The 71,755-nt window shown below is 45.7% G+C and overlaps 1 protein-coding gene across 3 annotated transcripts; it reads right to left on the bottom strand.

Annotated features, from left to right (window-relative positions):
- Window positions 1–21,630: 21,630 nt before the first annotated feature.
- MOCS1 (molybdenum cofactor synthesis 1) lies at window positions 21,631–68,641 on the bottom strand. Of its 3 annotated transcripts, XM_034764794.1 has the most exons (12): window positions 68,412–68,542; window positions 67,483–67,625; window positions 56,387–56,519; window positions 55,809–55,976; window positions 44,046–44,210; window positions 36,601–36,662; window positions 36,228–36,339; window positions 34,809–34,921; window positions 33,975–34,085; window positions 32,137–32,257; window positions 29,491–29,538; window positions 21,631–24,730 (listed from the first exon to the last, which is right to left on the bottom strand). In XM_034764794.1, the coding sequence occupies exons 2-12, from the start codon at window positions 67,486–67,488 to the stop codon at window positions 23,823–23,825; spliced, it is 1,947 nt and encodes a 648-aa protein (XP_034620685.1). In that variant the 5' UTR covers window positions 67,489–67,625; window positions 68,412–68,542; the 3' UTR covers window positions 21,631–23,822. The 3 variants fall into 3 exon arrangements, with proteins under 3 accessions (XP_034620685.1, XP_034620684.1, XP_034620686.1); XM_034764793.1 differs by lacking the exon at window positions 67,483–67,625 and having other exon boundaries at window positions 68,412–68,641; XM_034764795.1 differs by lacking the exon at window positions 67,483–67,625 and having other exon boundaries at window positions 24,599–24,730; window positions 29,476–29,538; window positions 68,412–68,641.
- Between the last annotated feature and the right edge of the window lie 3,114 nt (window positions 68,642–71,755).

Raw genomic sequence — 71,755 nt, 5'->3', positions numbered from 1 at the left:
AATACAATCGATATAAGAGCTCCTGGCGAGGATGCACACCGCTAACATCAGGAGCCGAGTGTGCACGCACACAAGTAATTTAATAACTGCAGTGGCTGTATGCCAACATAAGTTAAGTCAATATCATTTTGTAGTGTAGACATGGCCTAAGACTAATATCTCCAAAACCCAGCACATAAGGTGAGGAGCTGCCTTAAGCTAGCCAGTGGGAGATGCCAATGAGAAGGGTGTATCCTAAGCCCCACCCCTGTTCTGGAGCTATGCACCTAAGTTGTTTCTTATGAGAGTGAATTAGGCCTCTGCCTATCTCCACTCAAAACAGCTAGAGGAAGAAGTGGTGTCACTGCCCACCTTATAATTATTGGCCAGTGCTTAGAGCATAGAGAGGGGGAATTGGACGGAGGACTCCAATGCAAATAGCCTAACCACGGGGCTCAAAGTTATAAGGTGAGCGGCGGTGCTCCTGCTAGATTTTGAACCGGGTCTGATCTGTTGGATGTGGTATGAGCATCCCCCCCTGGATTGGGCCCCTCATGTGAGACAGGCGCTTCTCCTTTTTCTCTTCCCCCTGCCTCCCTTTGGCTCCTGCCTTGGGGCTTAGGCTGCAGCTAGGCGGCTGGGCACCTAAAGAAAGGCACCAGGGCACGTGCGCCCAGGCAGCCCCTCGGTGCACTGAGAACTTTTACCCTGAAAATGTAGGTGGCAGGTGAGTTTAGGTGCCTAGAGGGAGTTTTGTGGATCACAGTGGAGCTTAAAAACTGAAATTAGGTGCCTAAATACCTTTGTGGGGCTGGGCCAAAGAGATTATGGGCAGAGTCCTTAAAGAGTGCTCTTCCCTCTAATCCCCATGCCCAAAGCTAATCCTGCCTCAGAGAGCTCCCAAGCTGGGAGGCCACAGTCAGGGCAACAGTCAGAGGAAGGGGAAGGGAGTACAAGGCTTATGATCCAGGTCACAGGATCGCTTGCTTAGCTAAACATCATCTTGATGGCAATGACAAGGGCAAGGGAGTGACCCCAGCTGAAAGGAAAGGGTTCTCACCAAGGGGGAGGAAGCTTTTCAGGATGGGGGTGGGGAAGATTGTGAGGGCAAGAGGCACCGAGGAGGGGGAGGAGGGAGAGTGGCGCAGCAGCAGGAGGGCAGAGATAGACAGGCTGAATGGTGCGCACTTTAAGGAGGAAAGGGAGTGAAAGGGGGAATAGGTTGGAAGATGCAGAAATGGAAAATTATGAGGCTGTTGCTTATAGCCAGAGGCTAGGATTCTCTCACCCTGAAACACAGAGCCTCCCTGGGGCTTGAGGGGGGCATCTAATTTGCATCAAAAATTGCATTAAATGATTTCTCCCAATGAAATGCACACAGCTGTCATTTGTCTGCACATAAACCTCCCTTGCTCTGGGAGGAGGAATGGCTTGTTGGCTAAGCTCATCTTTAAACTGCTCTGGGCTACATGGTAGGCCCCCTAGCTGCTTGTGTTTGGCTCCGGTTCCATAACATCATAACACAATACGTTCCAACAGGAAACTTCAGGTGAGGTCCCAGGGCATTTCAAGCAACACATGGACTGTTGGATCTGGTAGGCCCAGCGTTAACTCCCTGCTATTGTCTCCTGCAGCTCTGCACCCACACTGGTGGAAGCAGTTAGGATAATGACCTAGGGCTCCAGGCCAGGAGCAATCAGGAGCTAACAGTTTCCACCAGGGAGCTCTAGAAAAGGCCTACTGGAGGTAACAGGCTCAGGCAGTGTAGTTAGCAGGGAGCAGACTAGAGCATGCTCTCTGGGGCTAGCATTTTATTTTCTGCTTGTTAAATGCTCTCTGGATTTCTGTGTTCAACTCACCCTGTCCTACCTGTTTTACAGCTGCAAGTACATAGGCAAAGAATCTTTCCCAAGGTCACCCTGGAAGTAAGTGGCAGAGCTGGGAACAGAACCCAGCCTCCCAGTCCCCCTTCTCTAACAGCCAGGCAAGTCTTCTGCATAGTTAGAAAGAGCAAACCACATCTTTCTACTCAGTGGCCATCAAGCCTAGAAGGACTCGTTTCAGTTGCTTTAGTTAAGTGCAGCATTGTCTATGCTACAGAAAAAGAGAGACACAAATGTCTTGTTCGAACTGTGAGCGTGGGCTGAAACATTCTGATATCTGGTTGGGGAGGGAAAGGACCTGGCACAGGAGCATCTTCTAGCCTCTCCTCCTTGTGATGATGTCCTGGTCTCTTCTCTCCAGATCAGTGCAGAGGATGGAGGTAAGTGCTTCTGCCGCACAGGGGCCGTATACTAGAAATGAAATCAGACCCAGGCATGAGCTGTCCCAGTGGTTGAGGGGGGAGAACAGGGTCTGTATGCTAGCTAAAGGGCGCTGGAATCTGTGCTGCCTTTAGCCCCTGGCTTGCCCCTGAGTCACAGGTGGATCTCTTATCTTCAGACAAGTAGAGGGTGCTATGGAGGTCACTGGAAGAGAGGGCTGAGTTTTTGGGAGCTGAGCTTGGGCTACGAAAGAACATGACCAATGGCTTTTTGAGGCTTGAACTGTGGTTTGAAGGCTGTTGTGCTAGATGATTTTCTTGCTGCAATAACCCAGGGGCATTTTGAAGTAGCTTTTTGCTGCCTTACTTTGACATGTTTTTTCTCTATTAGTCCCAGTTTGGTCAGAGTTCTATTGGGGAGGGAGTTGCTTTCCTTTAGTTAGTCCTGGCTTAATCTCATCAGTGTCTTCCTAGAAGGTAGCGGCGGATGTGAAGGTTGGGCTCTCCTGGGGTGTTATGTGATTATTTGCTGGCACCCATGTTCCCGTCCTGAGTATCTGGGCTGCTTGTCACTCAGGATCACAGCTGATGCCTCAGAGTTGGAGACTGACTAACTGGGTCTGTGCAGGGGATCCTAAACGGGTTATGTCTGGGCTGGAGCTTGGCTGGGAGAGGTCTGTCTAGCACAATAAAGGACACAGGCACTGAAAACTTAATCATTACAAGAGAAGAGCAGAACATTTCTCTGGTGGATGTTGGGGTGGAGAAGGATGGCTCACTACTTAGGGTGCCAATTTGGGGAACTTGGGTTCTTTTCCACTCTGTCACAGACTGCCTGTGAGACCTTGGGAAAGTCATCTAATATCTCTGTGCCTCAGTTACCTGTCTGTAAATTGGGGATAACAGCCCTGCCTCAGAGGGTGTTGTGAGGATAAATGTATAAAGATGTGAGGTACTCATACTACTCTCATGGGGGCCATATAGGTACCTTAGAGCAGGGGTTCTCAAACTGGGGGTTGTGACCCCTCGGGGGGTGTGAGGTTATTACATGCGGAGGGGGGGGGGGTTTGCAGGCTCTCAGCCTCCATCCCCAAACCCTGCTTCAGCATTTATAATAGTGTTAAATATTTTAAAAATGTTTTTAATTTATAAGGGAGGGTCGCACTCAGAGGCTTGCTGTGTGAAAGGGGTCACTCATACAAACGTTTGAGAACTGCTGCCTTAGGGAGATGGGGAGCCCTAGAGCAGCGGTTCTCAACTGGAGGTCTGGGGCCATGAGCCCTTTTAAGCAGGGCCATGGAGCCCCGGCATCTCCTGCGGGCCTCAAGCTGGGAGCCCATGGGCAGAATTGTGGGCACAGCGGGTATTGCCCCCTCAAACTGCCTGGCTCTGGGTAAGACACTGCAGTGTGAGGCAGCTGCTGCTCTGGTTGGTGCCATGGAGTGGGCAGCTGCAGCGTTCCCCGGACCCCATCTCCTGCTGGTGCTCGGGGTTGCAGCTTCTCCTCCGTTCCCAGCCCCCTTTGACAGCTCATGCAGCCAGTAAGAGCTGCTGGGGTGGGGGGACCTGGCTTGGGGGCCATCAGAGCCTTTGGGGAACAGCAACTGCGGGGAGCTCCCAGCACACAGTCCCTAGCTACCCCTCTCCCTGCATCCTGAGCTACCCCCAGCCCCCACACAGACCTTACTGACCCTCTACCTGCCCCCTAAGTTTACCCCCCCACCTGTACACAACCCCTAACTACCCTCTCCCACCAGCACAAAGCCCTGAGCTAGCCCCTCCTTGCCCCACAACAGCTATGCCTGTGGGCGCCCCCCCATCCCCTGGTCCGGAGCCCTGATCATTCCCCTTGCTGGGCCCTGGAATGTTTGTAGCATGTTGTGGGGGAGCTCAGAAAGGAAAAGGTTGAGAACCCCTGCCCTACAGGCTGAAGCCCTCTCTGGTTTAAGTGTTTAATATGCCATGTCCCTATATGCACAGAACAGGCAGCAACCCTTCATACTGCTGCCCTGGAATGTGGCCTGTGAGGGGAGCTTGGCCCACATGCCTTGAATAAGGCCCCTAGTCAGCCTTTGGCCTTGATTATACGACTCTTGGGTGGGGATGGGGGAGGATCCCATCTCCTGCTGCCCCCATGTTCAGGGCCCGTGGCTGGACATGGCTACGGGAAGGAGACAGGCCATGCCCCTGTTTGAGAGCCAGCATTACTGAAGTCACTGTCTCCTAGTGTTTGCCTTGGGAGACCTCCCATATAATAGCAAGATCTGGGCTTAACCCCCAGCTCTCTCTTCTCCTTCTCCCCCCCCCCCTCCTGCCCATTTCGGGCCAGGTTTCTGCCCAGGGGGTCGTGTATTCTGGGTGTTGTGTGGAATTGAAATTCAAGCATCATAAATAATCCAGCCATGACACCGTCAGCTTTGTCGACACTGGCTCAGCCCCATTCCTAAGCCTCTTTGAAAGGAAACATCAAGCAGGGCCCTCCAAAAGGGCTAGTCTTGCTGTGGTAAGGATAAATATTTGTGCTTCTCTCCCAGGGCCGATTTTCCCCATGTGTTTAATTAATGAGGGGAAAGCTTAGCTCCAAAAGACCAGCTCCAAAAGCCCTTTCCAGCCACGATCAAAGGGTGCAACATAACATGAAGACAATGAGTTCCAGCTCACTTACTGCATCTCCTGCGCGGAGCTGAGGGACTGGAGGACCCCTTGCTGGGAGATGACACTGGTAGGGGGCCAATGGGGGCTTGACTTTTGCACTGAGATTCCCATGCTACTGGGATCACTTACAGCCGCAGCTGCAGAGAGAGCAGAGCATGAAAAGGCTGCAGGTGATAGCAAAGATGAGTCGTCTGGGTTTTCCAACCACACCTCACCTTGTGGGGTAAGGAAGTGGGGCTGCAAACCAGCTGCTGACACCATCCTCCCGGTGTACCCAAGGGAGCACAATCGCTCCCCTTCCACTCCTGCCCTAAAGGCCTCCGCTGCCACAGTCATTTGTAGCATTAAAGTTTCCATACTCTCTGTAGACCTGTAGCTAGAATAAGGTGAGATACTCAGCAATGCTTGAGTTGGTCCAATTTCATCCAGCAGAGGGCACTCTTGTTCACATGCCTCACCATGCTAGCCTGTTAATTACAATTCAATCTATGGATTGCTGCATTATTGAACAGCTGTGTTGTGTTAGTGCCTAAAGCCCCCTATCAAGCGATTTCTCCTCTCCTCTTCTCCTTTGTGTGTGGCTAATCTTCATACTAACCTGAAAGAGGGGTAGCAACAGCCCCTTGGGAGCTATCTCCTTTAGCGCTGCTGCCGCAAATACAACGTGAAACAAGTAGTACCTTGAGGACACTGGGTGAAAACTGTAGCCTGAGTAACGCTGCAGCATCAAATGCATTTAGCAGAAGTCAGTGTCTCCAAGTGTGAAGCAGCTGTTACTTTTTCAGGTATTACTGATGGGAGGGTGGGCTCAAAGCTGGTTCTGATTTTTTTTCTAATAGCTGTGACATCTAGCTATGCCCCCTGAAGGCGAAATTAACAATGCACAGGCTTTCTTGGGAAAACTGGAGCCTGTTCCATGGAATGCTGATGGGTCCCTTTCCTTGAGTGTCTGTGGAGGCCCTGAGCCTGCAGGGCCTACAGACACATGGAGAATTGGACCCTTGTGTGAAACTAAAAATAAATGGTGATTAATTTAAAATGAATACAAGGAAATGCCACGTTTTCAGCTGTGCGACTCACTGCTGCAGGATATTACTGAGGCAAATAATAAGCAATTGCCATAAAGGATTTGCTATTCATATGAATAAACTAGCATCTCTAAGTATACTAGCTAGGGGGAAAAAAATCAGATAAACAAGCTAGGGCCAGGAAGAAATCTACTTCACAGCATATTATTATCCAGGTGCATGATATATGAAGGATTTATGCTTTCCTGTGTGGCATTGAGCAGGGGTCACACAGGAGTAGGTGGTCTGTCTTCATATGGCAAATCCTATGCATTGTCTTATCCCTGCCAGGTTTTCAGGGATTATGTCAGTGAAAGCATCAGCCTGGGAAAGTGCACATAGAGTTGCCATAGGGATCACCAGCATATATATGGACACAGGCAGTGAATTACATACACTATGCTAAAGCCTGTAACTCTGTGGATGTGCATAGAAGAGGGTTGTGCTCTGTCCAGAATCCTGATCAGTGTCCCTATAAAGCTGAGAAAGATACAAGCATGTGGCTTACAATGGGTTTCAGGTGGTCCAAATAGCTTTGGCAACACCAGATTTGTCTGGGTAGGAGGGATTTTTTTAGATAGGGGAGACCTGCTGTCAGTCTGTTAGACACAGACTCTGGCTAGTCAGCAGATGTTGGGTTTCTAGGGACAGGCCCTATATTTTACTTTCCTTATGAATAGCAAAGTTATTGCTCCCCACCAATCCTTGAAATGTCATAGGGATAAGGGTGTCATCTGGCACTCCAGCTGTTTCCTGGGGTACTACTGTTACCATCTCATTCCCACAGCTGTGCTCATACTTTTGGGCACTTCTTTGTTATGTAGCCTTGGGACAAGGGGTCAACATCCACCTGGCATCTCTCAGCAGTCCTGATCCACCTCTTGGCAGCTTGCCTAGCAGCATGATCAGCCAGAGGATGGGGGATGACCTCTGGCTGTCACACAGGCTCTAAAAGCAACACCCACGTAGTGATAGGTCACATCAACTTCAAAGAGACCTGAGGAGCAGCCCTCGCCTGGGACCAGTCATGTTCTCATTGTGAGGGATGAAAATGGGACCCTACTGAAACCCCAGTGCCATACGTCAGCTAACCTTTCCTGGGAAAATAGTGCGCATTCAGTGATGTCAGTTACTCTTGTGTACATCAATAGAGTGACTCTGTCGTGACTATGGGAGTTGGGCACACACTGTCCCCAGGGGCAGGTTATTCGGTTCATTCCTCTCAAGCCTCCAGTACTAGCCACTGCTAAAGACAGGCTACTGGACTAGATGACCACTTGTCTGATGGGGTTTGGCAAGTCTTATGTTTCCATTACTCTGCTGTAACTGCACTTGCAGTGTGGCCCAATCTGCCTCCCAGCTCAGTGGGTGTCACATTGTGGTAGAATTCTGCCAGTGCACACAAGGAACACTCCCATCCTCTTGGAATGGTGATCACCTCCCTCCCTAGCTCCCCAGTTCCTTTTGAATCGATGAAGATCTCCAGGGCCCCTGCCTGTCCCCGCCCCTCCAGCTTGGAGAGTCAAAGCTGCCTCTGGAACCAAAGGGACTATGTAGCGTTTCATCACAAAAGCCACTCTCCAACTGTGCTGATATGAAGTTACAACCACAGCTGATAGCGGCCCAGGACCACGGCCGCATGCTCTGTTCCAGCATCTGAGTCTCAGCACTGGGAGGCACCAGTAGGCACGTCCCAGCCTTTCAGTGGGGTCAAAAAGAGAAACTCCAAACCTGCAATCTTAGCCTCTCTCCTAAACAAGATTCCTTCTTTGTGAAGAAATTGCCAGCTCCCCATTAATCCCCTCCCAGCCAAGGTCAGGGGTGCCTGCCCAGCACAGCCCAAGCTTGCCATGGGGCGGGGGTGGGGAGAAGGACAGGGATTGGGTCTGACATTAAAGCAGCTTTACCCTTTACTTTTTAACCCACTCTCCAAGCCCTAGGTCCAAACAATCTTACCAGCTCAATCCTGCGTAGCTCGGACCCAGCTCTCTTTCGGACCGAAATCACTATAATTATGGCTGAATGGACCAATGAACAAGCATCTCAGGCCCATACAAAGGGCAGAGCTCTTTCTGAGATGTCCATATGGGGAATGGAACACAGGGATCCCCTTAGTACCATCCTCTGCCTTTCTATAGCATCTCCCACCAGCCTTTCTAAGTGCCTCACAAACGTTATTTAAGCTCTGTAGGGCACACATGGCCGTAGTATCTATGTACCTCACACACAATAATGGACTAATCTTCACAATGCCCCGAGGTATTATCCCCATTGAACAGATGGGGAATCGAGGCACAGAAATGTAGACTCAAATTTGCAATCATTTGCCCTCAGTATTTGGGTGCCCAATATACCCTGCTCAGGGCTTGATTTGTCCAAGGTGTTGAGCCCCTTCCGTGGCCGTTGGGAGCACTCGGAACTTCTGGAAATCACACCCTGGCTGTCGAAGGCCAAGCACCCAGGAGAATGAGGAACACTCGGTGAGTAGCCGTCTTCGAAAATGCAGATTTAAGTGACGTGTAAGGAACTCTGTGGCAGGGCAGAACTGCTGAGTCTGAACCATGAGGCTCTCCTGCCTCTTCCCGGCTCAGTCAATACACATCTTGCAGCATCTACAACCAATGAGGCTGGGGATACACGCACGTCCCCTCTACTCCACAGCCCCAATTCACTCCTTGAGCAAGTCCAGCCTGTGCACTGAATGAGGCTGACAGGCAAAAATAGCATGTGCTCAAATAGTTAATGGCGCCTCATAACGCGTATGCACAAAGGGACAAAATGAAGGTTGCACAGCAAGCGTTGACTGGTGGTATGTCCTATCTTTTGAGTACTTCCCCAGCCAGTTGGTTCCTTTTTAGACTCTGCCTTATTCTCTTCCCGCTGTTCTCTGCTCCCCATTTCTCAATCTCTCAGCTCACCTCGCCTTCTCCCCGGCCCTCCCAACCACTCACTATTTCTGGCCTACTTGTCATGGTCTCCTTGCCGCTGGATTGAGAACAGGCACTACAGCAGCCTCTAGTGGCCTGTAGTGGGAAATACAGCTTCCCCTCCCCCAAGCGCGCGCGCACACACAGTTGGAAGTGTAAGGATCCCACTAGGTCATGCAGAAGTATGCCAGGGCTTGTGTAAGTGCCACTGGAGACTCATGACAGAAGCTGTGGAGTTTTAGCAGTAAGTTTTCCCCCTTCTGTGCATTTATGTTTGGCAGAGGAAATACAGCACGGTCCCAATTGTCCAGTGCTAGGACGTGGGCATGCAGGGAGTGGCGATCAAATTCCTTCCTCATCCCTGCACAGGTCAGTTCCTGGTCTAAAACATGAAATCCCCTTGTCTGCAGTTGGCCATGAAGTTCTTGAGCCAAACACTGCAGCAGTGGGGGAGGGCATGATGCCAGACAATGAAATTGAGGATAAACAAAAGAGAAAAATAGACTGACTCATTCTCATTGGCTAAACAGAAAAATGCCAAAAGTAAACAGCATAAATGATTAAATGTAAATAAAGATTTTCTAATTATTTTGCTAATACTCATCCGAGGTGGTGTTAGTAACAGTGGAGGGACATTTAGTTTCTTTTTTTTTTTTTTTTTTTTAAACCGTTAACCTGAAAGTCTCTTTGTAATGTAGATTAGTAGATTAAACTTTGCAACTAACAAGAGTTAGATGGAGTCTGCTTTAAAGAAACCTGTACTATAGACATAGGAACTACAGAGAAGCTTTGGCTAGATTAGCTAGGAAACCGACATCAGAAATGTGGTATGTCCCGGTGAATTGCACATACGATTTTTCCTGATTGCACTAAAACTCTGGGTTATCCAGTGATTCATGAGTAACAGATCCACGGGGGACAAAGCCCTCAACTGGTCTGCTGCGAAAGAAGCAATTGCTTTATATGCTCATCCTGTGTTGGTTTTGTTACAGCAAGTTGGGATGTTTCTGTTTTTGAGGATGATACTAATCAAAGCCCAGCTTTCAAAAGAGTTGTTTCTAATATGTCTCCGCATTAGAGGGCACAGAGGGCTTTTCATTTGGGCTCGCCAACGGATTTCTGAGGAGGAAAAATATTTCAGAGGAGGCAGCAGCAATACTGCAAGCCTGCTTCCCTGCTCGCTGAATGGGGCACTCTGACTTGCTCCCTCCCCATTCCAGCCAGCTGGGTTTAATTTTAGAAACACAGAGCTATCTTGGGGCATCTTTTTCCATGGAATGCAAGTCTTTAAGTAAATAAATAACAGCTTTGTCGAGGTGGAATGGCTGCCGAAACCACACTGCATAACACTCAGCAGTGAGGCAAGCCCTGGTTCGCTTGCATGTGGAACTACTTTATACAGATACAGTGGCTGGAAGGCCTTTCTCTTCCTCTCCTTTCACGACCCCTGCCTGCCCTTGTCCACACATGCTCCCAAGTGTTCATTCATTAAATCCATAAATAACAGAATAACACCCTAGAGGGAGAGAAGTGAAAATCAGGCCCTCCAGATAGAGCTCTCTGGGGGCAGATAAGAAAATCCTTGATTCACCTGAGACCCCATAGGTTGGTTCACTGTTACTGCTGATGCTTTTGCTTTGTCTGTCATATCCCAGAATGATGCATTCTGGGGCATCTCTGGTGGATTATTAAGATTACCCCAGGTAGTTTCTGTGGAATGTCCCCGCTAGCTGGGTGGATGAGGGCTTTCAGCACATATTCCTGTGCTCGGTTCTGTCTGTGTTTCAAGGTACCAAATGTGCCTATCAGTGTGTGTGTGTGTGTGTGTTGACCAATCACAATGCAATCCTTCATCTGAGGAATGGGAGCCCCCTTCACCCATCATGGAGCAAATAGAGGAGCAACTGCCTCATGACCAGATGCTTTCCCAGGATGTGGCCCGGCCCTGCTGGCTTCATCTGGTCATGCAGGGTCCTTAGAGAGACTCCTAAAGTCTGCAGGATAGAAAAAGCCACGCAGAAATAACCAGGTGGGCAAGATTGCTGGCTATTCAGTTTGGTCCTGCTGTAGCACTGTATATGTGATCTCCTGCACTACAGCCACTTGGAAAATGCTACCAATGGCTGAGATTTTGCATGCATCTTTACATCCACAGTGTCCTTCACAACAACATATGTCCTTTGCCATGGGACAGGTAGCTCCCAAGGCTGTCATGAAACATAGAGAGGTGGCTAGACCATCTCTGCTCATGGCAGCATGATTAAGGTGTGGGAAAAGAGTCCCAAGGGACCTCTAACATGGTCCAAATGTTTGTGTCTTGACAAATGTCGTGCAATAAGTTGCCCTTCGTGAAGCAGCTGGGCTCTTCTCGCCTTTATTAGTGTGAAGATTTCAAACTGGTATCTGAGCTCCCATTGCAAACAAGTTTCCTCTGCTGTATCTTTTCTGATAGCCCAGAGCAGGACTGCTGCAAGCAATGGGGCCATTACTGAGCTGTTTTTTAGGGCCTAGCTGTAGCATCCAATCTGAAAAACAGTGCCAGCCACCTCTTGGCTTTGCTGGGGGTCTCGTCTTCTCCCTGGTGGCCCTGGCTATGTGCCTCTGGGATGGGCTTGTCTGTTTCTTGCCCTTCTACCTGACGTCATTCTGCCTTTCACTTGGCTTCCTGGGCTCGCCTTCTCTTCCCAGGCAACCAGTCTGCCCCCGCCTGCTCCCTGTCTCAGTGTAAAGCATTTGGCTCCGGCTGAGGCATTTTTTCCAAACGTGAGTGACATCTCCACCGGCTCCTCTCTTCTTTTTCCCAGTGGGACTAAGCCAGCGTTGCCCACGTTCTCTGTAAACCCAGAATCGCGGAGGCCCTGGCCGCAGCTTGTCTTTTCCACTGAACCCAATTAAGTTTCAGTTTTGGCAGAATGGAGCCTCTCCAACTGCCAGCTGCAATAGGAGAAACTAGGCTTCCAGGGCAGCAGAAATTATTCCCGTCACTCGGCTCTGCTTATTTCTTGGATTTGGCACAGAGGATGGCCCCAGGAGTTGAGCTGCACAAGCCAAATGAGCCACACAGAGCTATAGCATTGCTATACAGCATCACACACAGGAAGGGAAAGGGCAGCTCGTTGCAGGGTCAAGACTGTGTGTGTGTGTGTGTTCTTTCTTTAGAAGACAATAACTGAGGCTTGCATTAAAAATAGCTTTCTGGAGTTCAGGACAAGAAAGTGGCATTAATGAAACGTTAAAGCTGCACAGTTGAAATCACACCGAAGCAAACGTTGCCTGCCAGGTCCTCAGCCGGTATAAATCTGCACATTGACATCAATGGAGCTATGCTACCGTTTACACCGGCTGAGGACCTGGCCTATGGCTCCACCAATAGCATTAATGCTGTGGCATTGCACGTGTTGTATATTTGAGGGCGTATCCTTTTCCAAACATAATCCTAAATTAAGCCAACTCCCTTACCCCCTTCCACCCAAAAAGCCATGCAGTCAAGCTCCTCCTGGTGTTGGAACCTTCACCTTTTCTTCCTCTGGCTTTGCGTCCTTTCAGTTGTGCAGCCGGAAAGTTGTATTAACGTGTGCAGGAGGGAGTGTTTGTATATGAAGAGGAAAAGAAAAAGATGTTTCTGGTTGTCCAAGGTATTAAGTACTTATTTACTAACTGTGGCGCTGGGGTTAAGTGGGCACCTGGAAATGCGAGGATAATCCCTAATGGGTATGTGCAGTAAAACATCATCTCTGTTTCCTCTTCTGTTTTACTTTTGCACCATGTATCGTGAAGGAGTAGCATCGCTAACACCATTAATGGCTAGTTCCCTCAAGGGATCCGAAAAAAATGCTTGTTAAACAGTAGTGAATGAAGCCTCACAAAACTCGTAGGGAGTGGGCATTGTCCTCGTGTCACTCATGGGGAAACCGAGGATGTGTCTACACTGAACACTATGGCTGGGTCTGTGGGATCTAGGTGCATGGACTCTGTGTTGCCAAACCTGTGCTTGAGCATCCCCACTGCATTGTAAAACCTGGGTCCAGCAACTGTAACCCCACTATCTTAGCCATGGGAACACTTCCATACAGCACTATGTTGACCTTAGGGTTGCGGGGTGTCCAGTTTTTGATCGGAAAGCCCAGTCGAAAAGGGACCCTGGCGGCTCCGGTCAGCACCACGACCGGGCCATTAGAAGTCAGATCAGCGGGGCTAAGGCAGCCTCCCTGCCTGCCGTAGCTCCACATGGCTCCCAGAAACAGCAGCCCGTCCCCTCTCTGGCTCCTACGCGGCCAGGTGGCTCTGCACACTGCCCCCGCAGCTCCTATGGGCTGTGGTTCCTGGCCAAAGGGAGCTGCGAAGCTGGCCTTGGGGCAGGGACAGCATGTGGAGCCCCCTGGCCACGCCTCCATGTAGGAGACGGAGTGGGGACAGGCCGTGCTTCCGGGAGCTGCTTGAGGTAAGTGCTGCCCAGAGCTTGCACCCCCAACCCCCCCCCTCCTGTGACCCCCCGGCCCCAGCTCTGAGGATGAGCCCACACCCCCTGCACCCCAACCCCCTGTCCCAGTGCGGAGTCCCCTCCCACACCCTAACCCCTCATTTCTAGCTCCGCCCCTACCCCAGATCCCACACCCCAACCACTGCCTCAGCCTGGAGTCCCCTTCTTCACCCTGAACTCCTCATTTCTGCCCACACCCCAACCCCCTGAGCCAGCCTATGAAAATGAGCGAGTGAAGGTGGGGAGAGCAAGCGAGCATCAGAGGGAGGAGGGATGGAGTGAGTGGGGGCAGGGTCTTGGAGAAGGGGTGGGACCGGGGGGGTGGGCAAGGGAGTTCGGTTTTGTGCGAATAGAAAGTTGGCAACCCTGCCTGACCTGTGTCTGCACAACAAAATGACAGGGCTTGGACCTGAGTCACAGTGAGACTCTGGCTGTCACCCACTCCCTTAGCAGGGTCCTAGGACCTGAGTCCTGAATGTTTGCTGACCTGAATCAGACTGATTTGTGTGTGGACAGAAGTGGGGCTTTGGCTCAAACCTGAGTCAGTCCAGGCTTATTGTGCAGTATAGACATACCCAGAGCCCCAGTGAAATTAGGTGATTTGCCTAGGGCCATGCAGAATGTCAGTGTCAATATAGAACCAGAATGTGAATCCAGACCTGAGTCCATCATATGTTTGATCAACTTCCTGCTCTAGCTTGTGTAAGGTTTTAAGATGACATAAGAGCCTCCTACAACTACCAATGCCTCAAAACTCCAGTAGATGGTGGTCTATCACTTACTCCAAACACCATGCTAGTGCAACTATAGTTGCCCTGTATCATTATCTGCCTTCTTCCCAGGTCTCAGGGTAGCTTGTGCACACATCACTGAACTGAAATGTCTTTAAATGTGGTGCAGCCAGCAATGAGGGACAAATAGAGGTAGAGTTGGCCAACTGCTCATCTCAGTCACAGGCAGTAAGATGAGAAGTCTGCCTTGGTAGGTGTGGTGCATACATAGCTCACCAGTTCAACCAAACCCCTTTCCTGTCCCCGCCCTGTGCCTCTCTCTAGGGCAGAGATTGCCAGCTATGTCGTGGGTTTGCAATGTGACGATGATAGACGCATCAAATCCACTTTCATTGGTGACCTAAGTCCAGGCTTTGAACTAGAATCTCCAGAAGTGGAAGGTTAGGGCTGTAGCCTATTGCAACCAGTAATTCCTCCAGCTATTTTTATGTTCACTGAAACCTTAAGCCTCTCTTGGAACAAGGTTCTGTTAAGTGGAGCGAAGTAAAACTGTTTCCATTTAACTAATTAGCAAGCCTATTTCCTGGCCAAAACGCACACATCTGCAGCAGTTTCAAAACTGTCACAGGCCTGCATTACCATCGCTGAGCCAGACAAAGGGAGCCACAAGCTAGCTAAAGGCCAATGGTGGGGTGGGGAGGAAGAGCCAGATTCTGCTCTTAGTTTAAAACCAAATCTGGAGTAAAATTTCCATGGTCTGAAGTGGTTACCCCAGATTTATACTGGTGTGACTGAGAGCAGAATTTGGCCCTAAATGGCTTATCAGAGACAAGATTTTCAAAAGCTACTAGTGATTGTGGATGCCTAGCTTGAGCTATCTAAAATGGGCCTTATTTTCAGGAGAGGGGCAGAGGGGGAGATCCCCACTCTGAAAGTCAGGCCCCTTTAAGGTGACTCAAGTTAGGCACCCACAAACTATGTTGGCCAGTGATTTATAGCTCTAAATGTCCATGTCACTGTCCAGCAGGGAATGGTGGCTAGCTGGTTACCTGCCACAAAGGACGAAGGCTAAACGAGTCCTGAACAGAGAATATCACCCAACGTGAAACAGCAAAGACAAGCTAGGGGCAAGTATACTCCTGCAACATACCACAGTGGACACCGGAAACAATGCCACAAAACTTTTCCCCATTTTCCTGTGTCCACAGAAATGTGGGTTACGAAGGCTGCCACGACTCACCAATTCATGAGACTTAAGTGGCATGAAAAGCTGAATATTGCTGAGGTGTTGAGGGGGGAAGGGAGTCAGACCTCTCAAGGTTCTATCGGTGCAGGTAGGGCCTACCCAGGATAGGAACACACATTTTGGGGGTGGGTTGGGGGGTGATGCTGTGTCAATCTGTCAGCCTCTCAGAAACCTGGTCTTGGCTCAGGAAGATTTCAGAAACATTCATAAAAGGCAAACAGGCCAACAGAGAAGGTGTCAGATTGACTGTAAAAGCCTCAGAATTCTGGGAGAATTGTGGATAGCGGGCGGGAAGAGAAGCCAAAATCATGACACCTCCATATCTGCATTTCTGAATTTTACTCTGTAGTCCTCTTTTTGCTCCTTATTCTCAGGGCCGCTCAAGGGTGTGAGAATTGCTTCCTTCACAGGGTACCTTTTGTAGGAGGAGCCTTTAGAAGTAAAACTGTGGAAGTCCCCTCATTACATTTTCCCCAAGCCATTCTTGTGAGGGGGAGGTGGCAAAGAGTCCCCTCCCACTCCCTCCAAACAAGCAGGAGCACAGCGCTGATATGCTCCACAGATCACCAACCATCTGCTGGTGGCACTGGACCATTTGTGTGGAGGCTTTGCCTCTTTGCACCAGTGCTGGGGCCCCAGCCTTCAGGCAACATGGTTTGGATGGAGTCAGATTCCCAGAACTGCAGAGGAGTTCAGTGCAGAAGTGCCTACATCCTGAGGCTGTTTTAACATTGGGGTAGATTTGTTGCTCGTGGCTCACATGACAATGTGCACCTCTTCTGCCCTATCTGCAGATTCTGAAGCGGTAAAGGGTGGTGGTGGTGGGGGGGTGTTCTGTGGTCTAGGGCAGTGGTGGGTAAGATCCTTTCATGGGACTCTTCTGTTTACATGTTTATCCTAGGGGAGTGGTAGGGGCATCTCTAGCAGTAAGCTTTGACTGGCTTTTCCCTTCACACACTCAGCATCCTTATTTCTATTCAGGCCAAGTTCCAATCACTTTGTGTTGGATGCTGAGACTAAGGCAGTTTGGGGTTTACTAGCTTCATTTAAGGACAGAAACTTCACTCAGCCCTTTGTTTCAACCCCATCCTCATTGTAAGCCAGCAGGTCATTAATCAGCAGAGGAGGAAGGAGACTGCACTGGGATCAGATGAGAAAGGAGACTAGGGGAGACAGAGCGGGTGTTTACAGTTGTGAGTGAATTTAGTGCAGCTACAAAGGTGACAGAGGGCCAGCTCTGCAGCTTGAAGTTCTGTATTACCCCCCTCTATACAACACAGTAGTGCAAAATCCCCATTGCCCTGCCATGGATGGGACCCTGCTAAGCATCAGCCACTACTTTGGTCCACTTGATCTTGGGCCTCGAGACTGAGATGGATGTTTTTAGTGCCATTTGTAAGGGTAATTGCTCTGCTATGAGGCACCTGTGTACATTGAAATGGACTGAGGCCAAACTTGCTTCACATTGGCCACCAAAACAACATGACATAGTGACTTTTGAAACTATGGCTCTAGGGTGCATTATCAGTGAGCTGGAGGTGAATGGTTCTGTATCTCTTTTCCATAACTTTCTCCGACATGTGCCGAGTAGAGGTTCTATTGCCCAGGCATGCAGGACTTGCACATATAACTCACCAAAATCTGTAAGTTACTCACTTAACGTGTCTCCTTGTTTTCAAGGAGAACATCTTGTCTGCTTCTGGGGCAGCGTAGATGGAAAAGTGAACAAGGTGGAAGGCAAATTAATCTCTCTTCAAACAGCAAATAGGAGGTTTGAGTGGGGTCTCTGTGCCAAACCTGCTACCACAGCCAGTTATTGACACAATCACTTTGAGTAAGAGGAGCGCCACCTTACTGAGCAGGAACAGGTAATGAGAGCAGGGTGAGACTATGGAATTGTAACTGTGCAGCAAAACCCCAGCTACTAGCCAAGACTCAATGGATGAGTATAACAGACTGACCATGGGCAAGGAAGGGTGGAAGAAGTGAATTGATGAATGCCTGAGGTTATGGTGCTAAGGTTATGTGATTGCTTAGTTTTGGCACATCCACTTAGACTGGCTCACTTCTAAGGATTTTTGTAAATTGACATTTCTTATAAGTGTCACCTAAGTAAGTTTTATATGGAGAAATTATCCATCTCTCCCCGTAGAAGGAATCACTGTCAGGCCACGGTAGTAACTTGTAACATGGCACAGGGGCAAACTCAACCTGTTGAGCTAGAGAAAATTCAGAAGAAGCCGCTTCTCCTGAAGAGACTCTAACTGAAAACTTTAAAAGGGAGTTAAACATTATGTCAGGGTTACGCTTAGTTCAAAAATAAAGCTACACAAAGAGGTTCATTTCCATTACAATTAGTCTTTATTAAAAATGTATTGGAGCAAAATAAGCCTCTAAAATACCGACCCAGTTTACTTGTGCGTAATTGAGAACATACTTTGTGTTGGAGCAGGGGTACAAACATCCCCGGTGCCCTTTGGCAACACATTCTCATAAAATAAATGGACTCTCATGCTTAATTCAACATCTTATCTATATCAGAATAACTGCATAGTTCCAAGGCTTGGTTATGTAACAAGAAAATGTTATGGCACCAACAGAGCTGAGCTGTCAATTTGCCCCAACTATTCAGATTAAGAAAGAACCTTACAATCCCCGCTTCCTCCCTACCCCAGATGCAGGAATTATAGTGAAATTCAAAGTCTGGGGGGCGGGGGGGCCTGGCTTGTTAAATCAACTATTGCACCATAGCAGATTTTCAGAAGCCACGTGTCCAAATGCACCATCATCTCAGGTTTAAACTTTCTTCTCTTACTGAATACAACTCATCGTTCCTCAACCCCTTGAATCAGGCTGTATGAGGTTTTAAAAACAAATACCCAACAGGCTGTAATTTTTTTTTTTTTTTTTTTTAAGATGTAAATGTAGGTGAACAAAAAGTGCTCATGAAAGTCAGAGTCAACTTGGCTACAGCAAGCTAGGCACAGGCAGAGTGCAGGTAGATGTCCTTTCTCTATTTAGCTCAGCCAATTCATTTCAGTCCTGACATGTAGAAACCACTTGATTTGGTTTTAAGGTTGCCTATCACCATGGTATCTAAGGCAAGATCCTCCTGGGATTTCATCACTCAACTGCTACTGATGTCTGGGAGTTAGGTGCCTAAATTCTTTTGAGCCTCAGGGCTTAAGTGTGGTAACTGTGCTTCCAAGCCTGACCCCTTCTTCCCCCAGCTCTGCAAGAAGGAATTGCAGCAGGAATCTTCTGTGCATTAACCAATATTCTTCTTAAACTAGCAGAGATTCTCTGCCATGATGGCAAGGAATCAGTATGGTCTGATATAGTAATAGGACCTTGTGTGCAGAATTATGGTATTTGAGCACCCAGAGTGCTTGTATCTTTCATTACCTCAGTGCAGATAGATTCATAGATTCTAGGACTGGAAGGGACCTCGAGTGGTCATAGAGTCCAGTCCCCTGCCCGCATGGCAGGACCAAATACTGTCTAGACCATCCCTGATAGACATTTATCTAACCTACTCTTAAATATCTCCAGAGATGGAGATTCCACAACCTCCCTAGGCAATTTATTCCAGTGTTTAACCACCCTGACAGTTAAGAACTTTTTCCTAATGTCCAACCTAGACCTCCCTTGCTGCAGTTTAAGCCCATTGCTTCTTGTTCTATCCTTAGAGGCTAAGGTGAACAAGTTTTCTCCCTCCTCCTTATGACACCTTTTTAGATACCTGAAAACTGCTATCATGTCCCCTCTTTTCCAAACTAAACAAACCCAATTCTTTCAGCCTTCCTTCATAGGTCATGTTCTCAAGACCTTTAATCATTCTTGTTGCTCTTCTCTGGATAGATAGAAGAGCTCTTAATCACATCTCATAGTAACTGTAAGAAAACCAAACAGATTAAGTACCTGAAGTGCTTTTTGATAAAAATGCTGCTTTTCATGCTGTATGGCAGGGATCGGCAACCTTTGGCACAAGGCCCATCGGGGAAATCCATTGGCGGCCCGGGACAGTTTGTTTACCTGCAGTGTCCACAGGTTTAGCCGATCGCAGCTCCCACGAGCCATGGTTCGTTGTTCCAGGTCAATGGGGACTGCGGGAAGCAGCGCAGTACAGGCCGAGGAAGCTTTGTTCCTAATATTGGCCAGTGCTTCCCTACAAGGAAGACTTCCCCTTCATGGAGGTGTGTGGGATAGAGAGAAGTAGGAAAGAAACTAGCCAGGAATTCAGCACCCACTCAGTAGTTGAAACCCAGTGCAACCTGTAAGGGTCTAGCTCAGGGGTCGGCAACCTTTCAGAAGCAGTGTGCTGAGTCTTCACTTATTCACTTTAAATTAAGGTTTTGTGTGCTGGTAATACATTTTAGCGGTTTTTAGAAGGTCTCTCTCTAAGTCTATATTATATAACTAAGCTATTGTTGTATGTAAAGTAAACAAGGTTTTCAAAATGTTTAAGTTTAATTTAAAATTAAATTAAAATGCTGCTCTTACGCTGCCGGCCCACGCCGCCCACTGCCGGCCTGATGTTCCCTTCACCTAGTTCAGCAGCGGGCTGAGTGGGGCCTGCGGGACCCCAGCTGGCAAGGGGCTGGCAGCTGGGATCCCAGACTGGGGGGTGCAGGAACTCCCATTTGGTGCTCAGGGTGCAAGAGTAGGGCATGGGACATGAGGAGGTGCAGGGGTCAGCAGAGAGGGCTGGGTGTGTGTGGAGGAGGTGCAGGGGTCAGGGCAGAGGGCTGGGGTGCTCGGCTTGTGGGGGTGTTCCCAGCAGGGGGCTGGAGGGGATATGCCCCGTCCCCACCTCTTCTCTGCCTCCTCCCCGGAGCAGCGTGCATGCTGCGGCTCAGCTCCCCCTCCCAAGGGTGATCAGCTGATTGGCGGCAGGGAGAGGGAGGGGCAGGAAAGTACCACACTGGGGGACGAAGCGGGGGAGGGGAGAGCTTGGCTGCCAGCAGGACCAAGCTTCTGCCTCCTGTCTCTGCAGGAGAAATCAGTAGGCGGGGGGTGAGGGCTGAGTGGGGTCAGGACCCCCGCAGGCAGCAGCATGCCATCAAAAATCAGCACACGTACGGCAGGTTGCCGACCCCTGATCTAGCTACATTGGGAGCGAGTAGCCCAGCCCTACAGCCTCATGCTAGTGCACTAAAACTAGCTATGTAGACATTGCTTTGATGTTGTGACTTGGACTGGAGGTCAGGCTCTCAAGTGTACCTCAGGGCAGAGCCTCCAATTGCCAACCTGAGCTGCAATGGCTACACAGCTCTTTAGCCCACTAGCACAAGTCTGTCGAGCCACACTGGGAGGCTTGCTCCCACGTGCAGTCTAGACACCCCTGAAGTGCTTAGATTCCCAATTCATTGGTGACCACTTCTCTCACCTAGCTATTAACGCATCTACCATTAAGGTGTGTTCAGATAAAATTCTAAGAGGTGCTAATTTAAGCAGTCTTTAAATGAAAGGTCTGATCAATATAAACAAACACACTGCCACCTACTTCTAGAGCCAAGTGTATTAGAACCAGCTTAGGCCATCTGGTTCCACACAGGCACCCCATAAAGTCAATGGGATCCCCTAAACCTAACTTGGTGGTCATGGCAACACTATTATTACTGGGATGTTGTGGATAATAGCTCAGCCATAGAAAAATATATATTTCAAACTGCTAGCTGTACCTGAACACATAGCATGGCTTAAAATGCACAGTGACTCTACAGTGAACTCCAAAGTGCTTCCTTGAGTTAGTAAGAAAAGGGATTGGGCAATCAGGTGTATAGGAAAGAGGGTGGGGGTTAAAGGGTTAAATCTGACCATGCAGTCCCAGTTTGCTGCACTAAACCTGAGCTAATCTCCTCCAAAGTGACTGGGATGTGCTTGATGCTGTCATGTATAGTCTCACCACTGGATAAAATGTTTCTTGAAACAACATTAGGGAGCAGGCTGTACCAACAATCCTAATCAATCACAAGGCAAAGGAAAGAATTCTTTCAAGTAACTTGAAAGTGCTCGTTTAATAGGAAAGCAAGGTTAATAAGGCTGTTTTAAAAACTTCCTCTGTTGTGTGTATCAAAGGGGGCCAGCGGCACTGGTATCCAAAGGGCAGGAAACTTAAGCCACAGGAACACACTATAAATTAAAGTTGGGGGCTCCTGGTCTTTGACAGTTAGGTAAAGCTTTCAGGTTACTGTTTAAAACCAAAATACAGCAGTGATGAGCAAGTTAAAACAAAAAGGGGTTAAGAGTATTTGGGGTAGTTTTTTTTTTTTTTTTTTTAAACAACCTGTTACTGAAGTATTCTTCAACCCTGGGGACTGTCTGACTTCATTTTTAAACACAAGGTTTAGAAGCAGAAAGGCTTTTGGTCTGCCAAGATCTGAATTAGGGACTTCTGTATCTTTCCAACCATAGCACAGGGTGGCACTAGCCTCTAAGATGGCATAGAGAGCTGGAATCCCTGCTCTGCTGGGGGTGTTTGATCTCAACTGTAGCAGGAGAAACTTTCAAAACTTGAGTTCAAGATTCTAAGGGAGAATTGTTTTTCAATTTAGACTGACAAATCAGTATATTTTGCTATGTCTATTCCCCTCTACTCCAAAAAACATGCAAAACGAACTCCTGCTTTTGAAGATCATCCTTGGCAAGGGGACCATTTCAAGTCCTGAGTGTTACCACCACCCAATGTTTAAAAATCATTACATGTGCCAGCCCCCTGCGCAGGGTTCTCTATTTGCCCTCTGGCTTTGAGCTTTTAGGATGAATGAAGGTCATACTTCAAAGTTTTTCTCTTCCTAGTTCTCCTTGTGGCACTTTCCCTTTTTTTAAAAAAAAGCAGAGGTCCTTGTCTAGCCACATGCCTCAAGAGGTTCAGGCTTTAACAACCAAAATAGCATAAGACTCTGCAACATCAAGGACTTCACTTTTAGAAGACTGAAAAATCAGTTTTCTAAGTGCCTATTCCAATTTCCCCTCTCCTGGGTTCCTTTGACAAATATTGAAGGATTTCCTCCCCTTCCCTGGAGCAGAGTCAACACAGCAAAGGGATGTTTATGACCCTGTTTGCCAAAAGAATCACTGAGTTCAGCAACAGCAGCATTATTGATGCAAGAGTTAGCTCAGGCTTCCTCTGCTGGCTGGATGCAAAGTCTATAGAAGAAGCAAGCATCAGACTAGGTTATCCCACGATAACCTTAGCTAGGGCTACAAACAGTCACAGCAGGCAGGTGGATTAAAAAATAAAAAAAATCCCTCTGCTGGAGCTCGGCTGGATTTCAAGTCCCAGAAATAAAAAATTAAGGGCCTGATTCTGCTCATGTTTTGAGGAGTTCTGGCCCGGACTTCTCTAAGGAGCAGAATGAGGCCCTTAGGCACAGCCCATAAACTTGCTAGAGTACAAAAACGTATGAAATAGTTTTAAACTGAGTCAATCATTTGACCGCCCATACTGGCTCTTCAGGGAAGCCTGTCATGGCTACCCAGTTTTGGTCATGCTTCCTGGTGGTTGCTCTGGAGTGGGGCAACACCGTAAGTTTTGATGTTCCTCTGCAGGCTATCGCTTCAGGACCCTGCAAGGAAGGGGGGGAGGGGAAGTGGCTTTGATGGACTGAGATTGATTCAGAACTGGCCTGTAAGCATGCAGGAACATCTAATGAGTTGGTTATGACGGCAGGCACAAGTGAACTACAGCAATGCAGTTCAGGGTGTGCAAATTACAGTTCCCCCTACCACAGTAGCCTTCTGTATTCAGCATCATGCCCCTCAGTGAAATCAGAACTAGGCATGGGCTATTTGGCATCAGTCAACCAGCATCTAATTTTCCATTCATGGACACAAGCTCCCGTCCCCTGGCTGTGGTACTGATCAGACCCATTTAGGACCCAAGCAGGTGTGAGGGGTGTGACTATGACTTTGACCTGAATAATTCCAGCTGATGGGTCTCTGTCCATTATTAAAATCTTTGCTCAATGGCTAGGACTCTAGAATGACTCCCCATTGTCTCCTTCTGAAGTTTCTTCCTAGTTCAAGTTTGATGGGGAGAAAGGAGCAATTCTGAAGGCACAGTCATTGATCAAAGATACAATAAACTACTCTTTGTTGTGTTCATTTGCCAAGTGAATTCAATACTGATGAAGAGTGCCTGACAAAGCACTGGACAGGTTACAGCAGCCAGGCCAGCTTCCCTGGCACAACCGGGCTGAAGGGCCTCAGTTTTGACCCATGGCCTAACAGAACCTTTGGCCCCTCTGCTGAGGTTACTGGCAAGGGTGGTGGTGGATGCCTGCAGAGACCTGTCCAGCAGTTGAACTGAGGAGCACCCAGCAGTGAGATGGCCTGGCCGTTCAGAGACTGTCACATTCTTATACAGGATACCTGCTGCTGCTGTTTCCCCAGCCTGACTGCAGATATGGCACCAAAGCGGCCCACACCCTCAGTGCCCACGTGGGGATGCTCCTGTGCCAGGAGAAGTGCTATCCACGCTGGAAGTCTCCCCTCTGCCCTCCCGTCTTGCTCACCAACTTCACCTCTTCGATGACTATGTCGTGAGTGACTGCTTTGCACATGTCATACACAGTCAGGGCAGCAAGGCTGGCGGCCGTCAGCGCTTCCATCTCCACGCCCGTCTTACCCTGGCTGTGGCACAGCGCCTGGATCACCACAGCCCATCTGGTCTCGTCCAGGCTCAGAGAGACAACCACATGGCTCAGAGGGATGTTGTGGCACAGGGGGATCAGCTGGCTGGTCAGTTTGGCTCCCTGAATCCCTGCGATCTGGGCTACTGCCAGCACATCCCCTTTCTTCAGCTGGTTCTGCCGCAGCATCCCAAATGCCTTCTCACCCAAGCGAACCACAGCACTGGCAACAGCGGTCCTTTCAGAATCGGGCTTCTTTCCAACATCTACCATGGCCGCCCGCCCCTCTTGGTCAATGTGAGTCAGGCTGCTGGAGGGACCCCGTTCACTGGCGCACAAGCCAGAACCTATGGCTTTGGAGTGAGATCCTGGGCCCTTTTCTTCTGACTGGTTTCCAGCTGCAGCCCCCGAGTGACTGTCCACAGCAGTGTGGCTGGTGTGCTGAATGGAAGGACTTCCTGTCCTAAGGCACTTTGTGTCCGAGCTAGAGCTCAAATTCTTTTGGAAGATGCAAATGCTGTGTGCCTGAGCTTGCAGAATTTCTGCTGCCAGCTGCTGTTGCTCTGAGCGAGATCCTGGCAAGGCATGCTGTCCTGTAAACACATTTTTCTTAAATGCTTTTCCCATCTGCTTGGATAAACTTGCTCTTGGCATTAGCCAGCGGCCAGGTCTGTGGCCCCATTGCTTTGAACTTGGAGAATTCTGCACGGCCTCTTGCAGTAGTGGGGTCGATTCCAATGCTGCCTCTGAAGAGGAGGATAAATAGAAATAAGACACAAGCTATTGCTACTAATTGGAAGGATAAGCTAAATATATCTGAACGAGGATGCAGTCAGAACACTGCTCCCACTTCTATACATTACCAAAAGCCCTAGGAAGGTGGGAATTGAACTCCATTTCCTTACTAAAGTTCAGACCTCCCCATGTTCATAGGCTTGTTGTTATATTGACTTGCTTACCAACACTGCAGCTGGGTGCACGGTTATTGTAGGGTCACTCACAAGAGTCATTGGTCTTCAGTTTTAAAAAACATCAACATTTGAGAACAAGCTGCCAAAGAATTACCTGGACTTCATCTTTGGGGAAAAAAGAAGGTGGGGCAGGGTCTACTGCCTTCTTCTGTAACAGTGTGATTAAAAATGTCTTCCTCAACAAATAAGCATGCCAGGCTAATTTTTAAACAAACTTTTTCACTCCTTACTTTGCTCTCTCCTGCCCTCCAGCTCTGGCTGCCACTCTCACCTTTCCAGTGTGCTATTTAAAGTAGGATCATTTCACTTTCCTGGTTTCTGCTCCTAGCGGCAGCCTTTGGAGGTCAGCTGGGCCGACAAGCACCAGCTGCATTGCCTGCAAGTTCCTAGACAGGCTCCATGCTGGGAACCTCCCTCATCGCTGCCAGTTCTTACCGAGTTAATGGTGTGCTCGGCCGTTGAGGCTTAGTCACTGGGAGCTCAGACTCCCTCATTGACCCCGGTTTCCTCTGCCCTGGCCAGGAGCTCTGCCAGCTCAGTTTGGATCTTTATTTAAATCCAGTGGGATGTAGCCCTCCTTGCCCCTCACACTCATCCCCCAACTTTGGCATTTCCACAGCGCCCACTGGCAAGCCCCACGACAGAAGGAACCTGTTACATACAATGGAAGCTATAATCCAAAGGAAGAAGGGGCAAAGAGGCAAGTAATGGCCACGTCTTAACCTGCTTTTTTAAAAGGAGATCTCCTCTCTGCTCTTCACTATTCCTTTAAGCGATATAGAGGCTCAGAGGTTTAGTGGCTCACAGGTCAGCAAACCCCTTCTGTAGCCCCTTGAAGCGGGACTCCTTTGGGAAAGAGCAAGTTCAAGAGCTGTTCACAGAGGAGTCAGAGCAGCTCTCATGAGTGACACACACTGTGCTTTATTTTTCCCAAGGGAAAGGCAAGGTCCCTACCCTGCTTTGCTACTTTTTGGTAGTGTCTGAAGGACAGCCCCTTGCCACACTGTACTGGGTCTATTGCCTTGGATTAGCAAAACCTTCCAACGGAAGATTAGTGTTTATTTAACCTCTTCCCTGCTAGGCTCAACAGCAGTGCCATTCAGCTAGCTGTGGGGGAGGAGTGGGGGAATTCTCTGAGCATCTTGGTTCAGAGCTAGAGTTTAACTGTCTTTAGCTTTTAATCAAGACAACGGGCTACCTTCAGCTATGGAGAAAGCAGAGGCAGCTCCCCTGGAGTTGTGCCCTCTCACACGAGGGCTGAATGTGTTTGTACATCTGTGGTGTCAGCGAGTGATGGAGGGGCTAAAAGAAAGATTCTAACACGTAATTAACTAGGAGTGGTGGGGGTCACCAAGAACTCATTCACTAGCACTAAGCCAATTTAAGAGGGAAACCTCATGAAATGGAGCCTATTGGCTGCAGCCCATCTTGTAATGGACACTACACTAATGGTGCAACAGCAGAGAGAAGAAGCTTGATTTTTTTTTTTTCCCCTCATACAGGTCTTGGGACACCTTGAACCTTCATTTAAGAAAAACCTTAAATTCTTGATAAGTGAGACCTTCAGTCCCCTGTACCTTCAGTAGCCTAAGCTCTGCAGGACTGAAGGTAAACTCATGCAGAGTGCCTGAACTGGGGGGGTGGGCTGGGCTGTAAGAGGAATTAAGAGCTCAATACCCCAGGACTGAAGCTGCTCAGGAGTGGAGCATCAGTCAGTACATTTGGGAGGCACATAACTGACACTGGTTGAGTAGACGAGTTCAGAAGACAGGGGTAAGTGCGATGAGGCACCCTGCAGTTGTGCACTTTAGGGGTGCAGCACAAGCTGCCTCTTTTATACAAGTTTCCTTTAAATCCCACACAAGGGTACCTCTGTCCTCACCCACGTTGTTCACGTAACACAAAAAGGCAAAAAGAGCGAGACCCTGAACTTCCATGCCTGGGCTGGATACAATGCACTAGTAACTTTCTACTGCTGGAGCTCAGCAGTGTTTTGCTTGTACCTTATTAGTAAATCTGCAAAGCTAAAATTGGTTTCACCACTGAAAAATTTCCAACTGCCATAAAAGAAGGCATAAGGACTCTCCCATCACAAAGGTGAAGCTGGGAGGAGAACAGCCTATTCTTAATATTTCTATTAAGGAAAATAGTTACAGGACAGACCAAATTAAGTAAAGAAGATGAGCAAGAGAGATTAATCATTTCCATTGCATTAGATTTAGTTAAATGAATTCCATGTTCTCTCTACCTCCTGTCTGTTTGCACACTAACTTTAATTGAACCCTGCAATTAAACACACAAATTAGGAAATCCCCCAATCTGCTTTCCAGATGTAGTCATGGTCTGCACATCACATTGTGTCATCCTTGACTCCGCTCCGGTCCTAGAGACTGTAGTGTTTATGCAGAGAATGCCAGCGGTCACTTCTCAAGATGGGGAAGAACAGGACAGACTTCTGCTATCATTGCATGTGATCAGAGTGCTATTCCAAAAGAAGCTGGATAGATCCCATCTCTGCATCCAGACCTTCCGCCTCCAAATGCTATTTTAAAAATTAAAGAGAAGCCCCACAGATAGTTTAATAAATGACAGTGGATGGAGGTCTAGTTTGGGAAGTAAAATAGTTTACTTTTCATCCCATTCAAAGACCCAGCTCATCCTCATTTTGCAGCCTGTGAGACTGTTCTAATTGTACTGTTTCCCCCTTTTCTGAAACGTAGTAGAGCAACTCTGGCAACACAGCCAAAGAACCAAACAGACCAGGAATTGCCTGCACAGTTCAAGCTATTCACCTACAAACTCAATATGGCAGAAGACAGCATGGTATCAAAGAAATGAGAAGTGGAAGAATCTTGAGTGAAACCTTTCTTCTGAGAGAAGGGCACGGGGAAAAAAAAAAGCAAAAGCTTATATTAATACGACACTCTGCAGAATCCAGTTGCAGAGAGACTAAGGCTAGGTCCACACTACCCGCCCGATTCGGCAGGTAGAGATCTATCTTCTGGGATCGATTTATTGCGTCTCATCTGGAGGTGATAAAGCGATCCCAGAAGCGCTCCCCCGTCAACTGCGGAACTCCTGCTCGCCGAGAGGAGGAAGCGATGTCGACGGGGGAGCTTGCCTGCGCCGCGTGGACCAGCAGTAAGTAAAACTTAGTTCGATCTAGGAAACGTCGACTTCAGCTATGCTATTCTTGTAGCTGAAGTTGCATTCCTATATCGATCCCCCACCCCAGTGTGGACCAGCCCTGAGTGGAGTTTACTAGAGTACTGATTAAAGGAACAGGTTTTGTAAATCTCAGGAATGTTACCTTCCCAACGATACAATCATTTGTTCCCAGTCTAGGTACTTGCAGTTGCCCATTCTTGCCAGCTTTGAGTTACCAAGTTATAATCATAATGGCTGATTTACTGCTTTGCTTGGAAGAGAAGAAGTGGGCTTGAAATAAAATGTTTTCCCCCTTGATGTATCAAAGCTTCTTAGCAAGGAATAATGATACTTAAAGCACCTTCCATCCAAGGATCTCAAAATACTTTTACAAATATTCACTAAGCAATCCATCCAACATTTTTTCTGCCCTTCCTTATAAATGGAGGGAGATACAGGCACAGAAAAGGCAAACCTACTTGGCCAGTGTCACATAAAAATCAGTAACACAGCAATGAATAAAACCCAGGAGACACAATTCTTTATTCTGACCACTAGACTATTTGATTAGAGGAGTAAATGGTTTGAAATCTGTTCTCCCCCACCCCCTCTGAATTAGAGCTGATTTGTGCTTGTGAATGCCAGAGAACTCTCGGACAAGTATTCTAGCCAAGGGTGGGTTTGAAAATGATGCCCCTGGGAAGACAAGGGAAAAAGAAGAAGAATGCACTCTCATTGCTCCCCCCCAGGCTTTAGTCCAAGGCATTAGGGATTCAGACACTACGGATAGGGGTGCTATATAAGTACCCGACAGCCACTAGGCTGCAATTGGTAAGTGGTATTCTCACCCCATGGTTTATGCAAGTGAGTCCTCACACTGTTCATTAAATTAAATGCCAGGGTTTTGAAACCCATTTGTCCAGATTCAGGGGATATGGGTGGTGAGGTGAAGGAGCAAGATTTTCCTTTAGTAGCTATGCCACAATACCTGAGCGCAGGGACCCCAGTAGTGTGTCACCATCAATGAATTCTACCCCAGCAATAAAGTGAAGCCTGCATCCTTTAAATTTAATGTTTATGCTGTAATTTGTTCAAGGTACCAAAATCTCAGCCAGATCCTGCTTTATAAGAAACACCCAGAAGTGCTGTAGTATCATTGTCCTGGTCTTGCTTAATGCAAAGGAAGCAAACAGGAGACATAGCGGCAAAGGCCTTATCGACTTAAAAATGACCACATTTCTTAAAATCAGTTCATCTCTGCCCAAAGTGAAAGAACTATACGCAGCTTAGGAAAAACCAAAAACAAAAAACCCAACCCTTTCCACTCCCCAGAGATGTAACCCTAATAAAACCATGGTGTGTGTATTACGTACTGATTTGTCACCCACCGATCAGGATCATTGGCCGGTTCTTCATCTGGGAAATGTTAAACATGCCTAGAAATAAAATAATGTACATGTAAAAATTACTATTTTTTTTTAAAAACACATTTTAAGTCATTTATTTTCTTCTGCTGTCCTCCACCCCATCTTTCCTAACCCACACACTAGGAGAAGGAGAGCCCAAAAAACTAACAAGAAAATACCAATTAACTCATTAAAACATAAAACATGGTCTGAGGACAATATGCAAGTGCCCAAGTACAGAGCTGCCATCATACAGTGGAGCCTTTTCCCGAAAGTCTTCTATAACCAGACTTACTCTCTGCATGTTACAGCAGTCAAATAATTCAGACTGACTGGAGAAGGATGGTCCACTGGTTAGAGCACTAGCCTAGGACTTGAGATACCAAGGTTCGATTCCCTGCTCTGCCACTTCCCGTGTTATGTGAGCAAGTCATGTAGGCTCTCAGTGCCTCAATTCCCCATCTATAAACATGGGGATAATAGTATTTATATGGCCTCCGAAGGTTTGCAACAATAACTACATTAAAAGATTGTGAGACAGACACTCAGTTACTATGGCGACGGGGGCCATTTAAATACCTTAGACATACTGTCATATTTCAGCAGCAGCAATGGTATTTCACTGTACAGGTAAATAGGTTACACATATAACTGTATACCTCTCAATACACCTGTATACCTTCCACTACAAGGCAGGCTAATACCGAGAGACCCCAGGATTGGTGGTATGGGGACTAATGATCTGGAGGCAGTAGGGAACACTGAGTTGGCACATGCTGATGACTTCAAATTGTTCCGAGTAGTAAAAAAAAAAAAAGCTAGTGAGAGACTCCAGATGGACATACAGTTTAGATTTACTGGACAACATGGTGGCAGACCCAACTCTGTTTGGGTAAGGGTTGTGCACAGTGAAAATTAGTCTACGCTCATATGCTGAGGAGTGCTGAACGTGTCAGATTCCTCCCAGGACATGAAGATGTCTGCTCAGTGTACAGAGGCAGCAGGGTAAGAAAAGCATCAGACTGTTTGGGGATTGGAATGACAGAAGATGAAAAAACCTGGATTTACCCCCTCGTTTGAGATCGTGCACTCAGCTTTGGTCACCTCACCTGCAGATAGATTTACTAGGTCCAGAGAAGGATAATGACAACGGTTAGGGATTTATAAGAGAACTAAAGAGTCACTCAATAAAATTAATGGAAAGTGTATTTAGAACAAAAAAGGAAATACTTCCTCGCAGCAAGGCGTCAGTGTCTAGAATTCACTGCGCAGGCTGTCAGAGTTCCAGTGGGCAGCTGAATTTTTAAAGACAGCTGGAGAGATTTGTGAATAAAATCATTTGCAAGTATGCCAGCTGAGAGAAGAAGAATCCAGTCTCCAGCATCAGGGTGTAAATGCATCACCATGGGGGTTATGAAACCATTCCCCATCCCCGGAGCAGTGCTGCAGAACCAGCTGTGTCTTAGCAGTTTCTCTTAGCTTGCTCTGAGGAATCAGTACTGGTCACAGTCAGAAACAAGAGATTGGACTAGATGGATCAGCAGCCTAGCTCCAGTACTTGTGGTCTTCATTTATTCTAATGAGAAAATGTGGCTCTCTCAGAATGCTGCAAAGTGGAAAGGCAGGCAAAGGAAAAGGTTTGCATTCATAACAACGAGAAGGTAGGTTACCACTAGTGATGGTAATAACGAGACAGGAGAAGGGCCAGAGATAGAGCTGCCAGAGACAGAAAGTGGTTCTCCTGAAATAAGGCTGAAGGCAGGAGAACAGCAAGAGGGGGTCGCTGGCTGACCTCCCCAACCCAGAGGGCTGAAGGCAGGAGGAGCAGCAGAGGGAGTTGCCTGCTGGCTCTGAGCCAGAGCCAAGGGCCAGAGAGGACCAAAGGAAAGAAGAGCAGCAGATGGCTTTAGTCGTTGGACCCCGAGGGAGTGAGGGATGCTCCCCTGGCAAGGCTGCATGGAGAGGCCATGGGACTGTCTGCTGGGAAGAGCGGGGGTGCACCCCAGAAGGAAGCGTTGGGGTGGCTGCCCTAGCAGAGGGACTGACAAGGACTGATAAGGAGCCTAGTTGTGACAGAAGACAGTGAGGTATAGTGCGAACAAGGACTGTGTGCACTGGGGTGATATGGACTGTGTTGTAATCTACTGGGCCCAAGCAGAGGTGTTGTTTAAGTAGAGCCTGAAGTGGAGGCGTTTGGGTTACTCAAGAGGGAAACTGAGGTGAGGGGTCACTTGCAGGACTGCCTCAAGGCCACAAGGGGGCACCCAGGAGGAGGACACTCATTTACAGCCACGCTCAGAGTTCTATTTACAACCCCAGAAATTCACACGGTGGCTAGACAGCCTGGGTTCCAGCTCAGGAAGTGGGTAAGAAAGCTTCAGAAAAGTACCCAGATTTCAGAGTAACCTTGGAACATTGAGGTTGGCCTGTCACCAGTTGCCTCATTAAGACCAGTGGCAGATAATGCTCCTAATCAAGTGGGAACCTCAGAGTTTCCTCTGAGTCACTGTAATTCCACAAAATAGCTTTTCCCTCCCTGCTACCAGGTCTTGCGAATCATCCATTCTATTTTAGAAAAAGGGCAGTTTGTCCTAACCCCTCATTATTATTTGTACACAGTAAACATACCTGCATGCTGTTTCTTTTTTCTGCCCACTGCTTCTCCTATAATTTGAACCAATTCGTCCTCCGAAGCACCGGACCGTAGGTGATCCCTCAAGGACACTTCTGAGTTCCCAAAAAGGCACACCTGCAATAAACCAAGGGGAGGGGAGACAGTGAATAAAGCTAGCTGGGAAACACTATTCCTATTACAACCAACGTCAGCACCCTGGGTAAAAACTGAGCAAGCATTCAAATAATAAAAAGGCACAGTCACTTCCCAGCCATGCATCTGGGTCTCTGTAGGGTATGACACTGCTGTCTTGTCTCTGAATAGCTCCTTGCAGCCTTGAGGCCTGAGTCAGCAGAGGAGGGAAGCTGTGCAAATCCATACCCTTACAAAACCTAAATGGGGGGAGGAGGGGAAGCACAGGCCTTTGAATGAACATGTAAGAGACAAACCCTACAGTACCCAGATCTCCAAGCTCATTGTCAAGGATGAACATTTCTAATGTTAATTTCTAGCGTTTCATGGGATGGGCTATAAAACTAGAAATTCACTGCAGTACTGGGTCTGGACAACAAGATTCAGTGGCCTGCTGGGCTGCAATGCACAAAATTCAACTCAGAACAGGTCCAATGTCTGGGAGCCAAATGATGTTTTGCTGTGAACCCAATAGGATCCACCACTACAGCAGTTTACCTGAACATCAGGCAGCAAAAAACACAACCTGGTCTATGGGAGAACAATGGCTACAGTTCTCCTAATTCTAGTACTCCTAAAGCCACCAGCTAGCCATTTACTTTAGGAGTATATAGAACTGGACCATCTGGAAACACAGCAGGCAGGCGGAGATGTCATGAGATTTGTTTCCTTCCTTCATCTCTCCTGCTGTTGTAGGTCTTCTTGCACCATGGCTGGGCTGAGAGATGCCCCAGCTAGTTCCCAAGGGTAATCCAGGAAGGAAGTATTCAAGCAGGAGGCTTTTTAAAAGTTCCACAGCTACTGCTTCTATATTTTAAAGTGTATTGCAATTGCTGAGAATGCACAAACTGTTTTGATGCCAATACAAAGTTGCCATCCCTGTCATGGGTTTACTTTGTTCCTGGGCAAGTTGCTTTAGTACAATTGTGCCACCTTCAGCTAACTTAGAGGACACCTACTCTTTTGTCAGCAAAGGGTCCTGAACATTGACAAATGGATCTCAACATATGAGTATTGAAAGGTATATGGAAAAACATGGAAAATGAGTGGTTTTGACCCTGTTATGGTCACTTACACATTATTTCTGTCAAAGTTTTTTTTTTTTTAAATTTGCTATTGTCCCACATAACACAAGACTGTTTGAAAGTAAAAATGAGGAATTTTATTCCCCCTGTTCACTTTCTGCATTTGAAATCAGTTGGCATACCGTCAGTCTCACTGTGACCTCTGTACAGTCAGGGTCACTGGTGTGTCAACATAGAACACACTTTATAAAAAAAAAAAAAGAGAAAGGAAAATTTGCACATATATAATCACAGAAGTTAGCAGGGGGACTCAGGCAGGCTGACCTGAAACTATTTTTTTTTCCCCCACACTGACATTCTTTTAAATCTGAGTGCTACACAATGGAGCAATTCTTGGGCCATCAATTCCTCTCCTTACATTGCAGTTTACAGAGTACAGGCAGCATCTGAACGCTCCTTCTCCTGTCCCCCTGACCACCCTCTTCTAGTCTATCCCTGTCTAAATCTCATCCTCACTTTCCTTCCCCTCTCCACTACTGCCTCTTCCATCTCCAACACCCTTCCATTTACGAGAAGTAATTCAACCCCCTATTTCAGCTCTAAGTCGGTGAAGGACGTCTTGTTTCATTGCCTACCTTCAGGTTCCCATCTGCGGTTATCCTCAGCCGATTGCAGGATCCACAGAAGTGCTCTGACATGGAGGTAATAAAGCTGATCTGCCCCTGGAAATCTGGTACCTTGTAAGCCTGAAGCAGCCCCGGGACAGAAGAATAGATCAGGGTGGATACAAGTCAATGATATTTACATGTTTTAAATGGATTTGTAATTTAAATTAGGTACATTTTTCTTTTGAAAAAATAAACCTGGTTAAAATTAAATTTGAAATGACAACAACCTGTGTTAAGGCCTAAACTTATTTTATATTAAAATTATTTAAGCAAACAAAAACATTGCATCAATGACTGCTCCTCAACTTTTAATGAGTCTAAGGGGTGCCTGTTTTGGTTTTCTTTTCTTTTTTAATTATATACCGAACCAGGGGAGATTAAGACCTGTCACCTCTAGATCCCACGTTTAAATCAAGACTAAAATAGGAATAAAGATATGGCTAGAGAATATATGTTTAGTATTCCTCATACCTTGGAAACTCCTATGAGCGACACAACCAGAACCCTCTCTCTGGATACTCCCCAAAATAAGCCCCAACATGTCTACCCCCCCAACACTCACACCTGACAGACAGGTAATTGGTAGGTGCCTGGTATTTCCATGGGAAAAGTTAATGACAGCTGCTCACTGAGGCTGTGTGCATGCAGTTTGATCAATGTCCTTGGGATCATTACATAGGTGACTATGGAGCATTATGCCACATGCGAATCCTCTTTGCTCCAGCCATTCCAAATACAAGTTGTTGTGCACTTTGCTGAAGCCTTGGGTCTCCCTTCATAGTGTTCTTAGCCTGCACTCACCTTGGCTGTGCTGGAGGCCTCACAGGGCAGCTTCTCCAGGTCAGGCCATCTCTGCCTGACTGTATCCAGCATCTCCTTATAGCTCACCATCTTCTTGAAGTTCCACTTGTTTCCTAGGTTTTAAATCAGCACAAATTTAGCCACCAGGAGTTTTTAAATAGGAAAGAACAGAAAGTCCTTTTACCTGGATTTCAATCGCCCCTTTCAACACCCAAACTGTGAGGACCTGTATTGACCCTTACAATTGATTGTTCTAGCAATCCTTGTCTCCTTGGGTAAGAGGATGCAATGAACAGTGAACCAACCTGGATTGGTCAGGAAGGGCAAGGGTCTGTAGAGAGACAATCAGAACAACTGTCTGTGTCGAAGTGGCAACAGGGTCCTAGCTGGGGGCTCTGCATCCGCTAGCTCTGGTGCAGATTTGAGGCTTCTGCCCTTGTGCTGGCACAGTTTAATGCAGAAGCTGAAGATAAATTATTCCAACATGGAATAGCTTGGGGAGATGGCCCCAGTTTTCCTAAAGTGGGAATGGAAGGGGGAGATGGAGGGCCTTTCTGGAAAGAGTTAGCAGGAAAAGTGCACCCCAACAAAAGAGCAATATTGATACCGTGAGCACGGAGGACACTTTCATTCTGGACCATGGGAAGCAAAGAAGCTAGAATCCTGGGTTCTTGAAGGGCACCATGGCTAGGTCTACACAACAAACAAAAACCCATGCTGGCCCATGCCAGCCAATTTGGGTTCATGGGGCTTGGGCTGCTTCATTGCTGTGTAGACTTCTGGGCTTGGGCTGGAATCTGAGCTCTGGAACCCTCCCACCCCATTGCATCCTAGAGCCTGGGCTCCAACCCGAGCCCAGAAGTCTACACAGCAACGAAACAGCCCTGCAGCCCGAATTGGCTGACACTGGCCAGTCACAGGTTTTCCTTTGCGGTGTAGACGTACCCCATGTCTGAACTCACCATAAGCAGAACAGCCCACTCCATGGACAGGTACCGTGATAGAAAACAGATGAGAGGAGGGAGCTAAGGAAGTTTCACAGGCGGAGCATAGCTTATAATGGTGACACCATTCCGTTTCCATGAGATTTCCCTCACAGGAAAGGCATCTCCAATATACAACAAGCCAGACCCTCCTCCAGCCCCTGGCCATTGCAGGGCACCCAACCTCCCACCCACTACACGCTGACCTGCCATCCACCTGCCCTGCGTCCTTGGACACAGCAGTGAAAACTACAGTGGCTACTTTACACAAAGCTTCTCTTAGGTTTAAAATAGGGGTTCAGGCACCCTGCAGGAGACAGTCAACGCAATCAGGTTTCAGAAAAGAAGCCCAAGTAGCGAAGACTTGTCAGCCAGATTCACTCCCCCCCGAGAGAAGGCAAAACTGCACAGGCAGTTACAGACCAGGAGTACTCACCGTCGAAGGGCATGTATTCGATGAACCGCACGTCGAGCGGCTGGTTCTTCGTGAGCACCACAAAGTCCAACAGCTCATCCTCATTGAGGCCTCTCATCACTACACAGTTCACCTGGAGGGAGAGAAGGAGCCTGGTGTTCCCATGTAAGATCTCAATACCCTGAGGCTCTGAATGAAAAACGCCCAAGTCAATTACACAAGGTGAAGAGGTGGGATCCCCTTATGTCCTGGGAAGGCCCTAGAATGTCTTCAATATTTACAAAAATTGCCAACCTCTGAAGGGAAAAAAAAAAAAAACACACCCCAAAAAGGCAAAGTATCAAGTCAGAGTAAAACACAGGGTTCAAGAGCACTACACAACAAATGATCTTACCTTAACAGGATTGTACCCCAGTTCAACGGCTTTGTTGATTCCTTCCATTACCTTATGAAAGCCTAAAATGGAACAAGAATTAAGTCTTAACAAAAGTGTAGATGAGCAAGTCAGTAAGTATCAGACAAAAAGATAGAGACAAAACGGCTTGGCCCAGTAGATGGTACTGAAGTCAAGAGACTTTTGTTCTGTCTTCAACTCTGCTGCTGTCGTCAACTTAGTGTGACCTTGGGCAAGTCACTTGAGGCCAGATTTTTGAAGATATTTGGGTGCCCAAAAAATGCAGAGTTGCTTAATGGCTGTGGCACCTTTGCTTTTTTTTGGCACCCAATACCTTCAAAAATCTGGCCCTTAACTTCTCTGTGCTTCAGCTTTGACCATCACTACCCCCAGTTCTACCAACATGGGACAGCATCTCCAAAAAGTGCTCCCGGATTTAGGGGGGAAAAAACCCCACTAAACAATTGCTAAAAGAGGCCATCAGGAGAGGCGTCTGTTGCATTTTTGCCTCTGCTAAGACTGCAGCACATCACTTTCTGTCAGTTGACCACTCTGCAACGAGCTGCTAAATGAAACAAGAAATGGACAAAAATGCCAGAATTCCCAACTTGCCCCTGACCACAGATTTTTATTGGTTCCTGGAAAAGCTAATGGCTTGGACTTTGGTTTTAAGGTGACAGGCGACTTTTCATGGCATCCTCATTTTATGAATCATTTGACCCGTCACTTTGATGGGCACACTGAAAGAGAGCTTTTACAAAACCAGTTCAGCTTGGCCTTTGACCTTCCCGGAAAGGATGAGACAAGAATCAGAAACTGCAGTGACCTCAGCAATAGAAGTGCTTAGCCTCATCCTCTTATATTGCATCTCCACCCCATCTCCCACTTCCAGTCAGTGAGTCCACTCAATACTTATTCTTCCTAATTGCCAAGAAGCTAGACAATTCATGAGTCCAAGGGCCTTGGAAATATCTGAACTCCCTTCCCATGCTCCCTATAACCCCACCCCCAAGTGATAATCCAGTTTCTTTGTTAAAGTTAGGAGGAGAACTAGCAGCAAAACGTTGTTCCCTGCTGTGAACAGGTGGCCACAATGTCTAGTTCCTAGGGGACACGTGTTGACATCAAAAACCATCATCAGAATAAGCATCAAGTGTCCCTCCACATTCTCATTGGCAGTCCAGGCAGTGGTCCCATAAAAGAGGGGTTCATACACATTAAGTATTGTAAGCTCTTTGGGGCAAGGCCTGATTTTTGTTCTGGGTTTGTACAATGTCCAGCACAATGGAGTCCTGGTCTGTTGGGTTGGGAAGTGCCCAGTACCCTGTGGATGCTACTGGAAATAAGCAAGTGCCTTTGTGTCTCCAGGGCTGCCCATCCAGTCCCTTTCTCCAGTACTCAATACACAAAGAATGCCACGAACAAGATCAGGGAGCTTTAACGCATCTGCTCCCTGGCTAGTTCAGAGTGGGCACACCAAACAGGGGTGCACAGGAGGGAAGCAGAGGATGCCAGTCCCACTGATCTTTTCTGACCCACAACTGCAGCTCCTTTAATGCCAGCCCTGCAAAGCAGAAGGATGAAAGTGGGGTGCAGGGGTGAAGAGCACAGGGCTAATAAACTAAAGAACTGATGCAAACATCAGCTGCTTGAATTCAGAACCCGTTTGCTTTCTCCTCCTCACAAGAGTGTTTGCTTTGCTGGCACCTAGGAAGCCCATGACATCAACGGTGGGTTTTATTCTCATTAAGCGAGCTGCAGACTAAACATGGCAGGGGAGATCATAACGCACTGCTATAAACATGTCCCAGAGTCACGAACAGGGACTGGGAAGCCCAGCAACCTCTCGGAAGGACTGAACGGAGAGGGATAGTGTGACTTTGGCAATGCCAAAAGGGGATCCTTAACTGAACCTCCAGAGGCCAGTCATCAAAACACAGCCCCAAGCAGCAGATCAAAGACACCAGGCACGCCCAAGTCCATGCATGCTTGGGTTTAGCTGGGTAGGGGTGATCTGAGGAGGGTTACAGCTTGTGATGTATAAACAACTGTCCTTCTCAATTCTTCCTCTTATTCCCAGCCACACTCACTCAGTCCCTCAGACTCTTTGAGGCAGGATCCTATCCAGGCAAATGCGTATGCTCACAACCCCTTTGGATTGGTCTCAGCTGGGATTCCACCTCCCAGATTTCATCCCTGCAGGAGAATTAGTTTCAAGGCACAAGTTCAAAGGTGAGATTGTGGGAGGCTGTCATCACATCGCCTCCAGGGGCAATCTGAAAAAGCGAGGGAGGTTGTCAACTCATTTCCATCATCAGCATCGAAGTGCAGGTATTCTCCACTGGCTCATTCCATAGGGCGTGAAGGGCAGGAAGGAGCTGAGACACCATGTTCCTCATTTTCATGCATCTGAGTTACTTATGTGGCTCCTGTTACTCAAGTAGCAGAGCATCTCACAATCTTCAGTGCATTTATCCTCCATATCTGTGAGGTAAGACTGTACTATTATCTCCACGTTCCCAAAAGGGAACTGAAGGCCCAGACAGACTAAGGCCCAGATCCTCAAGAGGTATTTAGGTGCCTAATTCTTATTAAAAGAAATGGGAGTTTGGTGTCTAAATACCTTTGAGGATCTGGGCCTAAGTGACTTTCCCAAGGTCACACAGGAAATCTAAGGCAGACCAGGTCTCCTGAGTCACAGGTCAACATCCCAACCACTGCGCCATCCTCCCTCCCTCCCTAATGTACTGTTTATTCCTCAGACTCCAGCATAACCACTGTAAAAGTTCCCAGGCAATGGGATTACTAAGCCTTGGAAAAAACCCTGAACCCATAGAACCAGAACCCTTTCTCTGGATACCTCCCCCCAAATAAGCCCTAAAGTGTCTGCCTCACTGTGCTTTCACATTATAACTCGACTCATCCCTATGGTGAACTCTTCCATTCACTATAAAACTTGGTCTAAAGTCATGCAAAAGTACCTTTTTTTTTTTTTTTTTAAAGGGGGGAAACAAAAAAAAAAAAAAAAAAAAAGTCACCCACTTTTGGAGTTATTGGTTTCACCCTATTTCTCCTTCACCCAAAGTCTTAGAAAACTAGTAACTTTACTTTTACCTTCCTTGTAATACATTTTATTAAAAACCCTGGGAATTTCCCTGTCTCTCCCCTGCACCTTTGGGCTCAGCAGCACTCTCCCCTTTCTGTGGTTAAAAGACTTTTTTTCAGAACATATATACCGGTAATTACGCCTTTCCCTCAACAAGTTTTAGTGAGATGTAGTTTATAAGCAGCACATTGCTAATGACTCCCAATCGGATATCCAGAGCTGCTGCCATGTAATTCAGGAAGCTGCAGGATCAGGTGTGTCCCTTCAATAGCAGAGAAGGAACACATTTCCCACAAGTGCCTGAAACTGGCTAGTCTTTAAGTGCAGGCAGCGAAAAGCAAAGAGTGGACTGGACTCCCAACTGTGCCCTGGTACAGCCAGGTATTTTCCTGCACTGTTTACCATGAGGCAACCACACCAATGACATTGCCTCTCTAACTTTCTCATCTAGGGAATGTTCATTTGTGTGAGATCTGTATCCAAACACAGTGAACTTCCTCATCATGAGCCAGATTAACCAAACAAGTACCCAGAGAAAGAGAGCGACCACCTTTCCTCACCTGTCAGACACGGATCATCCCACGCTCTAGGTTTATTCTGGTTGGGGAGCACAGTGAAACCTCGGCTCCATGGCCGAGTGCTCAATAGGTTACAGTTACTTTCTGTAGCCCTGCAGAGTTTTAAATAGCTTGTTCTTGACTTTACTGGTACTGCAGCACCATCTAGTGGCTAAGGGGAGACATTGTCTCTAAGCTAGCAGTCCACATAGGTTCACAGACACTGAGGGTTTTTTTTTTTTTTGCATTCAAAAATATAAGGGTGTGATGATGAATTTCATGTTGGGAGGGGAAAAAAAAAAAAAAAAAAATCTACCAAACCTGAACATTTGGGTTGAACTTCATGTTGAGCATTAAGGTTCATTTAAAAGGAACTTTTAACATATCCCCACCATCACATTTTGTATTTGTTGTTGTCTTAGGTTTCTGAAATTTATATTTGAATTCACCAGCTAGAAAAAAGTGATAGGACTCATGCCCCCTTATCAGTGACCTCAGGCTCTGTTTAGCCACATTAAAGAGTACAGGATGGACAGCAGTACTAACTACACACATATAAAACCAACATAGAATGATAGAAATGTAGGATTGGAAGGGACCTCAATAGGTTATCAAGTACAGTCCCCTATGCTGAGGCAAGGCTAAGTATGATCTAGAGTTTCCAGACCATCCCTGACAGGTGTTAGTCTAACCTGTTTTTAAAAACCGCCCATGATGGAAATTCCACAACCTCCTTATGTAATTTGTCCCAGTGCTTAGCAACCATTATAGTTAGGAAGTTTTTCCCCAATGTCTAACCTAAACCTTCCTTGCTGCAATTTAAGCCCATTGCTTCTTCTCCTGTCCTCAGTAGATAAAGAGAACAATTTATCACCTTCCTCTTTACAATCTTTTATGTACTTGAAAACTTATCAAGGTCCTTCTCAGTCTTCTCTTCTGCAAACTAAAACCCAGTTTTTTCAATCTTTCCTCATGGATCAGGTTTTCTAGACCTTTAATCATTTTTGTTGCTGTCCTCTGACTTTCTCCAATTTGTCCACATCTTTCCTGAAGTGTGGTGCCCAGAACTGGACTTATCTGAGGCCTTATCAGTGCTGAGTGGAAGAATTATTTCTCGTGGCTTGCTTACAACACTCCTGTTAATACATACCAGAATAAGTTTTGCATTTTTTTTTTTTTTTTTTGCAACAGAGTTACGTTTGCGATTTATATTTAGTTTGTGATCCATTACAACTTCCAGAACCTTTTCTGCTGTGCTGCTATAGGATTTCAAGTGTACTAAAGTGAGATATATCACATTTACTCCCACCCCCCACATCCACAAGGCTTGTTACACTGTCAAAGAAGAGTATTAGGTTGGTTTGATATGATTTGTTCTTGACAAATCCATGTTGACGGTTACTTATCACCTTTTCTTCTTCTAGGTGCTTACAAATTGATTGTTTATTTGCTCCATTATCTTTCCAGCTACGGAAGTTAAGCTGACTGGTCTACAGTTCCCTGGGTTGTCCTTATTCCCCTTTTTACAGATAAAAAGAACAGGAGTACTTGTGGCACCTTAGAGACTAACAAATTTATTAGAGCATAAGCTTTCGTGGACTACATGCATATCATATGCATCCGAAGAAGTGGGCTGTAGTCCACGAAAGCTTATGCTCTAATAAATTTGTTAGTCTCTAAGGTGCCACAAGTACTCCTGTTCTTTTTGCGGATACAGACTAACACGGCTGCTACTCTGAAACTTTTTACAGATAGGTACTCAATTTGCCCTTTTCCAGTCCCTCTGGGATCACTCCCATCCTCCACAAGTTCTCAAAGATAGCAGCTAATAATGGCTCAGAGATCTCTTCAGCCAGTTCCCTAAGTATTTTAGGATGTATTTCATCAGACCCTGCTGACTTGAAGACATCTAATTTGTCTAAGAAATTCTTAACTTATTTCCCTATTTTAGCCTCAGATCCTACCCCACTCACACGGATGTTCACTTTGCTAACATTTTTGGTGAAAACGAACAAAAAAGGCATTTAACACTTCGGCCATTGCTGCATTTTCTGTTGCCTTTCCCTCCTCATTGGGTAGTGGGCCTAACTCTGTTCTTGGTCTTCCTCTTGCTTCTTATGTTTTTGGAAAATGTTTTCTTGTTACCCTTCATGTCCCTAGCTAGGTTAATCTCATCTTGTGGCTGGGCCTTTCTATTTGTGTCCCTACATGCTTGTGTTTTTTGTTTTGTTTAAAAATATTTATCCTTTGTAATTTGACTTAGGCCTGGTCCCCACTAAGTCCCCACTTCAGACTAAGGTACGCAAATTCAGCTACGTTAATAACGTAGCTGAATTCGAAGTACCTTAGTCCGAACTTACCGCGGGTCCAGATGCGGCACGGAGGCTCCCCCGTCGATGCCACGTACTCCTCTCGCCGAGCTGGAGTACCGGCGTCGACGGCAAGCACTTCCGGGATCGATTTATCGCGTCTTAACCAGATGCGATAAATCGATCCCAGAACATCGATTGCCTGCCGCCGGACCCTCCGGTAAGTGAAGACGTACCCCTAGTTTCCACTTTTGTATGACTTTTTTTTTTTTTTTTTTTTTAGTTTCAGGTCATTGAAGATCTCCTGGTTAAGTCAGGGTGGTCTCTTACCCTACTGCCTATCTTTCCTCCACAATGGGATAGTTTTCTCTTGTGCCCATAATAATGTCTCACTACACATTTAAGCATGCCTCAAGCATGACCAGGGGAGACCTCTTCTACTGCTGACAGCAAGTTTCAGTCTTTGTGGTCTATTTAGAGCTTGACTTCTCTGCTGGAAATGCCAACAAGGCTCCAAATAGTGCCAGTTCTGAAGCTAATTTCAATGCAGGGTATTTGTCCACTAGGAACTGGACTGAACCATTAACTCATTTCACAGGTCACCAGGGCTTATCTTAAGGAGTCATTAGAAGCAGTATAGTAAACCATATGGGGACATTTTAAATTGGTTGCTGAAGACAAGATTGCCCATCTGATGGGTCCTTAAGCAGGATTCACTGTAGGAAGTGTGTGGAAGGGCTTGTACCCCAAGGAAAACAAATGTTTATAGAGTTGAAGAACAAATGTCAGCATGAGAAGCAGAGCTGGTGAATCACAGGCAAATCATGAACCAACCTGGCATACAGTGAATATATTCTGTATTCATCATCATCCAGTATTTGGGAATAATAGGTTCTGAAGCTGGGAGTCACAAATGGGTTTCAGTGACTCATGACCATCTTCTTTTTCTTTATGGTTAGACAGACGAGGAGCAGGGGCTGTCACAAAACTGTTGTCAGCTGTCACATGTGGTTATGGCAAGGAGTAGGTTGACCACCTCTGATCTGAATGAATTATTTTCAGTTTTTGTGGGTGTCAGGGGAACAATCTGGCAGCCATTCATGCCTTCATTTGATTATTAATGGTGGACAATTGGTTTTAGGGCATTGTTTCTGTTCCTGGCTAAAAATGTTGAACAGGAGAACAGTGTAGAGCTGAGAATTGACAAATGTAGTTATGAGACCTCCTACCTCAAGCTGTTATTCACCCGTTCTCATGAAAAGGGGTTTTGCCTGTGAAAGAAGGCTGAGTAGAAGGGAAGAGGGCCAGCTATCAAGCTCAAGCCAAGTGTAGATATTTTAGGCTGGTCTTAAGGAAGTGAATTTCACTTCTCTCCCAACAGAAGTTTGAAAGAGACTGGCTGAACAAACAGGGATATAAAAAGATAGGCAATGTCACCCTATAACCAGCGACATGTTATTTGAATGTCTGTACCTTTCCTCCGGACGATGAACTCAAATTTGGCCGGAACCAGAGTATCCAAGCTGATGTTAATGGCATCCAGCCCCGCCTCCTTCAGCCGTGGCAGCAGCCTAGCTAAGTTGATCCCGTTGGTTGTGACAGCAATGGTTTGTAGCCCTTCTAGCTTGTATAGCTGAGCTAGGAAACAGCAGGGAAAAGGAGAGTGTTTAATGGCCAGAGTTCAACCACAAGATGCACAGAACCTCTAGAGAACATTCTAGATCACTAGGGAAAGGAGAAAGTTATTTTCACATGAATGCAGTCAAGAGCCCAAATCCCTCCATCCACCAGGTCCTTTCACCCACTTACCAATTCACTAGAGAAGATAGTCAGAGGGGAGCTCACCCCTTACCAAGTGGGCTCTGTTGACAACCAGCACAGGTTTTTGTACCTCATTGTCTTTGGAGCTGCACTTACTAGATTAATAGAGTACAGCACAAGCCAGCCGCAAATGGTATTAAAGGAGCTAAAATGTGGCAAGCAACAGCAATTCCAAGAACTTCTTCAAAACGCTCTGGACATAGATTAACGGCACTCCATATTTATTACTGCAAATGAATGCTTTAATGTTGAAGGAAGCCCCATGGACTCATTTAACCTGGCCTGTCTCACAGCTGTCCAGTTCCGAAAGCTGAATTCCAATGCTAATGGGTCAGTCGCTAACCACGGCTTTCTTGGGGCCCTGACTGGATCCAGATCCTGAACTACTTGCACTTATTTTGTCCTAAAGGCTTTACACACCATAGCATATCATTCGCTGAAAATTGCTTCACCCACCCCTGAAACACAACCACATCTCGGGGGAGAAAGTGGCAGCTATTTTAACAGCTCAAAGCAACATTATACAAGCAACTTAAGATAGCTCGCAAAGCATGCTGTAGTCACCAAACACTGTACAGGGAATTTAAGGAGGCAAAGAGACACTCAGGCAGTACAGCTTAAAGGCTGAAATCTTCAAAGTTCGTCCTTACTATTAATACAAGCATTACTAGTCTGAGTGATCAAACAGTGCTAATGCAAGACCCACAAGGGGAAAGCTATTAAAAAACACAAGAAGAAAGATTAGATTAACATCTCAAGTTCAAGTCTCAGAAACAGCAACATTCCCACAAAATGCATGTGTAACAATACTTGCAGGGTCCTGAGACATGGCTAATCTCCAATTTAGAGTTACACAGTTCCAAAGTTAGCACCAGTCCTAGGAGCTTCATGGTGACCACTGGGTAACTCCAAGTGTCTACTGTAAAAAGGCTGCCACATGGGTGAGGAAACGGAGGTGGCTAATTCCAACTGCCCCTAGCCAGGAAGGAGCAGAACACTACCCATTGCCTCACTTGATGAGGTTTAGTATCCAACCTGCCCCACAACCTGAATGTTATGAGGCTTTTCCCAAACTTGGCAATGCTGTCCCACCAATGGGGCTCACATGACACCGAAACCAGCCTGAAACATCTGCACAGCTGAGTGAAATGCAGAAGGTTGTTACTGGCAATTTGGCAGCAAACTTACTATGAAATTAAAAATTGAATTCCCTGTAGTACTCTAGTTTCTTCTTCTTTTTCTTTCCTGACACTTCCTTTCATGCCCTCTCTTTATGGTGGGAGTTCGTTTGAAACACTAGAACCATTGTATAGCGAAGTCATCTGCTTACCCTGCACAGAGAAAGCCTTGCTAAGCAGAGGATTTACCTAACTGGGATTGCAACCTGAAAATGGTGATGCGCTGGAATCACTACAACCCAATTCACTGTGTGTGGTTTCCACTATATTTAAGTTATGTCGTTTTGATTAGTAAAAGTGTTCAGCTTATACGTCTCCAAAAAAACCCATCCTTTTCTCGTCTCCTTAAAGTGCAGGTCTGCTATAAGAAGTGACTGTGTAAAAGCGGCATCTTATTCGGTAGGTTTAGTCCCTCTGGCTGTGTCTCTCAGACTCTTTCTGGAAGTCTCCCACCCATTGCGTTAGCAATAGAGGGAGGGTTAGTGTGGGTAGGGTACAGGCATTTTTATCACTATGGCATCTAACCCTGCTTGGAGCAGTTCTAGTAAAAACACAGTGGTAAAACAGCAGGTGGCCACCTGGTCCCCAGATACTCAAGCACTCCTATCACTGCTACCTCCAATGGAACTACACCTTTAGTGTTCCTCAGATTGTTTACTGTCGACAAGCCCTGTCTGTATTCGGATACACATCTGCCTATTTAAGGTGCAAAAATGAAATGTTACCTGCCTTATATGTTTGTTAGCTCCAGGAGTGAACACTAGATTCTATTTTGGTTCTTCATGGAACTAGCGTGCTAACAATGGAACGAAGCTGTGGCAATGCAAGTGGAGGGAGGGGTTATCTGGCCTGCGTATGCATCTACCGTCTCCGACGGGCATCACTCGGGGCCTCTAGCTGCTCCTGCCCCTTGCGAGGCTGCGGCCATGTTCTATTTTGAGCGTGTTAGCTCAATGAGACCTAGTATGAGTATGTCTCATCGAGTTGGGAATAATAAATACCTCCAGCTTGAGCTGTAGACATACCCTAAGGGAGGCACGTGAAGGTATTTGGGGCTGGGGTTGTGGCTTAGAAGACGTATACCCAGTACTGAGAGTGTTGGAAGCAGAGGGACAACAGCGATGTTCTTTAAGAACCAACTCTCTCTTCACTTGCCTTTCTGGATGTCTCAAACCTTCCCCATACACCAGGAGTGAGCTACTAGAGAAGGGGTGGCTACTGTTGGCCCAGGCCATGGTTGCCAGCAGTTGTGGGAGAAGCACTAACTAGCACCACAATCCGGTTGCCAGTAGGGGAACGTGCTGTGTTTCCAGCCTGGGAGAAGAAGGTACATCAATGTAACTGCTTTTCTTGCCCATTAGCTGTCCTCAGAACACACATCATAGAATATCAGGGTTGGAAGGGACCTCAGGAGGTCATCTAGTCCCATCCTCTGCTCAAATCAGGACCAATTCCCAACTAAATCATCCCAGCCAGGGCTTCGTCAAACTTGACCTTAAAAACCTCTAAGGAAGGAGATTCCACCACCTCCCTAGGTAACCCATTCTACAGTGTTTCACCATCCTCCTAGTGAAAAAGTTTTTCCTAATATCCAACCTATACCTCCCGCACTGCAACTTGAGACCATTACTCCTTGTTCTGTCATTTGGTACCACTGAGAACAGTCTAGATCCATCCTCTTTGGAACCCCCTTTCAGGTAGTTGAAAGCAGCTATCAAATCCCCCCTCATTTTTCTCTTCTGCAGACTAAACAATCCCAATTCCCTCAGCCTCTCCTCATAAGTCACGTGCTCCAACCCCCTAATCATTTTTGTTGCCCTCCACTGGACTCTTTCCAATTTTTCCCCATCCTTCTTGTAGTGTGGGGCCCAAAACTGGACACAGTACTCCTGATGAGGCCTCACCAATGTCGAATAGAGGGGAATGATCACGTCCCTCGATCTGCTGGCAATGCTCCTACTTATACAGCCCAAAATGTCGTTAGCCTTCTTGGCAACAAGGGCACACTGTCGACTCATATCCAGCTTCTTGTCCACTGTAACCCCTAGGTCCTTTTCGGCAGAACTGCTGCCTAGCCATTCGGTCCCTAGTCTGTAGCATGGCATTCTTCCGCCCTAAGTGCGGGACTCTGCACTTGTCCTTGTTGAACCGCATCAGGTTACTTTTGGCCCGATCCTTTAATTTGTCTAGATCCCTCTGTATCCTATCCCTATCCTCCAGCATATCTACCACTCCTCCCAGTTTAGTGTCATCTGCAAACTTGCTGAGGGTGCAGTCCACGCCATCCTCCAGATCATTAATGAAGATATTAAACAAAACCGGCTCCAGGACCGACCCTTGGGGCACTCCGCTTGATACTAGACATGGAGCCATTGATCAACCAGCAAGTTTCCAGCAACAGAGAAACAACAGGAGCCACTACAGATGCCACTGCTGGAAAGATTAGTAAGTACAGGTTTAAGCAGAGTCCTATCAGACTTTCATGCTGCAGCCTGAACTGGATGGATTCCAGCACTAAACTATTATGGCACCAGCTGAATTTAGCCAATTAGGGTAGAATGTGGTTCTTATCAGTGCCTCTTTCTTTGTGTAATGAATACACAGCTAGACAATTCACTGGAGACTCTAATGGAGGGCACGATATTGCAGAGAGTAGTAAACAGACTGGACAGAATCCAGAGATCAGAAATTAGAGATGGGAGAACTAATCTTTAGTGTCTGTAGTTATTCACCACGACCAGCCACTATCCTTGCCTGCTTGTTTATTTGTGCAGGCTAAGCAGTGAAACATTTGCAGCTATCTTGTGTCATGCTGCACTGTTTGACTGGTAAACTCAGTAGCGATTAGAGAGAGATTAAGGCTGCTTTTATGCCTGCCGTAATCACTCCAACCAAAAAAATAATCAGCAGCTAAATACATACAAATAAAGCCAAATGGAATGGGAAAGAAGATCAGACTACCTAACTCAGTAGCCTGAGATGGGAGTGCAGCATTTAGCATTAAATAAAAAAAGACAACCACTTTTACATTTGTTGCCCCTTCATGGTCAGAATATTCTCTGTGAAAATGGCATATTCTCTTTCAATGGCTTCCTACCTTCCTACTGATAAGTCAAAAGTGCTATTTCCTAGCAAAACTCATCTAACAACAAAACAAAGAACCACTCAAAGTTCTTTCTACCTCAAAACAAAGGTCATAGGTGGTTTTCAGCCACTAGATGGGAAGATCACCAGTATTAATGATAATGCAACGGAGACACAGTTGATTTGGCTTTGCAGGACTAAATTGTATGGAAAACATTCAGATGCACTGGATAATACATTTATTTGTCTGTAAAATGCCAGGCACTCTTATGGGGCTCTGTAAATTAGGCAATTCTTTATTTTGCAAATACTCTGACCGTAACCCCATACAGTCCTCAGCATCAGCTTGGAGATCCTCAGGGGGAAATATTAGTAAAAAAGCTGCACAAACCTCTTAGCAGCTTAAAGAAAAATCCCTCCCTTTTTGCCGCTCAACAAGTATTTTAAAAGGTGTTTAACAAATCGGACTCCAGAACAGTCCTTTGGAGTACCTTGCATGTTTGTATACCAGCACGCTCCAGGACAGCAACAACCAGACCCAAGTGCATTCCTGCTAAATGTAATTGCTGCTGCAGTCAGCAAAGGGGGGTGGGAAGAGGAGAGGGTGTACACAAGCATATATATAAATGTACTAATACAGTTCAAACTATTAATATAAACAGCCTTGTAAATGTCATTAAGACCTGCCCAGACTAATGGCAGGTATTTCAAAGAGGAAGAGGCTATTAAAAAAGCCAAAGACAAACAAGCAAAATAAGGAGCAGACTAAACATGAGGTAATAACAAAATGTGATAATGCCAGGGTTGCTATTAAATTTTTTTTTTATATATAAATAAAGGCAAGAAGAAACAAAGGTTCTGTTTTCAATGAGACCCATAAAAATCATTGCTTAAGAGAAGTATAATTGTTTGATGACTCAAAATTTGTTTGTTTTTTTTGGACAAGTCTTATTGCAGGGATCCTGCTATTAGCCAACAAAGCTTACAAGCACAGTCCCTCTTAGGCGAGTCCCCTCCTGTTTTGGGTTTTGATAACAAACACCCAATACTCCACACTGCACCAACTCCTGCTCTAGGGGACCCTGGGATGTCACACTGACTAAAGAAAGTTTTAGTGTTATGGATGTCTGTCCACTAGGAACAGAGCTGAGACACCACTCCCTTCTCCCACAAGCTAATTTCGCAGGTCTGGTCTACACTAGGATATTACATCTCTCAGTGGGGTGAAAAATCCACACCTTGGAGAGACGCAATTATGCCATCCTAACTCCCGGTGTAGACAGAGCTAGGAAGAGAGCTACTGCCTCTTGGGGAGGGGATTACCTACGCTGATTACCTATCTACCTACACTGGCGGGAGAATCCCTCCCGTTGGCATAGGTAGGGTCTACATTGAAGTGCTACAGCATTTTAAGTGTAGACATACTGACAGAGGGCTTGTCTACATTACCTGCAGGATTGAATGGCAGCGATCGATCCAGCGGGGGTCGGTTTATTGCGTCTAGTCTAGATGTAATAAATCAACCGCCAAGCACTCTCCCGTTGACTCCAGTACTCCACCGGAGTGAGAGGTGCGGGCGGAGTCGACGGGAGAGCATCAGCTGTCGACTCACTGCAGCGAAGACACAGCGGTGAGTAGATCTAAGTACGTCGACTTCAGCTATGTTATTCACGCAGCTGAAGTTGCGTAACATAGATCGATCCCCCACCCACAATGTAGACCAGGCCAGAGACCACTCAACAGCCAGACAGTAAAAAAAACTGTATGTGATACAAATCTAGGGAGTCTTGGCTGACCTAGAGAAGACAGACTCTATATCTAGGGCCCTACCAAATTCAGGATCCATTTTGATCAATTTCATGGCCTGGGGTTTTTTAAATTGGTCAACTTCACATTGTCAGATGTTTACATCTGAAATTTCAGTGTTGTAACCGTGGGGGTCCCAACCCAACAGGTATCCGGAGGTGGGTCTGAGCTCCCCCCACTCTCCCGAGAGAAGCCATGCAGGGGAAGGACAAGTCCTGTCCCTCCCCAGCCTGGCTGGGACTTGCAGCTAGGAGCCTCCCCCCACTGACCGGGGCACTCCTAGCAGCAAAGGAAAAAATCAGATTTCACGGGGAAGGGCTTATTTCAGAGACCATGACACTTTCACAGCTGTGAAATTGGTAGGGCCTTATCTATACCCCATTTAATAGTCACCTCAGGAACTTGCACTCAGAGCAGGCAAAAGGACCTGACGTAACCTGCAGTAAGTTGTAGTTGCTGACTCATGGTGTATGTGAGTTTCTAAATAATCTGAGGAGTTGCAGCAGGCCTGTAGATAAATAAGAAATTAAAGAACCTAGTTTCCCATACTGGCTTCAAGCCACATTATTGCAGTGGGAGAAAAAAAGAAGAAAAAAAGAAAAAAAAAAAAAAAAGTGCAGACGCAGCGTCTTAGCCAGGGTTTTGGCCGCCCCAAGCAGCCAAAAAAAAAAAAAAAAAAAAAAGCCGCGATCGCAATCTGCGGCGGCAATTCGGCGGAAGGTCCTTCGCTCCGAGCGGGAGTGAGGGATCGTCTGCCGAATTGCCGCCAAATAGCTGGACCTGCCGCCCCTCTCCAGAGTGGCCGCCCCAAGCACCTGCTTGCCAAGCTGGTGCCTGGAGCCAGCCCTGGTCTTAGCAGAACGTGGTACTGATTATTCCTCTATCCCTTACAGACTTCAGGAGTTTTACTATTAGTGGATATATTATACTTTATATAGAGAGAACATTTATTCAGTGAAAACTAAGCTAAATTCAGAGTACCAATATTGCCAAAACACCCTAAGCACTGCATGCTGCTTCAGGAAAGCGTCTCAGGGAGGTGAGTCATGTTTAGGACCTGCAAGGTGCCTTAAAGTAGAGTGAGACACAAAAAGGGTTTAAAAATCCAAAATAATTAGGAGTGTTTTCATAGGTTCAGTTAAGAAATAATATATGTAAATATTTCCCCGCAATGATGGAAACAAAACAGCATTGCACTAACACATGAAACCCAAAAAGTGAATTAACTAACGAGAGGAAGTGAAATGGACCAAACCGGTTTCATTGTCCAGTTTGAATGAAGAACACCATCAATGATTAAACTCAGCAAAATTCAGAAATGTGACCCATGTCCAACAGGTAAGGGTATATTATAAAAGACCATCTTGCAAAGACCACTTTAAGATACTAATTCCAAATCTATGTCTGCAGAACATGATTTATGCTTCAGTTAAAAGGGCAATAATTGGAATTTAAACTCCCTTAAAGACAAACATTTATCTAACACTGGTTGCTGGTGGTTTTACACAGTTGTGTTCTATTACATTCAGATTATTACTGGGTTTCGATTTCTAATCATACTGGAGTTAAGTGAATAGTGCTCCAGTAATTTGTGAAACATTTACTTATTTAATGCAATTAACAACAGGACTACAGATTAGGAGTTTATTGATTAACTGAATGCAAGGCTTTCCCACGTTATGTGTCTAACGACTTCAAAAAGATGAGTTATTTTTCAGCACCACTGAACAGTTAAACTGTTTTCAAACAGTGTCACAGTACACAATGCTCCATACAGGAAAATGCAGACTGGTACTAAGGTGCATACCGTTTAGAAGCAGCAGCAAACAGCAACATTTCCAAATAAATGTACAGTGGGGAAAGTTTATGTACCCATAATTTAGTATTGCTGAGGTAGAACGCCTGCAGTATTTGCATCCCAGAGATGACTGTAGTGATAAAGTTTATATCACGTGTGGTCATGAAAACACCCAAACATATATACTTGCCAAACTATGATGTACTAATACATTTCAAACTATTAATATAAACATCCTTGTGATTGTCACTAAGACCTGCCCAGATTAGTTGCATTATTTCTATAAATATCAAAGAGGAAAAGGCTATTAAAAAAGCCAAAGACAAATAAGCAAAATAAGAAGTAGGTAGACTAAACATGAGGCATTAACAAAATATGTGATAATGCCAGGGTTGCTATTAAATTTTTATTTCCATTTGTTTCAGAAAACGTGCAGAACTCACTTGTGAGTTAAACGCAGCCATCTCGGATTCCTGGCAATAAAGATTTTATAGCCCAAATACATATTTTTTCCTCTATCACACACATTTATTTGGCTCGTTAAGCTACAGTAAAACTAGCCAATTGCTCAATCCATTTAGCAAAGTACCTGCAGCTCCCACTTCATAATCAGCAAAATACTGAATACAGGAATTCTCTAGTACTCAGAGAATTTTATTAAGAGTTACATCAAAGCAGAACTATTGAACATGGACAACTTCTTCCTGACTTCAGCCATATTTTTGTGCCAATTAATCACAAAGACTCCCCCTCTCACCTTCAACAAAATGTTTCCTTCACTAAACCCTGCCTTCCACTCAAAGGTTAGGGAGTGCAAACAAGACTCAGCTGAAAACTGAAACTCCGCTAAGTGATGCATTGCCAAGAAAGAACATCCTAGCCAGACAGGTTAAGCTACCGGAAACAAACCAGACTTCTTGGTTGTTTTTTTACTCCCGACATAATCAGCACTCTCATTTTACTAGAAAAGAGAATCCACCCCAGAAGCAGAGACCGCTCTAGTTATAGGTCAATCGGTGGCAGATTTCTGGGAGAACTGGTGTGAATTGCCGAGCGCTCTAACTGCCCCGAGGAGACCCTGCTGGTGCAAACTACATTGATGTAGTCTATTTGGTCAGGCAAGCTGTTGGGCCCTGCTTGGAGAGGCCCGTTCGCATGTGCACTACAGGAGTGCCAAATCTGATGGTGGGAAGCAGCCTCCCATCTCACTGGACTAGGCAGGTAAATGTTGGGGGTGGGTGGGCAACTGGTACCTGCTCCTAGCAAGGGGGTGCACAGTGGAGGTGGTGAGTGTGAACTGGGGGCACCCCTGCCTCCTGCAGGCACTCAGCCCCTACCCCCCACACAATCCCCCTGTCTTTCCCAGACACCCATTACCCCCAAGCCTCCTCCCATACACCTAACCCATCACCCAGTCCCCAGCTCCCAAACCAGAGTCCCCCAACCCCTTGCTGCCTCCCCACACTGCAAGTCCCAGGAGAAAAAGGATCCTCCAGCTCTGATGGAAAGTGCCCCAACTGCCACCTCCTCAGCCCCGCAGGACAGGCTCTCTGGACCGGGGGCAACATACTGAAGTTTTGCCTTGGGCGGCAGATTGTCTTGAGCAGCCTCTGCCCAGAAGTGCCAAGTCACAAAACTGAGTATATCCAAGTTGTGAACAATGGAGACCTGAAAAGTCTGTTTGCCTTCATCTGTAGGACAAGTCACTTCCCCATCCACAACTCTGTTCTCAAACTGCTGCAGTGATGGTGCCTCTGGCACGTCCCTTGGAAGTCTGGAGAAAAAAACAGCAGTGGACCTGTCTTGCCTCAGTGAAAGCTTCCTCCATTGTCAATTACAAGGTCTTTATTTTGGGGACCGTGTCTTTAGGTGCCAGACACATGCACTGTAAGTTACAAGACAACCTATAAAAAGGTTGTGTAGACCTGTGTGTAGACCCCTGAATCCTCTAGGTTTTCAATTCACCCTAGAAGAACAAGCCACACAAATACAATGCCCAAGGCACCAATGAGTTAGTCCAATAGTACAATCACCGAACATCCAGTACCATTAACACAATGGCCACAACCTCCCCCTGACATGAACCAAAATGATCACTCGGGTTCACAGATCAACTACAGCAGACGAAGTGCACAGGCAGAAAGCTTGAGTGCAAACCACATTCTGTATCCATCCTCCAGCAGCACAGACAACTCTTACAGTATTACGCCACAGCAGTAATAGATGCAAAATGAGCCTTCTACCCCTCCACTCCCAAGGCCAGCACAGCTGTTTTGCATAGTGAAGTGGCTAATCAATCCAGACTTCATAGCCCAAATATCTGACACAAGCATCAGCCACAGGGAAGAGTAGTCAGCATATTTTGCGGATAAGATAAATTGAAAATGTATGGAACCCACTGGGACAAACGAAACGCCACTCAAACCAGACTATTACCCACCCTGACACAGTTTGGCCCCATCACACAGAACAAACTTAAGAGGCCCCACAAAATGTTAGAGCCACAACCTGTGAAATGGATCCATGCCCTGCCTGGCTGATAAAAGCCAGAGAAGAACAACTATGCCCCCTCAATGGAAATAATCAATGTCTCCTTCAGACAAGCACACCTACAAAACTCTTTGAAAAATGCAATATTTTGCCCAATCCTCAAGAAGCCATCACTGGACCCTGAAGATCTCCCCTACAACCATCCGGTCTAGAGCCTCCCCTTCCTAGACAAAATAACTGAAGCAGCAATAACCACCAAGCTCAAACAACCACACATGACATCGGCCAACATCCTGGATGCCTCACAATCAGGGCTCAGCATAGAAACAGTTCCATTGGCACTAAATGACATCATGGCCATGGACACAAGACTTCCATGTTCACACTGCTTGACCTTTTGGCTGCCTTTGACACAGAGGACCACTTACTAACCCAGCTCCATGATGTAGCAGGAGTAGGTGGCCCAAGCCTACTGTGATTCCATTCATTCCTCTCCAGCAGACTGAGTGGCAATAGGTAACTGCTCCCACCCGCCTCCAAAGCCACTCATCTGCAGAGTCCCATGGGGATCCATACTATTCCCTCTGTTATTGTCAATATCTACACAAGCCCACTGGGATTTAGTTTGCTGAGCCCCGGGGGTCTGACAATGGTGTGCCCATTGCACTCAACTACATATCTCATTCTCAAGTGATGCAACCATTGTCAGTAACAAGATGTCAGAATGTCTTTGGGGAAAAAGAAAAAAAAAGAAAAAAATCAGCACCTGGATGAAGTGCAGCTGGCTCGAGCTGAATCAAGGCAAGACGGATACAACGCTGGTCAGAAAGAGGAAATGCACTGAAGAACTAGCAGAGACAGTGTCTCAACCTGCCACTGAAGGCATACAGCTCCCATTTTTCAGACAGGCACAAATAGGGTTCTCAGATCATGGTAGGGAACATTCCCTCAGAACATAGTCAGCATGCCATGCTGCTCAATTTGATTAGGCTGAGACATCTTTGTGCTGCATGATTTGTGGCACTGCTAAAGGAGGATAAAACCAGACCAGAAACTTACCCACAATATCAACCACGTCAGGCCGGATGAGTGGTTCTCCACCAGTCAATCGGATCTTGTCCACACCTTCCTTCACAAAGAGCCTGGCAAGGGTGATTATCTCCTGCGTAGTGAGCAGCTCTGATTTAGGGGTCAGTTGAACTCCCTCCTCTGGCATACAGTACTGACCTGAATGAGCAATCAAGAAATACATGGGCAAAAGGAAGGATTAGCAAAGAGTCAGATCAGCCGCTGGCGAGGAACCAACACTGCACTTTGCATAGCAATTGCCTATAATTGCCAATTGTCCTGCCTAGCAGAAATACCGGTAGCATGAACAGACAAGCCCACAGACACAGCTGCTGGCTTAATCCCCAAAACAACTTTACACCTACTTGACAGGTCTGTAAATCAAATTTGCCACTTAAGTCTGGAGGGAGGCAAAAGTATTGGTGTCACCAAATCTGTATTTTTTCACCCAAAAAGAGTTTTGGTTGAAATTTTTTGCCCAGCTCTAGTTCCTACAGGTGGACCTCCATATCCTGTGGAGTACATGAACCTCACTGGGACATGGAGGAGGAAGAAACAGACAGACTTACATCTGAGGTTACATTTCTCAGTCAGGGAGATCCGCAGGTAGTTGTGCTGACGGCCAAAGTTGTCAGTCAGGAAAGCAGAGAAAGGGGCAGCATGTTCAGTTAGGAAACCTTTTCTTCTTGTGCTTGGCAATTCCTGAGGAGAAAAAGCAATAAAACAAATGATAGCTGTTTTCGTCTTCAACACACCGTACAAATGTTAACTGAGTCTAAACTTCACAGGGAAATTATCATCCACATTTTACAGAAGGGGAAAACAGAGGGACACAGAAGCCAAGTGATTTTGACCAAGACCAAAGTGAGTCTCAGTGGAACAGCTAAGGAGTTCCAGGGGTTTCCCGACTCCCATCTCCTGCTGCATATTTAAGATAAAGGGGGAGGAACCATATTAAAGTTAGCCATTTTGTGTAGCAGTTGCTGTAGGCCTTCTCTGCAAAGTATTTTGCATGGACAGTTTGATTCTTGAAATCTGTAAAGACAGAGGGAAAGATATACACCCAAAATAGTCATCCAGAGGCCCTCATTGTGGTCCTCAAATTGATCAACCTGGACATGATACTTCCAGGCATTTTGCTGCCTAGCAGAAGAACTAAAAGTTAGAACTGACAGTACATCGCGCCTTCTGCCTGTGAAAGTTCAAATATGAGGCAAAAGGCCCTGTCCAACATAAGAACAAATTGGGCCACTTTGAACGGTCTTTTAAATCTGTTGGCAACAGCCGTATTTAGTATGGTTTTCCGGCTTGAATTGTGTTAGAAGCCTTGTGCTGTGGACATGGCTTGGCTAATATGATTCCCAGCTGAAAGGCGCTGTGTAACTATCAGGGAGGCAGTGCTAAAACCCCTAATAGTAATATGACAGTGTTTTAAACAAGGCTGTAACTAACACAATGCTGGTCTCTTCTCCTTGTGTGTGCCTAAAAGTGCTAGAAGCAGAACACATTTGGGACTAGTTACACCAGATTGTAACACTATCTGAAACCCCTGCTTCATGTTCCTGCATGTGTAGAGCCCTGCGCGGATACAAAATTTGTATCTGCATCCTATCTGTGAGCTGCAAAAATGGTCCGTGGATATCTGCAGATTTGCAAGGCTCTATGCGTGTGTAATTAAAGGAAATAAAACACCAGCAAGGGCAGGGGGTCAAAGAACTGTACAACAGGGGTCGAATGTGGGCAGAGCTAAGAAGAGACTCCCAGGCCTGGCTGGGACAGGCAAATCTAAGTTTCAAACAAGTGCTGCTCAAGACACAAACCATATCAAACAGCAGCTAACAAAGGTGGAAAGGGGAAAAAAAAGAAGAAAACACCCAAATAGGGTGCCAACCCTCTAGGATTGCCTGGAGCCTTCAGGAATTAAAGATTAATCTTTAATTAAAGATTATATCTTGTGATGAAACCTCCAGGAATACGTCCAACCAAAACTAGCAACCCTATGCAATGTTTAGTGCACTAGGGTTAAAGTTTAGCAGCAGCCCCAGGGCCACCGTTTTGCTTACTAGGCCATTAAGAGAAGCAGATGCTTGATTAAAAACATCTTCGTTATAAATAATTCTGCATCTCATCCCTTTCACAGAGGGGTACTGGTAGGAAATCATGGTGTCAGCAGCTGCTGGCTTCCTACTCAGTGTCATAACCCCCTGCTTATAACCTGACCATCTTCACGGCAGGGGGCAAGGACTCTGCTCTGGAGATCAACTACAGACCAGTGGTCCAGCAAAATGTCCTCAAGAATAAAGAATGGGGGTATTAGAGAGTTAAAGGAAAGTTTGTCTTTTACCTATTTCCAAGTAAGGAAATTGCAACCACTGATCCTCCGAGTGAGTTACCTCTATCTCTTAGCTATCTGGGGAACAAACCCAGACTTGTTTGTGGATGGGGATTAAGACTTTAGAAAACCCCTCCAGAAATATTTATTTTAAAAGCAGAGAGAGTGCCAACATCTAAATTCAGAGGGATAGCCGTGTTAGTCTGAATCTGTAAAAAGCAACAGAGGGTCCTGTGGCACCTTTGAGACTAACAGAAGTATTGGGAGCATAAGCTTTCGTGGGTAAGAACCTCACTTCTTCAGATGCAAGAGACTTGCATCTGAAGAAGTGAGGTTCTTACCCACGAAAGCTTATGCTCCCAATACTTCTGTTAGTCTCAAAGGTGCCACAGGACCCTCTGTTGCTTTTTACATCTAAATTAACACATTAAAGTGATAGAACAGACTGTTCCCAAAGCAAACTAATTAAGAAAGAGCTATTTGCCAAACTTTGCTTCTGCTGATGCCTGCAGGTTCAACATATGTTGTGTGGAAGACTAGAATGCTTTCTCTAAGAGGCTCAAACTACACCTGTATGCCTCAGAAATGCAGGCATGCTTTCCGTCATCTAGATTACATGGCTGGATTCTAAAATATGATACCAGCATAAATCTGGACACCGCTGAAATCAATGGAGCTACTCCAGATATGCACCAGCGTAAATGAGAGTAGGTTGTATTGTTGTACAGGCTTCAGAAGTCTTTGCGTTGTTGTGAAGTGGAGAGAGAATCCCAATAGCCTCATCAATTTTATTTCTAAATCTCTTGATTTTTGAATAAAAATATGCATGGCGCCTATCAAGCTTGTACCTGGCTCTCTCCCCACCCCATATCTCAACTCTGCCAAGTTTAAACACACCTTTGAGTTAGAGTAAAACTATATAAGTGAGCTTCCCACCCATATTCCCTGTGGCCACTCACCACTTCTCCCTCCTCCACCTCCTATCCCAAGGTCTATCATATCATTGAAGCATCTGGCTAAAGAAATAGCTACTGTGAAAAAATTTGAAAGCGAAACCACAATTGGACACAGAGAAACTGAGAGCTGAGCCTCAGGTTTGAGACCCTGAAGAAAGACAGGGTGACTGCAGCCAGTTCGCTCCCTGCCTTTGGGCTAATCCCCAACCGCTTCCCATGTGAGACTACTCCTAAGCATCATGCTGCAGTATATTAGCAAGTCTGGATATACAACTGCCTCAAAAAGCTTTTTACACTTTTAAGGTTTGAACAAGCACACTCAGATGAACCCCAAAGCTGAACTCTTGGATGCACTGAGACCACAAGATGTACATTTTCAAGTAGTTCTTTCATCTCACTCTACTGAAAGCTACCAAGCTTTGCCTTCTGGTTATATCAGAGAACTAGGAGCCAGGGCTTCTGATCTCTACTCCCAGCTCTGCCACTAACCTATGAGGTGCTGGGCAAGTTATTTAATCCCACTGTACTTCCACTTCCCCACCTGTAAGACAGGGATAATACTAGAACCATTTTTATAAGGGTTTTCAGAGGCTCAAATGAGAGAAGCTATAGAATTACCAAGTGCTTGGGTTTTTTTAAAAATACCTATATGCTTTTATCTGGTGGTGGATGCTCTCATTTCTCCATTTATATTAATGGAATTATATTAGGATTTTATGGAGACCAATTGAATAATTATGATTGACACTGAGCAGTCACTGCAGTGGAGGAGCTTTAGGTTGGATATTAGGAACAACTTTTTCACTAGGAGAGAGGTGAAGCACTGGAATGGGTTACCTAGGGAGGTGGTGGAATCTCCTTCCTTAGAGGTTCTTAAGGCCTGGCTTGACAAAGCCCTGGTGGGATGATTTAGTTGGGGATTGGTCCTGCTTTGACCAGGGGGTTGGACTAGATGACCTCCTGAGGTCTGTTCCAACCCTGACATTCTAGGATTCTAAATGGAACAAAATACAGTTACAATAATGGGATGAGGTGTGTGAGTTGCAGTGGAAATGGTTCTTAGAAATGCAATGCATTTTGTTTCCATTAATGCTCTTCAGACAACATCACAAAATCATTTAAGGAGACAGATTTTGTGTTAGCAAGTTAAAGAAAAAAGGAATATTTTAAGTCCTGTGACTACAGTGACCAGTTCCAGTCATTCTAGCTATCCTTGTTAGGTTATAATTGGCAAGGGGTTAAAGGTTAAATGTTAAGATCTGACTGTAAACCTCAGACGTTAAATGTGTGACTGGACTCTAGGGCTGCATTATGTGGCGGATATGGAGAGGATGAGAGAACAAGCCACATGACAGATGTTAGTCACATCACTCAGTGTGCTACTGGAAGGATAAGCGTGGTATAAGAACCTATACAGAAGAGCTATCCAATGTTGCTCCCGAAAGAGCTCCAGAACTGCTCTGCCCACACAGGTTGGATGCCAGCGGGTAAAGTGTAGAGGTGTACTTGTGAAGCAAGGATGCACGGCCCTGCCCACATTATGCCTGGCCAAGGTGGATTAAAAAAACACATCAATGATTTAAAAAAAGAAAAAAATTAAATCAGATTTTTTTGATAAAATGCTTTTTGAGGAAAAAAACCTATCTAAAGATAGTTTTATTTAAGATACATTATAGCTCAAAGATATCTCATCACAGAATAGGGATTATAAATTCTAATTCTAAAGTATGAGACAATATATTCATGTAATGTTTACGAAAAGTTTTGTAAATGAGTTCCAATAGTTCATAGATTAGGGACCCAATCTTATGGGGTTCCACAGGCTTCTGTATAGGTTATTTAGGTTAATCTTTCTATCTACCCAATGGGACTCAGAAATATTTAGTTTTGCAGTTCTCAACTGTGGATTTGTGTCTCCAGAGGTAACATGCTTGTTAACAGCAAAAAATACATATATAGAGGTGAGAAATAACAGACCTCAACTCTATTGTGCTTCTGCAAATTTGTGTACACAGAGTCAATCCCTTACCTCTCTAAAAGTGGAAAGTTTCAAAAAGTTCAATGAATAGAAGATTTCTGGGAGAGGAAGTCTGGAGATAAATGTGAGAAGTGAGGGACATATGCTTGTTTTGTTAAAATATTATGTTTGCTGTTGAAGAAAAAAAATCCAGAATACTTAACATTGTTGATTTAGTTAAATAAAACAAATTTAAACGTCTGTCTGGTGATGTTCTCCTCCTAATACAGCATGGCAAGAAAATCCTCCAAATATTAATGATTAACCTGTTGAATTGGAGATAGTTCATCTCCCAATGACTTCATAAATATCTGCTTCAATTACCTTTGGTAAATGAAATAACCAAACAATCATTAATTTTCTGATATAGCTGTAAAACTAATCTGAAAAGTTTTCAAAATAAATCACTCTTTAAAAATGTATAGTCTGTACCTTCTAAAAATGAAACCTACATCTATCTCTGAGTTGTGAAGAATATGTATTAAGGTTATAACAACCAACAAGAATGCATTTTTATGTAGAAAGCCATGATTAAATCAAGTCTTCCTGGCTAGTGATTTAAATCATGATTTAAATCAAATCCACCTTGTGCCTGGCTCTAGCCAGCAGCGTTAGTCACTCCGTAGTTTAAACAAGGGAGCCCTAGCACTATGTGTAGAGATATTTACAATATCTTCCATACTCTAGATACAGCTGTCTATTCCCCCTCAAAAGTTTTTTGGAGAAGATTTTCTGTGTGCTACTCCTAGGGGTGGAAGACAGGTAGGAGATGGACTCCCTGAACTCCCGGCAGCGTAGGGCATGTGGGGTGGAACAGGGTGCAGCCAGACAGAGAGCAGAACAGTGGGAGGTGCAGAGAGGTGACATCTAATAGCCTAAGTCATTTTGACTCATTCGCAGCTGTTCTAACAATGCAACCCTTTTAAAAAAGCAGAAAGATAATCCTTTTGTAGGAGCATAATCTTCCCAGAGACCATTGTTCAATTTACTTCAGCTCTCCACCTGCAAAGATCTTGTAATGAAATGGCAAGAGTCCAGAGGACTTTCGATACAGCTTGGCCAGTGGACTGGTAAGGTCTGAAAGAGGCACGAAGCACAAGTGTCTGCTTACATGAAGTGGCGCATTAGCTCTGTTTGGGTACATCTACAGTGCAATTAAAACAAAAAACAAAAAAACACAACCCACCACACTGAGCCTCTGATCCTGGGTCAGTTGAGTCAGGCTCCCAGGGCTAAAATTTGCAGTGTTGACATCTGGGCTTGGGCTGGAGCCCAGGCTTGTAGACTCACCCCACTCTTCAGGGTTCAGGCTGGAGCCCAGGCTCGGAAACTTGGTGAGGGGTGCGGGTCTCCGAGCCCGGGCTCCAACCCAAGCGTCTACACAGCAATTTTTAGTCTCGCAGCCTGCGCCCAAATTAGTTGACCGAGGCCAGCTGCAGCTGTGTCATAGGTCTTTTATTGCAGTGTGGACATACCTTGAGTTACCAGTACTTCTGCTTTCGGTCATCCATTTTCAGCAGGCAGAAGGAAATCTAGGCCTGCTTCTGTCTGAAGTTTGCTTACTACACTAAAAGGGATGCCAGATTCAGTTTGAACAACAGAACAGTATCAGGTGCCAATATAGGACCCTGGCCCTCTCTGTTTGCATTTACCAGTAGGTAAAACTGATAACTACAGACACTCATCAACACACAGCCAAGCTCTCAACTCAGACCCTATACATGATTCATCCATGGTAACTACTAAGAAGGTTTCCAGTTGAGCAGACAGTGGAGTAAATCTACCTTTAACTCCCAGGGGGTAGTGCAGACAGACCACACGGTGTGTCTGCCAGTTCTGTGTAGCCTTGTTGACATTAGGGAGTGCTACACCAGGCCTGCACCTAGCAGAGAGAGATGAACCACCATTAGCTCTGGTGGTAATTTCTGGTAAAAAAAATTCCCTAATGTAGACAAAGTATAAGTAAGAGAGCACACAGCCAAGTTTATAGACTTTTAACCTTTGCTCATCCCTCAGCTAACTTTGCGGTTGTTTTACATCCTTTAGTTGTTTCACATATTAGCAGATAACCAGCAACCTTTGCCTATTATAAATGTGAAAGTGACACTCTCTCTCTTCAAGGACACAGTCCCAATGTACAGCAAAACCTGCCAAGAGCAACCACTCATGGGAGTTCGCAGAAGTGGATGCTTGTCAGAGGTGGTCTCTCTTCAAACGTATGGTATTGCCACCCTTACTTCTCTGCTGCTGACGGCAGCACTGCCTTCCGAGCTGGGTGCCTTGCCAGCAGCTGCTGTTCTCTGGCCGCCCAGTTCTGAAGGCAGCATGGAGAACAGAAGCTGCTGGCTGGGCACCCAGCTCTGAAAGGAGTAAGAAAATGTCGCTGGTTGCAGATGACAGGTGGTCGCTCTTCACAGTTTCTTCACATTTAAATTATAGGGGGGAAAGTTCCATGGCCTCTACAAGTACTCACTTGTGACTGGTGGTCTCTCTTCAGAGGTGGTCGCTAAAGCAGGTTTTACTGTAGTTTTATAAATCTTTTAGCTATTTAAACATTCTTTTTGAAATCAAGATCTGCTTCCTTAATTGGATTTTTCTTCAGCTGCATAAAATGGTTTGTTATTGTAATGTTGCTTGAGTGCTAGAAGCTGCTTGTAATTAAAAAGAAAATGCATTGATGCTTTTGCTTTTTCTAAAAAATAAAATAAAATAGAAGTTCAAAGCGTGACCTAGTTATCAGTCATGACAATCTCTCATTATAACCTTAGAATCTGTACAAAATCTCCACCACAAGCATGCAAAAGCTGGTGTTACACAAGGTTATAAAAGATTGACAACTTTAAAGTGAATGAAGAGAGGAAAGCTTACTACCGAGGGCTTTCCCCAGTGAAAGTATGACTCCAACTGTCCCTCTCCCTCTGTCCAAGTGATGCAAACGGAGAGATTCACCACTAACTCATGTCATATGGATCAGCAGACTCATGTTGACATGGTCCCTTTAAAAGTATTCTTGGAAATAATTAACAATCTTTGCTTGGTGTGTAGCAGACAGGCTTGTGTAAAACAACAGAGATCATGTTTTCATCCTGACTGCTAGAAGTTCCTATTCGTTAGCTTGTTGTCATATCCTTATACCCGGATATAGTTTAGGGGATTGATAATGGGAGGAGTCATAAGAATGGCCATACTGGGTCAGACCCAAATGTCCATCTAGCCTACTATCCTGTCTTCTGACAGTGGCTAATGCCAGATGCCTCAGAGGGAATAAACAGAACGGGTAATCATCAAATGATCCTTCCTTAACTACTTAGGTTTCTAGGTCAAATTCAGCCTAGGTTGGTGCTGACAGCAAGTTCCCACTAACTAATGATTGTTCACAGACACGCAAGATGAGCTTGGTAGTTCTCTTTCCAATTTCTAGTGGGACTGTTGTCTACATTACCAAAAAACACACCTCTTCAGTTAGCACTCAATGGCATGATCAATAGCCTCAGTAGAAAGGCCAAGGATTAACTGGTTATGGACTCTGAACTATTTTCATCCCACCTGAAAGGTCAGTTGAGGCACACAGATAGAGAGGAGCTGGGGAAGCCTGTTCTGCTACTGACTGTACTGCTACCTGATCTGTGAACAAAGGACTTCAGACTCCTGGGCTGTCAATCTGACACTTTATATTAGATGTTTAGAAGTTAGAAGATCACACTGAATATTTAAAAAAAATATATATATTAAACCACTATTCCTGTAACTCTCTGTGACAGGGCGTCAAGCCTCCGGATGTGTCAATCAGATTGTGCTTTCTACAGTAATTTTTCCACAAACATCAAAACATTTAAAAAGTTATTAAGAATATCACAAAATGGCCTAGCGCAGGGTTCTCAAACTTCATTGCACCACGACCCTGATCTGACAACAAAAATTACTACATGACCCCAGACAGGGGGCCTGTAACCTGAGCCCTGAAGCCCTCGGACATTCTTCACTTCACTTTCCAGAGACTATAAAGATTTAACAGACATCTCTGAGATGCTAACAAAAAACTATCAAGTGTTTGTCTTGACAAATCACTAAATATGCATTTGTAGAGGATTTTGCTGGGGGTGAAGAAACAAGCACGACTGGTCTAAAAAAATAAAAAAGCCATCCAAACCCAGAGGGAGCGAGGCTACAGAGCAGCATAGGGGCAGGGGTTGCACCATCATGCTGCATGCAGGGGCAGTGCTTGGTCCAAGAAAAAAAAAAAAAAAAAAAAAAAAAAGCCCAGAGAAAAATGGCCCCCAAATTAAGTGTAAAGCCCCACCGGCTGCAAGTAAGTAAAAAATGCCACCAAGTCTTTAAAAGGTAAGCCCAAATATCACTTAATTTGAGCTACTTAGGCAACCCCATGGTGGGCCTGTCTAAGATACAGCAGGCCACACTGCTGTATGCTAGAGCCTCACCCAACACATCCCTCCCACTTCCAGCCTTTCCCCCAACACCCAGATCTGCAACATGTATTGTGTGTAACATCTCATTTCGGTGCCACAAGTGAGTAGTATTCAGGGGATAACACCTCCTTCCTCATTTAGCTGGATGGCAGAAAGGAGCCCCCTATTCAAACCCTACCGAGGGGCATGCCAAGTGGCAAACGTTATCATATTTAGAATATCTGCATAATTTACAGCAAGCAGCATTTGATTGTGGTGACCCATCTGAGTGCTTATTTTGTGGAAGGAACTTGGAAAGAGTATCCTTCCTGCCATTTGACCCCCAGAAAGGAGAGAGAAGAAAGGGGGACACAGAACTCCATTTTACATGACATAACTGACATTGATTGGCTGCTTAAGTCACAGGGGGATTCAGATGATATTTTAGACCACAATACAACTGCCACCACTATACACATAAAAGTCACAGATCTGCCCACCAGATATCCCAAGTGCTTTCCCCTTCTCGCAAAAAAAGGTGATTGACAATATTCTGCTTTAAAACCTGCAGAGTAGCATTTAAAAGAGCAAGGTATTCCTGATTGAGCAATTTAAAAAATGCAGTCTCTAGGACAGCAATTTTAGGCTTAAAGCTCTGCTTGTGGTCACATAATTTAAAAAGTTTACTATATGAACCATCAAAAACCAAACAACCATTTTTCTAAATTATTGAGCCAATTTTACTGACATGTAAGTTGTTTACTGTCAGTTTGATTTCTTGTAAAAAGTATTAAATTCACTGTCAGTTTAAAAATATTACTGACTTCCAGTAACCCAGAAACCAGCACCAGAACCTAGTCCCAGTCTATTTTTTGCTTGTTAAGGGGCTGCCATGTGAGAGAATAATCAATAAGTCATGTAAAAATTGTGATTATTCTGTATGTCAAGTCCTATTTTTGCAGAAGTGTGTCAGACACTTACACTCTGCATGTTTCGGTTGTGCCCTTCCACCCCCAGTTTGGCACTGAGGAGGTAGAATTAATTTTCGAGGCATTGAACAGTTAAATTGGGAGCAGCCTAGTTAGGACAATGTTTTTGCTGAGGAAATTCAGTTTCAAGACAGCTTTGTAAAGTAAACAAACAGCTTTCCTACCAGGAAGTCCACATGACCTCTTGGGTTACATCCAATTGATCATCAGATGACCAATTTCAACAAAGATGGCCACTTCTGGCATTTACAGATAATGTGCTTTTGAATAGTGTACAGTATACCCATAACGGAAAAACATTTCTGCTGAATGACCTGTTCACTACAAATTGGATAAAGGAGCTGGAATTTCACTATTACTAAACAAGAGAATAATATTACTGTAATTAAGAGATAAGTATTATTATTACACTTGAGACAAAAAACAGCCTGTAATAGGGGGAGAGGAGGTATTATTGCTTAACGTTAACACATACAGGTTGAACATTTTAAAATGCACAGAATTCCTTACTAGTAACGTGGTAGATTATAAACACTGAAAGAATTAAAAAAAAAATCTAATTTACTTTTCACCACATATGCCATTTAACTGTTTTTTTCTCATCTTGGACAAGTGAAAAACTATTCAGTTTCACGATTGTTTTCGGTCAGTTTCAGTTCCAATGCTAGATATTATAGTTGCAATTACTCCAGAGGAATATTTAAACAGAAATCAGAAAATGTTGAATGAAACCAAATTGAAAGTAGTAGTACATTACTAAACCCAACACTTAAGTCTGGAGCGTAAACTTGTGATGTTACTTCCAACTATAAAACATTACTTGTACAGCGGTTTTAAAAAGTCACCCTTTACACAAGGACCTGCCCTTTGAATAAACTCACACTTACAATAATAGGGAACATTATTCTTAGATATTTCCCCATTTTTTAAAAAAATAGATAAGATTAGAGGGATACGGTTTTCACCTTCATTTCCAGCTGTGAACTGTCATATGGCACTGTTGTCCCCTATTAGCCAGCTGCCACATTCCAATCCAGATGTGGTTACCTTTCTCTGGTGAAAGCAAGGATTTCTGTACACAATATTTCTGTAAAGCACTTTAGGATCTCTTAAGGGGGAAAAAAAAGTGCTATCTAAAACCAAGATCATCAGTGTTCAAACAGTAGTTGCCCATCTTAGTATTAAGGGGACAGAAAAGGCAAAATAGGAGCACCTTTAACAGATTTATAAAAATCTATCTACAGTTCACCTAATTTTTTTCTTTCTTCTAGATAACTTCCCCCTCAAAGTAGCTGACTGTGCGACTCAGCTTTCCAAGAAAGACAGACTTAGTACCCTGCAGCTCACCGTGATAGGCATTTTCACAAGGCTACCTCCTCTATATAGATGTCCAAGGTCTCCTGGCACATTCGGTAAGAGCAAGTGGTTGTGCCAATATCTTGTTTAAAAGCCCTCACCTCCCTGCTGCTCAGCTGTTGACCCCCCCCCCGCCTTCGCCCCAGAGGTGGCCTTGTGTCAGTGTTAATTGCTCCATAAAGTATAACCCCCCATTTCTCCCCTCAGCCACCCCCAAAGTTAGGTAACCCATAGCCTCCAAATCACCCTCTTCCTTGGCACCTTCCCCCTAAATAACTACTGCCCCATTATCCCCTATGCATATAACCCCCAGTGGCTGGCACCCATCTGAACCTCAAATCCAGTCACACTCTGGCCCCTTCTGCCTAGCTAACTCCCACCCCACCAGCCCCTCTCCCCTGTCCCCCCATTTAACTCCCTCCTCCCCAGCTGCCCCCCACAACCTCCCTACTGAGCCAGACACCTGCCCGCCTACATGACGCCCCTCTCCCCACCCCGAGGCTCCCATTAACCCCCCGGGCTGCTGCCCCCCACTCACCTGAGCCGGGGCGGGGGCAGCCACCAGCGCTTGCTGCTGCTGCCGCACAGGAGCCCCGGAGCTGCAGCCCCTGCCCAGCCGGGCACGGAGGGGCCCCCGCAGGAGACACCCGCGAACCCCCTGCGCCGCTGCCATAGGCCCTGGCTGAGCCCGTCCCGCACGGACCCGGCACCTGCGGGGGCAGCTCAGGCTGCTTCTGCCCGGGACAGTAGCAGATGCTGCCGGCCTGAGTCACGTGGGGGGGGAAGTGCCCCTCCCCCCTCCACCAGCCAATCGCAGTGCGGGGACGGCTGAGGACGCCGTGCCGCATGCTGGGAGTTGTAGTTCCTCGCTTGCTTCGGGGACGCAGGTGGTTCCAGGCTAGGGTGACCAGATAGCAAGTGTAAAAAATCGGGACAGGGGTGGGGGGTAATAGGCGCCTATATAAGAAAAAGCCCCCCAAATCAGGACTGTCCCTATAAAATCAGGACATCTGGTCACCCTATTCCAGGCTGAAGAATCGCTGTGTAGCTGGCAGGCGAGGATTAATTCTAGACGCCTCGCTCAGGCAGCTCATCAGGTCCTTGACCTCCTTACGCCTGCTGCTACAGTTAACAGAGGAGTGGTTTGGGGCACTTTTCGGGTATGTTTTAATTAAATTACAAACAAACAGTGACATGCAAAGGCAAAAGAGAACTGGGGCTGGGACATTTGGTCCTGCTTATGCGATCACATCCTCCCCTCCAATGCAGATCTAATGACAGGAACAAGGCCTTTATTTACTTTTTCATGATGTTAAGAGAATGCCTGAAAGAAGTAGATTTTCAGGTTTTGTCTGCCTTGTGTTTCCTGCTGGAAGACTCTGAACAAACAGAGAACTGACAGGGATTTTGACATCAGAAATACCATTGCAAAATGGACAACGTGATTTTTATTTGGACTGTTTAAAAGTTTGTTTTTGCTATTCCTGGTTAGCTCAAGTGTATGAGAAACAGCTACAAGAAAAGATATTTTTGTTAAAGATTCAAAGACTTCAAAAGGACTGAAAAATCTCCCAGTCCATTTCTCTGGGTCCTCCAAGGGGTCCTCTAGCAAAAACAGGGAAGACAAAATTTTACATACTCAGTACTTCTAAATTAAAAAAAAAAACAATAAAAAAAACCTCTCATGTTGGAGACTGACAGGTAATTATGCTTCCATTTCACTTTATAGAACACACAAAAGCACACGTTTGATCCAATTGATGGCAGTATGCTGGTTCAATTGATGATAATATGCTGGTACCTTTCATTCCTACTTTTGTTTTTCTTTAATATAATGTTGCACCACAGACATTTTGTATATATGCAAAAATTGAACAGTAGGTCTCTACCAACTGTAGGCCAAATCCTGTTTTCAGTTATCAGAAGCCTAACCCCCTACCATTTGAGCTAAAAAGGCAACACGATCAGTTATGATTAAGCAGCCAGCCGTTATAGTCACTGTTCAATTAAACAAACAAATATTTTCAATAATAAAGATAATGTTTAATTAAAACATAAACTGCTTGATGTTGTGTGCAGCTGCAAAAGGGTAAATGAGCAAGTTATGGCTTGCCTAGTCACCAGCAGGTTTGTGAATTCTTTCCATGGTGCCTCTATTTTCCTCTCCCTCATGGTGGCTCTTCCCCTACAGTCAACAGTTTGATTTTTATCTTAACTACAAACACCCACGCAGGTGCTAAACTATACTTACATTGATTTTGATGGAACTGTGCATGTTAGAAAAGTTAAGCATATGTATTAACGTTTGCAGGATTAAGGCTTTAGGCCCTGTCTACATGGGAATGTATTTCCTGTTATACAAGTATAGTCTTACTACATAACCCCCTATGGGTGTTCTTATTCTGAGATGTGTGTCTTTTTTCAGTCTAGCTTACGCTCCTTCTCAAGCAACATTCAAACAAAAAGAAAAAAAGCCCTTCTTATACTGGAACTAAAGTGTTTACAGGCGGGTTATACCAGTACAAATATATTAGCTAAAAAATCACACCTTAGCTTATACCAAATAGACTATTCTGGTTAGCCAGGGCCTCAGACAGATTGTTTTCCTTGTGACTTTCAACGGCTTTCCGAATGCCCAGCACTCAGTAAGGAATTGAAGGTGTGAGGTTTGCATCTTCATCCCATGATGCTGTGTTATGTTGGGCCCTCACATTGGGTCCCACAAGTTATTATGTCTTGATACACTATCTTGTCACTGCAAGGCATCATATTGATCCATTTACTGCAGGATGAATAGTCAATCCTTAACATTCAGGACAGTTGCCTTATTTCAACAGATGGGAATCTTTGTAGAAATTTTTCTGTATCACCAGGCTTTCAGTTATACGAACAGCTGTGTAGTGTGTGTGACTTATCTCCTGCATCTACTCGTTCTAAAGCCTTGACCCCAGGGAATGTGATTCTTGTTTCGATTCTGACCTACATGGAGTCTGATGGGTTACCCTCTTTTTATTTAGTTATTTCTTGTGTTCTGAGTTTTGGCTGAATTCTTATTTAACCCATTAACCACAATGCAGAACTCAGCCAAGCGATTTCTGGTTGCACCTTCACAGATGAATTACACTCTTGATACAGAGACATTTTGCACTTTGCACTGTGCCATCCAGATGAATCAATGTGTTAGCCAAGATGTATTACAACCCACATGAACATTTGAAGGGCAGAGTCCATGGATCAATGTACTTTATAAGCCCTTACGAGAAAATACAAGAAAAGGTTGGCTGGTCCTGGTCCTATCTGTTATCTTTTTCCATACATAATGAGTAAACAAAATTCTTTAAATCTGAGTGTTTTTATTAAATTAAGAGAACAACAAAATAAGAAAGAATGAATATAAAGTCTCCAGGAGAGAGGACAGTGTTTGTGTACACCTGGATAGTGTCTCCTCTGGCAGTCAGCATTATGTTCTGAGTACAGAATGGCTGCTGAATTCTGCACACTCAGAGTGTGCTTAGCAATCAAATGTGGAGTACACAGACAACAAAAAACATTGCAGTATCGCAGTTTAATAACACCCCACTATGGTGTCTCTGGCTCTAAAACAGCATAGGATTATGTTCACATGGCAATGAAATGGGTGACTGATATTCATGGAGATCCAGCTGTGTTGCTTTCCTGCCAGTTGTCCCCTTTACACATTCAGCTTCTGGTTTTTTGTTTGTTTGTTTTCCCCACCAAGCATAATGCCTGGACTCCAGCAACACCTAAAGCATCTGGAGCCTGTCTGTCCAGCTTCTACGTGCTACAGGAGACTACAGCAGTTAGAGATGGAACAGACTCTCTGACTATTGCAAGGGTAGAACCTGTAACCTGCCAGCAACT

This window comes from Trachemys scripta, chromosome 3, assembly GCF_013100865.1.
Source record: "Trachemys scripta elegans isolate TJP31775 chromosome 3, CAS_Tse_1.0, whole genome shotgun sequence".
NCBI lineage: Eukaryota > Metazoa > Chordata > Testudines > Emydidae > Trachemys > Trachemys scripta.
This window is presented reverse-complemented; position numbering and strand designations above follow the sequence as displayed.

Coding starts and splice junctions, on each gene's coding strand:
- MOCS1 (XM_034764793.1), bottom strand. CDS start 68,546: ATGGCAGCGGCGCAGGGGGTTCGCGGGTGTCTCCTGCGGGGGCCCCTC. Junction 55,977..56,386: donor TGAGAAATGTAACCTCAGAT/GTAAGTCTGTCT, acceptor TTGCTCATTCAG/GTCAGTACTGTATGCCAGAG. Junction 44,211..55,808: donor TGACGTGGTTGATATTGTGG/GTAAGTTTCTGG, acceptor GCTGTTTCCTAG/CTCAGCTATACAAGCTAGAA.